This window comes from Glycine max, chromosome 14, assembly GCF_000004515.6.
Source record: "Glycine max cultivar Williams 82 chromosome 14, Glycine_max_v4.0, whole genome shotgun sequence".
Classification (NCBI taxonomy): domain Eukaryota; kingdom Viridiplantae; phylum Streptophyta; class Magnoliopsida; order Fabales; family Fabaceae; genus Glycine; species Glycine max.
In genome coordinates, this window is record NC_038250.2 from 43677177 (window position 1) to 43749265 (window position 72089).

At 33.5% G+C, this 72089-nt stretch overlaps 3 protein-coding genes across 8 annotated transcripts; 1 reads left to right on the forward strand and 2 right to left on the reverse strand.

Moving 5' to 3' along the window:
- Window positions 1-12699: 12699 nt before the first annotated feature.
- On the reverse strand, window positions 12700-45047 carry LOC112999353 (LRR receptor-like serine/threonine-protein kinase GHR1). The gene is given in 4 exon segments (XM_041009062.1): window positions 12700-13140; window positions 25680-25689; window positions 41198-41454; window positions 44847-45047. Coding segments are annotated over 4 exon segments (909 nt in total).
- A 12391-nt stretch (window positions 45048-57438) lies between these two features.
- Window positions 57439-62893, forward strand: LOC102670227 (uncharacterized). Of its 6 annotated transcripts, none has more exons than XM_006596281.4 (6): window positions 57439-57668; window positions 57735-57835; window positions 57910-58041; window positions 58976-59029; window positions 59139-59231; window positions 62561-62893. In XM_006596281.4, the coding sequence occupies exons 2-6, from the start codon at window positions 57809-57811 to the stop codon at window positions 62624-62626; spliced, it is 372 nt and encodes a 123-aa protein (XP_006596344.2). In that variant the 5' UTR covers window positions 57439-57668; window positions 57735-57808; the 3' UTR covers window positions 62627-62893. The 6 variants fall into 6 exon arrangements, with proteins under 6 accessions (XP_006596344.2, XP_040865288.1, XP_040865291.1 ...); XM_041009354.1 differs by lacking the exon at window positions 62561-62893 and adding an exon at window positions 59342-61602; XM_041009357.1 differs by lacking the exon at window positions 58976-59029 and having other exon boundaries at window positions 62561-62792.
- Window positions 61911-66231, reverse strand: LOC100793083 (receptor-like protein 9DC3). Its single transcript, XM_041009358.1, has 3 exons — window positions 64217-66231; window positions 62797-64105; window positions 61911-62679 (listed from the first exon to the last, which is right to left on the reverse strand). Exons 1-3 carry the CDS (start codon window positions 66159-66161, stop codon window positions 62637-62639), a joined length of 3297 nt encoding a protein of 1098 aa, XP_040865292.1. The 5' UTR covers window positions 66162-66231; the 3' UTR covers window positions 61911-62636.
- Between the last annotated feature and the right edge of the window lie 5858 nt (window positions 66232-72089).

Here is a 72089-nt window from a genome sequence, read left to right on the forward strand (position 1 = left end):
TCAGAAAGCATAACATGTGAAAAACATACAAGACCAAAACAAAACTCTTGAATTATAATCTTCTGATTTTATCCGATTGAACAATTTTGGTTGAACCCCGAAATTTGATTCAATCTGAAAGTGTTTATACACGACTTCAGATTTATCCAGGATTATCTCGATTTTCAAAATTAACCAACAGAAATTAGTAGCAAGACATTTTCCTGAGCACCTTTTTTTTTCCTCCTAATATTCTTATGTTTGGTATTTTTCAGTTTCTCTGTTTAATAATTTATTTGATTTTCCCTCCTAATATTCTTATGTTTGGTATTTTTCAGTTTCTCTGTTTAATAATTTATTTGATTAAATAAATTTTTTATTTATTTCAAATACATTGTTCAACAACTAGAGTTTTTGTAATCAATCTATGTCTGATTCATGCAATCAATCTCATCAAATAACATAAAGCTTAGTTATTGTTTTTGTAAAACAAAACAAAACAAAAAACACTAAACTTAATGTTATTTGATAACATTGGTTATATGAATTAGACAATCATTATATGCTACATGAAAAAGCAAAATTTGAAGAGTTGTTTAGAAAAGTTTTTTTTCTTAATGATTTCGCTTAAAATTGTGTTATAAATGTTTACACTTTTTATTTTTTTTTATTAATTTTGCATCCAAATTTTTTTTGACAACAGAAATATATGGGTCCCATATTATTGAAATTGATCATGCGCAACAAAATTTGCCGTGTGGAACGCGAGTCCATGTATGAATTATAAGCTCTTGACGCTGATTCTATATATATGACAATTTTGATAGAAATTATCAAACAAAATGAAGAGATAAAAACTAAAAGATCAATCGCATGCATGCCTTGTAAGACCTGGCAATATGACTATTACATGATGTAAATAGTAACTCTAGTTAGTCTTAGTTAATCATAGTTGTAACTGAATTAGTTTAGCCAAGTTAAGAGTTTGTTAGTTAGCTAGTTTACTATATATATTAATTACTCTTATGCATTGTAAGATGTTCTATTAACAATGAATATATTCCATTTCATAATTTCTCTCCTTTGGTATTCCAAAGTTAACTTGACGTCAACAATACTTTCCTTCATGGTGATCTGCATGAGGAAGTATATATGGATCTGCCTCCTGGGTTCTTACCGCCTGGTTCTTCTTCTAATAAAGTCTGCAAATTACATAAGTCCATATATGGACTGAAACAGGCTAGCAGACAGTGGTTCTCCAAGTTATCCACTGCTCTTATCTCCCTTGGATACTCACCTTCATCTGCTGACCATTCTTTGTTCACAAAACTACATAATTCTCATTTCACTGCTCTTCTAGTCTATGTTGACGATATTGTCTTGACAGGTGATGATTTGCAGGAAATACAATCTGTCAAACAATTCCTTGACTCCACATTCAAAATCAAGGACCTTGGCAAGCTTAAATACTTTCTTGGATTGGAAATTGCAAGATCTACTCAAGGCATCTTTCTCAATCAAAGGAAGTATGCATTGGAATTGCTTGAGGACAGTGGTTTATTGGCTACTAAGCCTAGTACAACTCCCTTTGATTGCTCCTTGAAGCTTCATGACAGGGACTCACCCCCTTATGAAGATGAAACAGCCTATAGGAGACTTGTTGGCAGACTTTTATATTTAACTACAACCAGGCCTGACATTGCTTTCATTGTTCAGCAACTTAGTCAATTCATCTCTCAGCCATTACAAGTTCATCACTCAGCAGCAATTAGAGTCCTCAAATATCTCAAAAGTGCTCCTGCCAAGGGATTGTTCTATTCTTCCTCCTCCACACTCAAACTCTCTGGTTTTGCTGACTCAGATTGGGCAAGTTGCCCTGCTACTCACAGATCAGTGACTGGTTACTGTGTCTTTCTTGGCACATCTATGCTGTCTTGGAAATCCAAAAAGCAGTCCACAGTATCCAGGTCAAGTTCAAAAGCAGAATATAGAGCTTTGGCTAGCTTAACTTGTGAATTACAATGGCTGCAGTATTTGTTCAAGGATCTTCACATCTCTCTTGATCAACCTATCTCAGTCTACTGTGATAATAAGAGTGCTATCTATCTTGCTCACAACCCCATCTTCCATGAGAGGACAAAACATATTGAAATTGACTGTCATGTCATTCGTGAGAAAATACAAACTGGCCTCATTCATCTCCTGCCAGTTTCTTCTGTTGCACAATTGGCAGATGTACTTACCAAGCCATTACTTGCTCCCTCCTTCAATTCATTGATTTCCAAGCTTGGTCTATTAGACATTCATAGTCCAGCTTGTGGGGGCTATTACATGATGTAAATAGTAACTCTAGTTAGTCTTAGTTAATCATAGTTGTAACTGAATTAGTTTAGCCAAGTTAAGAGTTTGTTAGTTAGCTAGTTTACTATATATATTAATTACTCTTATGCATTGTAAGATGTTCTTTTAACAATGAATATATTCCATTTCATAATTTCTCTCCTTTGGTATTCCAAAGTTAACAATGACAGTTGTTTTATATTCCAGGGTTGTTGGTTGACCCATTCAGGCGTAAGGAAAGGATTATGCTGTTGGTTTGAGTAGATACAAAAATATTTTAAACAAAATTACAAATTAGAGCACGGTAAATGAAAAACTCGAAAACAAGTCTTATACATCATAATAAAAAAAAAACAAAACTAATAGATATTTGATTGTAATATATATATATATATATATATATATATATATATATATATATATATATATATATATATATATACCATCATTTTTGTTAATTTTTTCAAATACTTTCAATTCAAAAAATTAATAAAAATTTTAGTTTTTCACCTCCTAACTTATCATTTATATCTTTTTTGTTCTACAAAAAAAAAATCAAAATTTAATGTCTATTGAGTTTTTGTTTTTGTTTTTTAAAATACCGGTTCTTTTTCTCAACCCAAAAGAATGTTTTCATAAACAGATTTGAAGTTTGAAACCCTTGTTTTAATACTCTGCTTTGTAGGAGTTTAAACACGAAAAGTATAATGATTATGGAATGTAATTAAGCAATGGATGAACGTTAAATTAAATCCGACTACTTAAGAAAAATAAGATCCCACGTATAATGGAAACATTGAGTTTGCACAAAAAAATTCCGTGTGGAATGGGGGTCAATGTAAGACTTGCAAGCTCTTGACTATGATACATGATAATAAGATAATTTTAGACAGAAACTATAAAGGATAAAGATAAAATAAATTGAAAAAAATTAAGTAGAGTACCAATTAATTACATGCATGACTTAAAGGAAAGCCAAACACACCTTTCTCAGATTGAGGATTTTCTATGTTTCCAACAACAATTTTAGTAGCACTTTGCTAATAATTTCTGCTTATATTTCTTGTACTCAAAATTTAAGGTGTTACACTCTTCATCTTTATCATTTATTTCTTCAAATATAAGAGTTTGTAATTAATTATGTTATATTATATTCATATCTATTATATTTTTATTTTATTTATAAATTTCATACAGGTAATGCATCATTATTATTATTATTATGAAAAAATAACTCATAATAAATTTTGATAATCACTTAATATTCTTAAAACTTTATATGCACTATTACAAGAAGAATTCAAAATATGAAGGCCCTTTACAATGAGGATTTTAATAAAATTGATGTTGGGCATCTTATTTCAACAACGATTTCAACAAAAAAATCGTCTTTGAATAGACATTTCAAAGACGATTTTGTAAAAATCATCTTTGAAAAGTTACAATTATTTTCAAAGATGTCGCTGTATTTTTTATGATATCGGTGATGTAGATACTGTACACACACACACACACACACACACACACACACACACACACACACACACACACACACACACACACACACACACACACACACACACACACACACACACACACACACACACACACACACACACACACACACACACACACACACACACACACACACACACACACACACACACACACACACACACACACACACACACACACACACACACACACACACACACACACACACACACACACACACACACACACACACACACACACACACACACACACACACACACACACACACACACACACACACACACACACACACACACACACACACACACACACACACACACACACACACACACACACACACACACACACACACACACACACACACACACACACACACACACACACACACACACACACACACACATTGCATCAACCATGTTTAAAATCTAGTGAAATGTTAAATTTAGTATCCTTCATTGTAAATATTTAAGAATAAAGGTTTACTAAATTTTGGCTTAATTGCATTTTTTACTCCTAACTTTTTAATTTTTAGCATATTTTACCTTCAAGTAATTAATTTGGCGCATTCTACACCCAAATTAATTTGATGCATTCAACACCTAACTTTTACTCTAAAGAAAATTGCACTTTTTATTTTTTGACAAACTTTGCACCCAAATTTTTAAATCTTTTTAGCATATTTTAATTTGTTGAGTTTAAAATTAGTCAAAAATTAAAAAACGAGGGCATCAAATGTGATTAAGTTTTGAACTTTATATCCATTATCCAATCACATAACCTTGAGAAATTAAGTGATGAACACGTTAATCAGACTTGATTTTAAGAGTTAGTCTTCCTCACTCCCATACCGTGGTCCTACAATGTGGAAATTGATCTCAATCAAACTGGGCATGCAAAATACTGCAAAATGTATGAGTGCATGACTTGTATGATAAGAACAAAAGAGAGGAAAGTGTGCATGACTTGCAAAACCAAGCACTATAATATGTACAAGAGGATCAAACTTTCATTTCTTCTAGCCATTCTGATGCGACCATGGTCCATGAGTAGCGAAACATTTTCCTGAGCACCTTTTTTTTTTCTCCTACCATTCTTATGTTTGGTATCTTTCAGTTTCTCTGTTTAATAATTTATTTGATTAAATAAGACTTTTTTTTACTTCAAATAGATTGTTCGACCACTGCTAGAAATCACACTTTTAACAAATAGGGTTTTTGTAACCAATGTTTGTCTGGTTCATGCAATCAATCTCGTCAAATAACATAAAACTTAGTTGTTATTGCTTTTGTAAAAAAAAAAACACTAACCTTAATGTTATTTGATAACATTGGTTACATGAATCAAACAGACATTATAAGCTGCATGAAAAAGCTAAATTTGAAGAGTTGTTTAGATATGTTTTTTTTTCATCTTAATGATTTTACTTAAGATTTTGTGCTATAAATGTTTACCCTTTTTCCGTTTGGAATTATTTAGTGATAGCAATACAACATGCCATCAAATCTTATTTCATTTAGGTGATACCATAATTGTATGATTATCATGGTTGCCTTTTCAATTTCTTGAAATTATGATTATACTGAATATATGATATAAAAGCCAATATTTTCTGGAGGTGACAAGCACAAAATTAAGATTTGGAATCAGCCATCTATGTAAATTGTCTTAGAATGTCAGTTTTTATATTTGTTTTTATTGAAATGGCATGGTCTTAGAAACTTAGAGTTTTTTGTTTAAATATTGTTAAAAAAACTAAGACACTCTAGAAAATAGAGATTTAAAAATGGTTTTCTAGAAACCCATGCATGTCATTTATTTTTTTAAAAGTTTATTTTGTTTTACCTTTAAAATCTAACCTTTTTTCTTTCTAGTGCACAACCCTTTTGTCTTAAACACGTGAACAGGAAATTCAACATTACCAAATCCCAAAAACGTAAATGTGTACTTGACGGAAAATATAACTAATTAGAAGAAACAAACAAAATACAAATCTAATTATAATATATAAAAATTGAGTTTTTCACTATTACACTGTCACATCAGTAAAATTGATGATTTGGACAAAGGAGAACATTCTCCTTTTGTGTCTATCACTTCTATTTTCCTTCTTCCTTTTTCAATGTTACTCACAACATAACAAAATCTTATACCAAAAGAGTAAATAAATTAGCTTTACTTTATCATTATTTATAAATATTGTTTAAATAATAATTTTGTACAATTCATTAATATATATTTCTTTACACAATAAAATGTAATATAAAATTATATTTTCACATCTCCCTTTTTAATTGGTATTTTCATAAATAAAATTATTAAAGTCACTTTGTGGATAAACATAATCTCAGAATTTGAAAAAAAAATCAACATCCAAGAAGAAGGCTCAATTTTTCTAAATTTATTTTTTATATTAAGTTATATATATATATATATGTAATCTTTAAATAACATTTAAATACAAATTGATCCATAATTTTCTCTCTTTATTTTTATATTAGCATGTTTATTTAATTTGATATTTATTTGAGATGCTTCTTTACTATCTTAGTATTATTTTCAATTCAACTTATTTAATAAATAAATAATTTTAATTCGATTAAGTCTATATCATACTTTTGCTTAGAATAAATTTTTTTATTTTATTTACAATAAATTATCCCTGCTTTCTTCAGTTTGTCTTCTTTCCTTAATTAGCATTGTTATCCTCAACTAGCTTGCTTTTCTTAATTAACTCTATTTTTCTTAATTGTTCATGCTTTCTTGGGCTTTATTTTACTCACTAAGAACCATAAATTTATTACTTTTAATATTTTGTTCACAAAAACTTAAATGATGTTAATTTAATAATTATTTGTTGAAGTCAAAGGATAAAAGAAGGAGAAACAAGCAATGAGAGTCATTTCTTCCCTCCATTCCCTTTCTTATCTTTTCCCCATTAACTAAATATTCCCCTCTTGCAATTGTAAAGTCTCAATGATAATGAGAGGCTAAACTCCCTTTGTTGGGAACTTGGTAGTGAACTACTCTTTATATAATTTTTCTTGTTATCTATTTGTGAATATTACATTTGTATTATCTTTTCTTGTGTTTAATATTATTGTTTGTGGTTTGATCACCCATTTGTATGGTATGGTTTAGAGGTAGTGTTGAAAAATGTTATTTTCTAATAGAATTGAGAAAATGTATCTAAATATAATTATCACTAGGGATATGTTGATATTTGTTTAGCCTGTTGTACATCTACATTCTTTATGCAATTTACCATTTTAGCTTTGCAAAGAGATTTGAGAGAGAAAATAGATAAAGTAGACTCTTTCAAGCGGGGGATCAAAGTTAGAGTATACTAGTATATGAAGGTGTAAATTGGAATAATTATAAATAAAGAAAAATCATTAACATTACATCAAGGAGCAACTCTGGTAGGCTAATTTTCCAACATTCTCATCTTCTGAATTTCCTTCTACTATAATATTGGATTTTCTCATCTTTTCTGTCATTAATTAATTCCTGTTTAATTCTTTTTCTTGTTTGATTTAATTTTCAAGAATTTAATTTACTACTTTCTACTACCTTTTCCAAATCATTTTCTTAATTAAATATTCATCTACCTAGGTATAAACAAAGTCCATGTGGATTCGACACTCGAATTTCCGTTTTAACTCTACCACTTGGGATGAATTGGCACACTTGTCAATCCACCACCAACAAGCAATAATATTAAGCACATGAAAAAAATAATGCAAATGTAATATTCATAAATAGATAGGAGGAGAAATTACATCAAAAATAGTTGGATGTCAAGTTCCTAACAAATGGAGTTTAGCCTCTCATTATTATGGAGACATTACAATTGTAAGAGGGAAATATTTACTAAAGGGGGAAAAATAAGAAAGATAATGGAGGGAAGGAATGACTCTCAATGTTTATCTCTCCCTTTTCTTTTAGTCTTTATCTTTTATAAAGAATTGTATTCTCCTAAAATTTTTGTGTATTTTTTTCTTCTTATCTCTTCCTCTTTTACAGGTGCATATTAATTAGCAAGTTTCTTGCACTAAGCATGCCTTTAGTTTCCTTAATTAGTTATGTTTTTTTTAATTAGCCCTATTTTCCTTAATTAGTCCTGCTTTCCTTAGTTAGTTTTCTTTTTTAGTTAGTCATATTTTTCTCAATTAATATTATTTTCTTAATTAGTCATCCTTTTCTCACTTAGCTTGTTTTTCTCAAATAATGCAAATGTAATATTCATAAATAGATAGGAGGAGAAATTACATAAAAAATAGTTGGATGTCAAGTTCCTAACAAAGGGAGTTTAGCCTCTCATTATTATGGAGACATTACAATTGTAAGAGGGAAATATTTACTAAAGGGGAAAAAATAAGAAAGATAATGGAGGGAAGGAATGACTCTCAATGTTTATCTCTTCTTTTTCTTTTAGTCTTTGTCTTTTATAAAGAATTGTATTCTCCTAAAATTTTTGTGTATTTTTTTCTTGTTATCTCTTCCTCTTTTATAGGCATATTAATTAGCAAGTTTCTTGCACTAAGCATGCCTTTAGTTTCCTTAATTAGTTATGTTTTTTTTAATTAGCCCTATTTTCCTTAATTAATCCTGCTTTCCTTAGTTAGTTTTCTTTTTTAGTTATCCATATTTTTCTCAATTAATATTATTTTCTCAATTAGTCATCCTTTTCTCACTTAGCTTGTTTTTCTTAATTAGTTTTGCTTTCCTTAATTATTCTAGTTTTCCTAGACTTTATTTTATTCACTAAGCATCATAAATTTATCACTTTTAATATTGTTTACACAAAAAATTAAATAATATTAATTTAATAATTATTCACTCAAAAAGAAAGAATTAACCGAAAAAAATTACAAATGCCTATATAATTTAATCCCAAAATATACTTAGGATTCCCAATTATCAGTTGGCTTTTCAATCTCCTGAAATAATGATTATATTCAATATGCTGATATAAAAGCCAATATTTTTTGTTGGTAATTAAAAAGATAAATATGTGGAGGTGAAAAGCACAAAATTAAGAGTTGGAGACCTGCATCTCCAGTAATGTTTGTTCATCTATCTTACACGGATGAGGTTGAGTTTTCCCAAACTACAAGTTCAGGATTTAAGAGCTAATGGTATAAGAAGATAAATTCTTGGTCGTCTTGCTAACCAACATGTGTGGACTGATTTTCAGATCCTATGACGTGGTGGATTGTGTCCTCTTGTATTTGCATTAGTTCGGTTGCTCTTGTTTCTCACTCTATTATTAAGAATGCCTTCTACAAACCTTACTGACCATTGTGGTTTCAAAATGAAGAATATAACATACCCCGACAGTATTCCAAATACCAACCATATCCTATAGCCACGGATTACCAACCAAACACGAACTGTTCATCATGCTCAAAGGTTGCTGAATCTGTAGTCTGTTTTTCACCATTGTGGCATGGTTTTGACAAAGACAACCCACATAGCCCTTGATTGCCCTGATAGAATTCATTTTGAAATGTGACAAACTGTTTAGCTGTTGGTATCTTTCCCACCAGCTGGTTTTGTGAAAGGTTTTGGCTTAATTGGTATGTTGGATATACACAGTAATATACGCTTGTTATGCTATTTAATCTATGATAGGTTATAATATATAAACTAGTATGCTATTAATTCTTTTTATCTAGCTAAAAATTAAAGATTACACAAAAAAATATAAATAAAAAATAAAAAATAACTTAAAATACTAAACAGGACAAAAACTTTTATAAATAATTTCATTACCCTGACCTTCAATATTATTCAGAATCATGTAAATTATACAAAACTCAATTCATATTAATTTTTGAATTAATTAATATGATTGTTTTTTCTGATAGATTTATGAATTTTTATTCTTTATTTATTTTATGAAAATACACTAAATAATATAATTTTTCCGTTACAAGTTAGTAAACATTGAGACGAACAAACGTATAGTGATCACCTGTAAGTCGTTGCTGCTCAAGAATTTCATCACTGGGTGTTGTGTTGACACAACTGCTCCCAGTATTGCATTGTATGTGGACCCTGTGTCCATGGCAGGGAAGTTTAGCGGGATGCTCTTGGTTAGTGGGTGATGGCTGAATGTGACTAGGAGTTTTATATGTCCGAGAGGAGTGACGTGAAGCCCTGAGAACCCCTATGAGGTCTTCTTCATGTGGTCGTAAGTCTGCTTTTGGAATTCTTGACCTTTTTAACAATTGGTAAACCATAATTTCTGCTGAACTCGCATTATCTCTATTACCTTCTTGTTTGAATTCTACGTTAAAAACCTCATCCAAGACTCGATTACGAATTCTGTTTAGCGGTGTATATGTACTCTTCATCCTTTTGGCGTTGGAATCCTCACCTGCTTTGCTTATCACTCCTAGCGGAGTCTTTTCTTCTTGGATCCTCAGGCAAACAGGCTTCTTGCCTCTATCATATTTTCATACTTGATGTATTTCTTGCCTACCCTGAGAAATTCTTCAATGGTAGTCGGTGGAGATTTGGAAATTGAAATGTGTAATAGAAAGTATTCCCCTACTTCATCTTTTACTAATATCAGTCTTCCCCTACTTCGTAATCAACTTTTGTAATCATCTATTCAAGTTGCACGAGCTGGTTATCACTTATGAACCTGCTTCTAATTGTATGTTTTCCTATTGTATGGATAATGGGGCTATTGTTTGTTCATGATACTACGTATGCAGTGCTTACTACATGGGTATTGCTTTTCGAGTCTTGATCGAAATTTAAATGCCTTAGCAAATTATAGCAAAATAGTGAAGATGAATGCAGTCAAATTTTCTTGCAAGACTACGCAAGTTTGCAGTCAAATTAATTCCTCCCACATAAATATTAAGTCTTGCAATTTAGCTGGTACACTAAAGATATAAGAAGATAAATTCTTGCTATTCAACACACAATGATACAAGATCAAGCAAAAAGTACATAACTTATGCGCTTCTTACAACGCACAAATTGAAAGAGTACACTTATTGCTACAAATTTTTTCAACATGTTCAACATCACGTTCAGCAACACCAAACAGACAAAAATAGAATTGGGGTAAAAGAATGACATCAACTCAAATGGCGATCACTATATGGCACACCAACTTGACACCTAGTATGCTGTTCCATTTATATCAGGTCAGTGATTATCAGATTGAAGATTATGACACAATTTTTCATGGTAACACCTAACATGAAAAATTTAAAGCACATTAAAATTTCACTTACGTCAGCGTGGACTGACTCTCAGATCCTTCAATGGCCTTGATTGTATCGTCTTGTATTTGCATTACATCTGTTTCTCTTTTTTCTCACTCTTTGATTAAGAATGCCTCCAACATGCTCAATTATCGACCATTGTGGTTTCTGAATGAAGAATATAACATACCCCAAACACTATTCCTAATATCCCTCCGCTCTCATATCCAATAGCTACGGGTTTTCAACCAAACCCGAATTGTTCATCATGCTTAAAAGTTGCTGAATCTCTCGGCTCTTTTTTACCCTGGTGGCATGATTTTGACAAACGAAACCCACATAGCCCTGGATTGACTTCATAGGAATCATTTTGAAAGTTGTTGAAAGGTTTTGTGAAAGCTTATTGTTGATGTCAAAAATCCCCAACATGAAAAAACCATTCTTCAAGTTCTAACAATTTATGGTACCATTGAACCTATTAGAATGTAAAACTAGGAAATGTATCTTTCATAATATTTTCTCCAACGTCCATAACTCTTAGTTTTTTGCATTTGTCCATAGACCGAGGTAATTATCTCAAGATAATTTCTGGGTATCATTCCACTAAGGTTGTTCCTTCATAGATCCAAAACTGAAAGGGAAGGAAAGGTTCCAAGGCATTGTAGAAGCTTCCCTGTGAGGCTATTGTGAGACAAGTTGAGAACCTTGAGGGAGCTTGCATTGCAAATAGCTTAAGAAATGTCTCCATTAAATTTGTTATTTGAGACAGAAAAAAATTTGGTGCCAGATGAGGCAACTGGAATGTCTCCTTCCAATATGTTGAAGCTAAGGTCAATGTAATAAATATTTGCCCATGAGAGCGAGACGTTCCCCGGTGATGTTAGAAAGTTATGAGAAAGGTCCAGAAAAGACGAAGTATATTTCCCCGTATTACAAAACTATTTTGGAATTCTGCCATCAATCTTCTTGATAGATCTAAAACTTCAAGTTTTTTAGTCCACTAAGGAATTTTTCGTCCCCATTGTTAAAACTGAAGGACAGAAATTTATTGTCAGAGAAATCAAGATTTTGTAGAAATTGTATATTAAAAAATTTGTGAAAATCTACAAGGTCACACAAGTTGTTAGATGATAGTTTCAACTCAATGAGATTTTGTAGATAAAACATTAAGGTGGGGATATTACCTTGTAGCTTGTTATAAGAGAGATCACATGCAATAATGCAAGAAAAAAAAAAAGAGAATTCACCAATTGATCCTGTAAGTTGATTCCCACCGTGAGGATAAGTATGACAACCATGACAAAAAAACCATTAGGGAATTATTTCATTCAGGGAGTTACCGGACAAATCCATATAAATTAAATTAGAAAGTCCACTAATTTTGTCTGGCGTTTGGGCCAACTAATTGTATGAACAAATTAAATAACTAAGCTGAGTTAGCCCAGACAATGATGATGGCAATTGGCCTAGTAGGTTGTTTCTAGAAAGATCAAAACTTTCTAATTTGCTAAGCCTGTCAAACAAATCGGCGATCTCACCACCAAAATTATTATATGAAAGATCTAAGTAAGATGCTGAGGGTTGAAAAGAAATGATGGAATCTCATCACCTAAGTTATTCGAACCGAGCCCCTAACGATTTACTTGTGCGATGTTTCCAAAACATTTAGCAATGGCTCCAGTGAAGCTATTATGAGAATAAACAATGGAAGCGAGATGTTGAGGATTTGAAAGTGATGATGGAATCTCACCGCCGAAATTGTTCCAACAAAGGTCCAAGTGAGATAAGATAAAAACAAAGGAATAGGTCCTTTGAAGTCAGCTGAATGAAAATCCAAATAGTTAAGAGACTTCAAATGGTTAATGGAATTGGGAAGTTTTCCTGAAAAACCAGTGAAAGATAGATCCAGGTATCTATGAGGAGTCCTCCGATTGAACTCTGGAAGTTCACCTTCTAGATAATAATTAATAGACAGATCAAGCTTTTGAAGATTGGGTGAACAGAGTATGTTGTTTGCTAACTTCCCTTGCAATATTGTATCTCGAAGACTAAGAGAGACCAAAGAGGATGAGAAATTAAACTAACAAAGACAGAGTGCTCAGTTCAATGGAAGACGTATCTAGGAAATCAAGAGTGAGCTCCCTTATATCAGTTGCATTTACAACGACATTTTCCAGGGTTGCTTCTTCAATTCTCAATGAGATCAAGCTAGACTAATTTTGAGAGGTGAGAGATTTTGGAAGGAATGACACCAAAAAATTCCACGGCACATAGATTTAGATGAGGTAGAGACACAAGATCTTCAAACCCGGAAGGCATTGGAGAAAGGAAAAAGTCATTGAAGGCTAGGTTAAGTTTTTGAAGATGAATGAGTTTCAAGAGAGTAAGACAACACGAGAAGTTAGTTACACTTTATATTTTTTTCTATTTTTTATTTTATTTTATCATCTTAAATATTATTCTTCTATACTTCCAAATTAATAGTTTTTATTGTTGAAATATCAATATTTTTAAATATCAATATTCATAATACATTGTGTTATTTATATAATAAAAAAAATTGATAAATATATAATTATAGTATCATTCATAAAATAATATATTATTTTAAAATAAAATCCAAAATAATATATTACATTAATTGTTGAAATGCAATTATTTTAAAATATCAATATTCATAATACATTTTTTCTTCATATAATAAACAAAAAGACAATTGATAAATATATAATCGTAGTATCATTCATAAAAAATATATTATAATAAAATAAACTCCCAAACAATGTATTACATTAAGATAAAAATATACTATCTTGAAAATGTGATGTGCTTAGTGCTTAGTTTACATTTTCTATTTGCAGGTTGGATTGAGTTGAGTTACGTTTTGGTTTAACTTTTTTTGGTGGAATGATTTATGATTTTTGGACTCTATTATCTGTGCTTTATTTTTAAGTTATATTGTTTTTTTTTTTCGTTTCAAATACTTTATTATTTCCTTGTTGTATGAAATCTTAATAGAAGTTATTTTTAAATTCAAATAACTGTTTTAATTGGAGTGTGGCTTGGGAGACGAACTGAGTGTTGTGTTTCAAAAAAATTAAACATATTTCTTAACCACATGTTTTTTAGTTAAGGTAAATATCACAATTATCATTCATGAGAAAACAATTATCACGGGAAACAATCATGTTCAAAATTATTATATACCAAGGATTATAAGTATTATCTTATTCTTATCTAAATGTTGATATATATGGTTTAACTTTTTTAAGTGAAATGATTAGTGATTTTTGGATTCTATTATCTGTGTTTTATTTCTCAATTATTTTGTTTTATTTTCTTTTTCTTTTCAAATACTTTAATATTTCATTATTATATAAAATCTTATTAGAAGCTACTTCTAATTTCAAATAATTGTTTTGATTGACGTGGGTGTGGCTTGGGAGACGAACTGGGTGTTGTATTTTAAAAAAATTAAACATATTTCTTAACCACATGTTTTTAGTTAAGCTAAAGATCGCAATTATCATTCATTTGAAAATAATCATCATTCATGAGAAACAATAATGTTCAAGGCTATTATAGACGGAAGATTATAAGATGTTTTACTAATGGAGGCTTATTCATGAAAGTAAGTTCTTACCATAAATTTGTTTTGTTATACATTATCTTCATTTTCACGTGGATGTTAATGCTCAATAGTGTTTGCTAATATACTTTAAAACATTCTTTGGGCCATGGAAATTATATATTTGTCATTCCATATTTAGAGCTATTGACATTGGTGATCCAATAATATCAAGCAACCAATGGGTATTTTGATGGTTATTACGTGGATATTTACTGTATTTCTAAGTTATTTCTCATCTTTTGGTTATCAATTATTAGTAAGCTTTTGTAAACTGATAACTGCTAAATAATTGTATTTTGATAATAGAAAATAAGACAAAATTGTCTTTAAAAATAATTATTTAGTAGTTATTTGTGCTTAAATATTAAATAATTGATGTTTTGTTGAATTTTGGCTGGAGATATAAAAACTGGAGGTGTAACAAGCAAAAAGGCCAGAAAAATTGAAGAAACGAAGAAAATCTGAAGTAAGCCCAACTCAATACGTGCGCTTAGCGCGCGTCACGCGCTAAGCGGGCCAAGAAGCACAGGCGCTAAGCAAGGCGTTAAGCTCGAGAGTTGTCATGTGCGCTGAGCGCGCATAACTAAAATAGAACGCGCTAAGCCTGCAACACGCGCACTAAGCCTGCGATCCAACAGAAGCACGCGCTAAGCCTGCAACACGCGCGTTAAGCATGCAATCTACACGCGCTGAGCGAGGGGGTGTTGCGCTAAGCGCTCCTACAAGACCCAAAACTCACTTCAACAACTATAAATAGAGAGCCAGTCCAAGGGAAACAACACACCACGACAAAACCCCCTCTCCTAGGGGTTTCATTTACTCCCTTTCTTTCTTTCACCCCCTCCTCATTGTAAAGCCCTCAGTGGTCATGAGTGGCTAAACCCTTAGTTAGGGCCTGGCAGGCCTAAAAAGCCAACGCGATGTATGATGTACTCTTCACTATTTATCAATGCAATACCAGGTTTTTCTTTCCTATTTTCTTTTCTGTTTTTATCTTGCATACTCATCTTTATATTCTGTTAAGGGTTAGATTCTCAGAAGAGGGTAACTTCTAAATAAGATTCAAAGAAGATATGCATGCATTAGTTTTAGGGGTTAGACGCTCGGGAGATGATAACTTCTAATTGAACAAGAAGAAAAGATATCATAATAAAATCATTGTTAGGCATAGAGTGATTGCATTATGCCCATGCGTCAAAGCAAACATCTAGAATTAGAACTTCATGCATTTTATCTATTGAGTCTTTGCAAAGGCATTTGGGAGATAGATAGATAAAATAGGCTTGTCATCGTGAGGCATCAGGGGCAAGTAAATGAATAGATGTGGGTAGGATAGAATCCCCTGAATTGATAAAGAAAAAAATCATAAACTCATACATCCTAGGCAGACAAGGCAAGTCAGTTCCTAACACTATCTTATCTTGAATTTATCTTCTTTTTTTTTTTATCTAAATCTTTTATCTTTATTATCCTTCACTTTTCTAATCTTCTATGTTTTTCTTTATCTTTTAATTTTATCTTTAATTCTTTTATATTTTTCTTTATCTTCTATTTTATCTTTAAATATTTATCTTATCTGTTATCTTTCTTTATCTTTTATTTTAAATTTCTTATCTCTTGCTTGAAAAATTGAATTTGCATTAGTCCAAGTACAAACAAAGTCCCTATGGATTCGACACTCGGACTTCCAAGTACTTTACTACTTGTGACAATTTGGTGCACTTGCCAACAAGTCAACATAAACAAATACTATTTTATATCAATAATATAATATTAGTAATCTTCTACAATTTGAACTTTGTTCAAATTTTGTGAAATAGTGAATGTCATAGTAATACAACTCAAATGGGTACTATGCCCAATGAAATGCACAAGAAACCAATGCATCTCAGCCATTATGTAGAATCCCATCCAAAGGGATATTCTTTCCTTTGTATGCAAATAAGTTACAACAAACTTATTATATCTTTTATACAATTTTGCTATTGCTTTTTTGTCAATCTTTATCCTTGCGTAGGAATTATCATGAATACCATGAAAACATAGCAACAAAAATAGCACTAAGAATAATCACTAATTGGCAATTTAAAGGCCTTCACATCTAATAATATAGGTCTTATGTCACAAAATTGCAAAACAACCTATTTTCAGTTTTCAAACAATAACTTGCAAATATCCTCTATTTTCGGAAAGATCTCTAGTTATGACACCCTCTACCCCTTGCATATATGTACTAATAATAAAAGAAATAAGAAATCAAACTTAATTAAAAGTTTTTAAAACACATTTAAATACAAGCCTTTCAAAAGGATAAAAGGCTCACATTCACCTTTCTAACATCATAATAAAACTTATCCAAATAAATAATAAATTTACTTCGGCTCAAAATAAGGTCGTCTAAAACTTCATACAATTAATATAGAACCTATACCATAATGTCACATCCTATCAGAGCATTGTGTTCTCGTGTCCTCTACCATCAGGTTCTTCATAGTCATCCACCTTATTCATCTGCTCCCACGAACCCAAGATTCGAGATCATCACAGGATCCAAACACAAATAACACACAAGGAGTGAGTTATCACATTCCTAACTAATGAAGAGTAACGAGACAACATGTAGGTATAAATATCATAAAAACAAAATAAAACTTACTTAAACATAGCTCACATCATTTCACCACTTTGTCACCCAACATCACATCATAACACAACATGTCTCATTCATTTTTACAACATTCATGTACTCAAGGATCAACACACAATATCACCAAGTCAATCAATATCGATCAATACACAAGCATTATGCAACATATACACTAAGACTCAATCCTATATGCAATGTGGTACCATTTTAATGAAAAACCTCGTCGAGCGCCTAAGAGTGTATGACAAGACAAACCACACACTAGCAAGTCAGGTCACTCTCACTAGGTAAAATTATAGGGAGACCAGTCAGGGTCATGGTATTTTGAGAGAATGCTCCAACCATATGGGATCAACATAGGCTTAAAGGAGCACTCAAACCGAGTGACCCCCAAGGCCTACACTCCGAAGAGTCCGTTAGGGCCTCTCCCTTCTGATTCAGGTCCCACCCAGAAAATATTTTGGCACACAGACTCTATCTATGAACTGTACAAAACACACGACTCCTCAATTGTTCTTAAAATAGTTTTAACTCATCGTCCATTAAGGATTTTAGCATTAACTTGTCTCCCTTAAAGGGTCTTAGCATTAACTCGTTTCCCTTAAAGGGACTTAGCATTAACTTGTCGCTCTTAAAGGGTCTTATAGTCGTGTGATTGTATAATTCATAGTTCATAACTCAATGCACACATCTCAATGCAAACATCTCAATCACATACATACTCAATTTATCATACACTCGATCTCAATCACAATGGTATAATCTCAATTTAACACATTATCACATCTCATGAATCATATACATTTTACCTATGAACTATGCAATACACACAACTACTTAATTGTTTTCAAAATAATTTTAACTCGTCGGGTTCCCAAAGTGGATCCCATCACAATACTCATCGCCCTTAAAGGGTCTTACAATTGTGTGATTGCACAGTTCATAGCTCACAACTAAATACTGTTAGTTGGTGAAAACGACTAACTTTTGTGTATAAAACTTGTGTATAATGTATCAAACATCTACAATTTATAATTGTTTTATAATATTATAAGTACTTTCTGTTAAATATAGGTAATAGATAATTTATAATTTTGTTTTGTGTGTTTGATAATCAATTCTCTCAATTTCAGGTTAATTAGGAAAATTGGCAAAAGTGTTGTTTTCCCCTTCTCACTAAGCCAATCTTCTGGCTTAGCGCGCATTCGCTAAGTGCAACACTCAGTAGCTAAGCGCAAGGAAAAATCTAGAAGATGATGAGCTATCAGGTTCACTGAGCGCACCGCTCTAAGTCATCAAGCGCACCGCTTCAGCTCATCCGCTAAGCAAGAGAAGCGCGCTAAGCCAAAATCCACTTATGCGCGTTAAGTGATTCAGATTTGCGTTAAGCGTGAGAGCACGGACCAACGCACCTATTTAAGCTTGAAATCAGATTTTTTGAAGGGAGTTTGGCATTTCTTCTTGAGAAGCCTCTACATGCACAAGAGTCTGGCCTTGGCTTGAAGCTTTTGCATGTTTAGGAAGTTCTAGAAAGAGAAAGGTCCAAGTTCCAAAGAGTTCTGAGAGATTTTGCTGTGTGAAGATCTGCAGAGACGAGAGCTTGAAGCGGAAGCCGTTCTGAGAGCTTGAGATGAGTTTGTGAGTGATTGTGAGATCCTAGAGGTGAAGGAGACATCCTCACCACTTGTATTTTTGCAATCTTTCATCTTGTTCTTCTCTGTGTTGTAAAGGAGGTTTCCAGACTATGGAAAGCTAAATCCTTTGTTGGATCTTCCCTGTAGGTACCTGATGTAAATATATTTCTATCAATGTAATGATGTTTTGTGTGTTCTCTGTGCTATCTATTGTTCATTCCAGTATGTCTTTACCTTGATCACGTAGATGCATGCTTTGTTAGGGTGGGTCATTCAACAGTGGAAACTAGTATGATTCTAAAGTCCTTGATAGTACGGGGCTAAGTTGTTGTATTGTCACGAGGAATCGGGGTACAAGAACTTAGTTGTGTATATGTGTCTTAATGCGGTCCTGGTTGAGTTTAGTCTTACAAGAGGAATCTGCGGACGAGGCTTGATCAAGATTAGGCTAGGTTAACCTGAGGAATTGGGGTCTAGCAGTCCAGGAGACAACATAGGAATACATGGGCATTGTTAGATAGAGAACATCCGTTTTAGCATCAGGAACCTATTAGGAAGACCAACACGTTCTCTACTTGTTATTACACAACATTTCTCTTGCGTGATTTTCTTTCTTTTTGCATAGATAGTTTACATACTTGTTCATAACCACAATCATCTTTTCATACCATACACCTATTTACTGAAATAGCTTGCTAGATAACACAAGTTCCCCAAGAGTTCGATACTCGGTTCTTACTGTTTTATAATACTTGTGCGATCCGGTACACTTGCCGACTGTGAACAAGTTTTTGGCACCGTTGCCGAGGAAATTCTTTTTATTTGGGAAGTTAGCTCGTTCTTAGGTGTCTATTCTTTATTTGTTATTCTTTGATTGTTTCTGTGAATATTTGTTCTTTAATTTATATTTGTCTTCTCTTATTGAACTGGATAACCGTTTTCTGTTAGCATTCTATGTGTATAGACTCTCCTACAGGTGATTTAGCTACTCCTCACTAAGGCAACTCTTTCACTGTTATATCATGAAGATTATTATCTCAATCCCATTAATGAACTATGACTTAGCCATAGGAGAGCAGCACAAAGACAGTTGTTATTTTTATTCTATAAATAACTTTGACCGGAGATAGAAACCGGTCATGTATGAATACCATGAAGAGGAAAGAGCCCCTGATCTTGAGAGTATTTTGGCAGACTTCGTGACATACCAAGCTAGCTTTACAGGGTCCTGTTATGGAATGCAACAGCATGGAACTCAATTTCAAAGGAACCATTCTTCTGCAGGCTATCAATGGGAGTCATTCTGGCAACCAGATTATCATGATAAAGCAAAAGGAGTTCTTAATCTGGATGATATGCTAATGCAATTCAAAGATACAGTAGAGTCAATGCAACATGCCTTTAGAAGAACTGCAACTCATATTATTAAGTTGGTGGATGACATGGCTAACACTGCTGCCAGACAAGAGGAAAAGCGTGCAGAGATTGAAACGCATCAAGAAAGCATTTTTAAAGTTACCTCAATCCATCATCATATGACCACTGAAGAGAAAACATCTAAAGTCTCCAGTACTCCAGAATATTCCTGTCTAGCCACTGCTGGCTATGTTGGAGGAACAGAGAGAAGTAGATTGGAACTCAATGTGGAGGATCAAAAAGTCTCTTTTGACCTCTTTGAGGCCATGAAACACTCAGATATAGGTGATGCTTGTTCTGAGGAGGAAGAGGTGGAACAAGAAATAGTATTATCAGCTTCAACCATGATACAACAATTTCCTTTGGAAAAAGAATTAGGTGATGAGATAAACAACTTAGTCGATAATGAAGAGTGTGATGATCCAAAAGACAATTACGTTGATCATGTGGTTTTTGAAGAATCGGAGAAAATGAGACAACCAGAAAAGCCCAAAGCAGAATTAAAAACCCTTCAAGCACATCTAAAGTATGTATTCTTGGAAGATGATGAGACTAAATTGGTCATAATTAGTAACTCTTTGAAGAAGGAAGAAGAGGATCAACTGGTACAGATTCTAAAACATCGTAAAACGGCTATTGGTTGGCACATTTCAGATCTGAAGGGAATTAGCCCATCATATTGTATGAACAAAATCAATTTGGAAACCAATTATAAGTTGGTGCAACAACCTTAGAGAAGGTTGAATCCTATAATGAAAGAAGAGGTAAGAAAAAAGGTGCTCAAATTATTAGAGGCGGGCCTCATTTATCCAATTTCAGATAGCTCATGGTCAGTCTTGTTCAAGTTGTTCCAAAAAAGGAGGAATGACAGTAGTAAGGAATGATCGAAATGAACTAATTCCTACCAGAACAATCACAGGATGGCGAATGTGCATTGATTATAGAAAGCCTAATGAAGCCACAAGAAAAGATCACTACTCGCTTCCCTTCATGGATCAAATGCTCGAGAGACTTGCAGGGCAATCTTTCTACTATTTTTTGGATGGATACTCGGGTTATAATCAGATTGCAGTAGATCCCCAAGACCAAGAAAAGACAGATTTCACATGTCCCTTCAGTGTTTTTGCTTATCGCCGCATGCCATTCAGTTTATGTAATGCCCCTGCTACTTTACAAAGATGTATGATGGCTATCTTTGCTGACATGGTAGAGAAATGCATTGAAGTCTTTATGGATGATTTTTCAGTCTTTGGTGCATCTTTTGAGAATTGTTTAGCAAATCTAGAGAAGGTGTTACAGCAGTGTGAAGAATCCAATCTGGTACTTAACCGGGAGAAATGTCATTTTATGGTTCAAGAGGGCATCGTGCTGGGACACAAGATTTCGAAAAAAGGAATTGAGGTGGATAAAGAAAAATTAGATGTTATCGATAAACTTCCACCTCTAGTCAATGTGAAAGGCATCCGCAGTTTTTTGGGTCATGCAGGGTTTTATCGATGATTCATTAAAGACCTCTCCAAAATTGCTAAACCTCTCAGCAACCTGTTGAACAAGGAAGGTGTGTTTGTATTTAATGGCGAATGTCTAGAAGCCTTTAACACTCTCAAAGATAAATTGGTTTCTGCTCTTGTGATCACATCACCAGACTGGGGACAAGAATTTGAATTAATGTGTGATGCAAGTGACTAAGCAGTAGGTGTTGTGCTCGGGCAGAGGAAAGGCAGAATATTTCATACCATCTACTATGCTAGCAAAGTATTGAATGATGCGCAAATTAATTATTCTACCACTGAGAAGGAATTGCTGGAAATTGTGTTTGCACTTGAGAAATTTCAGTCTTATCTGGTAGAATCAAAGATAGTGATCTACATTGATCATGCTGCAATCAAATATTTGCTACGCAAAGTTGACTCTAAGCCACGATTGATCAGATGGATACTGCTGCTTCAAGAATTTGATTTGGTCATCAAGGACAAGAAATGATCTGAAAATGTGGTAGTTGATCACTTGTCCAGATTGGTGAATGAGGTTCTTCTATGATGCTCGACATTATGTTTGGGATGACCCCCACTTGTTCAAAATAGGTGCAGATAACCTCCTTTGGAGATGTGTGACGAGTGAGGAGGCCAAGGGCATATTGTGGCACTGTCACAATTCACCGTGTGGTGGGCATTATGGCGGAAGCAAAACAGCAGCCAAGGTCTTACAATCAGGATTTTTTTTGCCAACAATTTTCAAAGACGCCCATCATCATGTCTTAAAGTGTGACCAATGTCAAAGAATGGGGGGAATTTCTCGAAGAAATGAGATGCCACTGCAAAACATTATGGAAGTTGAAGTTTTTTATTGTTGGTGTATTGATTTCATAGGCCCTTTTCCTTCATCGGCAGGGAATGAGTATATTCTGGTGGTTGTTGATGATGTATCTAAATGGGTGGAAGCTATGGCCACTGCAAGGAATGATGCTAAAACTGTGGTGATTTTCTCGATTTGGGGTACCTCGAATCTTGATCAGTGATGGTGGTTCGCACTTTTGCAATACTCAACTTCAAAAGGTATTGGGACAATACCATGTGAATCATAGAGTGGCATGCCCCTACCATCCACAAAAAAATGGGCAAGTCGAAGTCTCTAACCGAGAATTAAAGAAAATACTAGAAAAATAGTGGCATAAACTAGAAAAGACTGGTCATCCAAATTGGAAGACGCACTGTGGGCCTATAGAACTGCATACAAAACTCCAATTGGGTTGTCTCCGTTTCAATTGATGTATGGAAAATCATGTCATTTACTAGTTGAGTTGGAACACAAGGCATATTGGGCTCTAAAATTTTTGAACTATGATGAGAAGGCATCCAGAGAGCAGAGAAAGATCCAATTGTTGGAACTACAAGAAATGTGATTAACAAATAATGAATCTTCGCGACTTTACAAAGAAAAGGTGAAGACGTATCATGATAAGAAGTTGTTGAAGAGAGAATTCAAACCGGGACAAGAAGTACTACTATTTAATTCAAGATTGAAGTTGTTTCCTGGTAAGTTGAAATCCAAATGGTCTGGACCCTTTGTTATCAAGAAAGTTTGATCTTATGGTGCAATAGATTTGTATGACCCATAATCTCAGAATCCGGAAAGGACATGGGTTGAAAATTGCCAAAGGTTAAAATTATATCATGGGAAGGAATTTATCAGGACACAGGACACTGTTCATTTGATCACCCAGTGAGGTAAAAGTGTCAAGCTAATGACGTTAAAGAAGCGTTCCCTGGGAGGCAACCCAGTTCCAATTTGTGTTTTTTGGTTTTTCATGCATTTGATCATTGGGAACTTGTTGTATAATCTGAACTTTGGAGCATATCAGCCTCTCTTTGAATGGTAAAATTAAGGGTTTCAATTTCTTGGGAAAGGACTAAGTTTAAAACTTAGAAAATCTTTTTGAAAATTAGTCCTTTCGCTAACTGCCTACTTCTCGCTAAGCGCATAATCGTTCATGCGCTAAGCCACGAGTTTCAAGCGCTTAGCGCACAACCTTGGCATCTGAGGCTGATTAATTCCACTAAGCTAGCCAAGGTGTAGCTAAGCCAAAATCAATTTGATTTGAATTCAGCTAAGCGACAAACTGATCGCTGAGCGATGGCTTCCCTTGGATAAGCAAGACCCAGTGTCGCCAAGCATAATTCATTGCAGCCGAAATTAAGGGTCATGGATCTTAGCGCTCAATCTCCTGGCTAAGCGGATATTCTTGCGGTTTAAACTGGATTTGATGCAACTTAGCGCCATTCATGGTCGCTGAGCTCGATTGCTTGCGGCAATATGTGCACTAAGCGATGCTTTTAACCGCTCAGCACTAGCTCTTCTGCACTTAAAATGCATAATTTCAGCTAAGCGGATTAGAGCTTGGCTTAGCGGAAGTTGCAGGTTTCCTGATCTGTAGATCCCGCTAAGCGACAACACCGTCGCGCTAAGCCAAACTCTGTGTTTTCAAAAAAAAAATTGAATTTTGAATTTGGCTAAGCGTGGGCCGCTAAGCGGGAAAAATTGAGAAACCAAACGTCTCGCCTTCTCACTCAGCGAACCTCGCCGCTAAGCGAAAAGAACAAAACGTTCTTAGTGGGTGCAACGTCAGTTACACCCACTTTCCAAAAATTTGCGCCCTTTCTGCTCCCTCTCTCCCTCAAACTGCTCTCTATGTGTTTTGTTTCTTTTTCCTTGCATCCTTTTGTTCTCATCAATCATCACAGCACAAGTAAGTTCCTTGATCTTTCTCTTTGTTATTTTTATCAAACCTTAGGATAGACAACTCTGGAGTAGGCTTAAACTTTTAGGGTTTTGTTGTTTTAAGAATAGTTTAAAATTGAAAACTTTAGGTTCATTTTGTGTCTGAAAACTGTATTGAGGGTTGTGCATGTTTAATCCACTAGGTAGAGGCCCAAAATATGGGACAAAACGCGCCACTGTTTCTGCGTTTTTTCTGGAAAATGAAATGAATTCGCTAAGCTCACTTACCGCGCTAAGCGAGTTCATCAATATTCGTTAAATATAGGCGTTTTCTTGAAGAACTTGCTGAGCACGCCTACCCGCACTAAGCGAGTTTATATCTTGAGGATGAACACTCATCCGCCTAGTACAGTACCTGTGGCTAAGCGAGGCTGATTCGCTAAGCCCAGGTAACTTAGTAAAATTTTTGATTGATTGGCCGCGCGCTAAGCCAGGATCTCTTGCGCCAAGCGATATTCCTTGTGGCATCTACTGAGCTGAGCGGCCCTGTTCGCTAAGCCTGCATAACTTAGTGAAATTTTTGCTCATTTTAGTGCCGCTAAGCGCAGCTTATTCTTGGCTAAGCGCAAATCCATGCGACTAACCTTAGGCTTAGCGGGCTCCTTGCCAGCTAAGCCAACTTTGCAGACACTGTAACCTAGCATTTTCCGCTAAGCGGCATTCCTGTGTTGCTAAACTCAATATCATTTTTTGTGAAGCCCGCTAAGCGAATTTTGTCTCGCTAAGCGGCCAGTGTCTTTTTCAGTTTTTAAAATTTGAATAACTGTGTCCTGATTAATTTTTTGGTTCCTCTTTCTACATATGGCTTCCAGGAAAAGAAAGAGTGTCGGTTCAAGGCCCACCACTCAATATGATATAAGAAGATTCCACTCTTTTGAGGCTTGGACCAAATACACTGATAATGTCCTGGGAAGACATATATTAGCTGAGAGGAAAGTGGAAATATATCATACAGAGATGGATGAATTAGAGAGGCGTAACTTCCATAAGCGCCTCACCAATTTAGCTGGCACTAGCATTGACCTAGCATTGGTGAAGGAGTTCTATGCCAACCTCTACAGTCCTGAGGGACTTTCACCAAAACAAGTCAGAATACAGGGCCACTTGATAAGAATTGAAGCAGACAGCCTCAATGTCTTTTTAGAAACACTTGTGGTGCTTGCTGAGGGTGAATCTTTACCCGCTTACTCAAGATACTGCAGGGTGACTACTGGCATAAGGGAAATTGAGGTTGCTCTGTGCATACCCGACCAAAGGTTTATTTTTAATGCTGAAGGTCGCCCTGGGAAGATCCTCAAAAAAGATCTAACCACTCTTGCTCAGGTCTGGAGTGTTCTCTCATACTCTAACCTAGCTCCGACTTCCCACACCTCGGATTTGACTATGGATAGAGCTAGGTTAATCTTTGGCCTAGTTACTCAGCTGGACATGAATGTCGGAGATCTCATCTCTGGACAGATCACTTCAATGGCCCAGTCTAACTCCTCTAGACTCGGGTTCCCTACTTTTATCACAGCTTTATGTAGGTCCAAAGGAGTCGTTTCCGATAGCTTAGCCTTTGAACGTTTGAGTCCGGTCATTAATTTGGCCTACATTAGGAAAAACTGTTAGAACCCGGATGATCCAACAATTATTATTAGGGGGGCCAGAAGACCATCGGCAAGGCCAGCTGAGGTTCTTGCTACATCAGCAGCTCCTCCTCCAGCACGTATGACAGCAACTCCTTCTACCCTACCTCCTGTAGATTTTCAACGTTTCGAGGCCATGCTTCAGAACATACATCAGGGGCAGATTATTTTACTGCAAAGCCTACAGCTGGTAGCGCCTCCAGACTCCATCCCGACGGTAGAGCAATTTAATGAATGGGTAGCCTGGCCAGGGACTCAACCTCCTCTTCACAGGGAAGACGAAGATCCTGCCGCTCAGGTATCCCATCAGCCGGAGGATGAGTCATCAGAGTCTTCCACTCCTGAGCCCTTGATCAGGAAAAGGAGGGTAGTTATAACCCATGAAGCTGCAGCCACCTCTAAAAAGTCTCTTGAAGCCACTCCAGAGCCTCTAGCACCAGTGGCAGATACCACTTCTCCACAGCAGGCAGCAGATCCTTCCACGCCTGAGGATCAAACCACCCTAGTCCTGTCTCTGAACACCTCTCATGTAGCTACTCATGTACTTCGTTTGTCAGAAGAGGAGAAGGTTCAGACACAGGACACCCAGGACCAACCACAGGACTTTTAAACTCTTGTTGATCTTTTGTGCTTTTTGATCTATTAGTATAATTATGGTTTTAGTACATTATTTACTTTTTATTAGTTTTGTGCATGAGTAGTGTAGTTGCTCATCCTGAAGCATCTGGAACAGTTTAACTTAACTTTTGTCGGTATGGCAGTGAAATAGTTACGTATTTTGGGAAATGGATGTATGCCTTGTTTGAAATTGAATGCATGCTTAAGATGAAATCTATGTTTCTTTTCATGAATTGGAACGAATATGCATGTTGAACAAAGAAAGAACAAGAGTGTGAACTCACAATAGAATTGTTAGTCAATAGACAGACTGATTATGAAAGAAAAAGCTTGAACCAAAAACCGGTGAGAGTGTGACCTTACTCTGTGAGTGAAAGACTAATTATGAGTAATGATCTTTGCATAAATCTCTGAATTCTAGAATGATATGTATAACTTAGAACATGATGAAGGCCATGATTGTACATACATAAGCTCTTTTGACCAAACAACTTACCTTAAATGCTAATTGCATCCTTTGCTCCCTTTTTGAGCTGAATGATTTTGTAAAAAATTTGAACCCTGAACTTAAATAAATATCTCCTGATACCTTGCTTAGATTCTAGGAGAGCATATGGTTCAAGACAATTTACTCTAAATTTGGGGGAGGGAAAAAAATTCGAATGAAAAGAAAAAGGTTAAGCATCAGCACACACAACAAATAAGTTGTATGTTAAAAAAAAGGGAAAAAGAAAAGAATAAGTGTGTTGTTTCAATAAGGTCAAAAGTGACGTAAGAGAAGAAAAATAGTGAGAAGATTACTTGTATAATACAAGAAAAGATCATTGGGATAAGTTTAGGACTTGTGCTCTCTTAAAATCTAAGCCTTTGAATCCTAGAAAAACCAATGAATTTTTGTAGCTAAACCTCACTACAAGCCTGAGAAAGTCCTTTTGATTCTATTTATACATTTCTGACTTGATGGCATGAAATGAAATGCAAAGATTGGACCTCCCATTAGTTGTTATCAATGAATAGCTTAAACACTTGTGCTTGAGTGAAATAGTAGCCGTGAGACTATGGTTTGAGTTATTTTCCTTGATATCTGTCTTATGATTAACTTCATCTAAGTGTATAGTTCACATTTTTTCTCTTATTTGTCTAGATGCATATTCTGTGAAAACAAGTGATAGATACACATTGCTTCGTCTTTCTCATCATGCAATCAATAAATTTTGATGCATACACCTTGGTACATAAACATTGCATGTTTTACCACTTGAGGACAAGTGAGCTGTTCTCTTTTGCTTGAGGACAAGCAAAACTGTAAATTTGGGGGAGTTGTTAGTCGGTGAAAACGACTAAATTTTGTGTATAAAACTTGTGTATATTGTATCAAACTTCTCCGATTCATAGTTGTTTTATAATATTATAAGTACTTTCTATTAAATATAGGTAATAGATGATTTATACTTTTGTTTTGTGTGTTTAATAATCAATTTCAGGTTAATTAAGCAAATTGACAAAAGTGTTGTTTTCCCCTTCTCGCTAAGACAATCTTTTGGCTTAGCGATCATTCGCTAAGCGTGATACTCAGTGGCTAAGCGCAAGGAAGAATCCAGAAGAAGATGAGCTATCAGGTTCGCTGAGCACACCGCTCCAGGTCATCAAGTGCACCGCTTCAGCTTATTCACTAAGAGAGAGAAGCGCACTAAGCCAAAATCCACTTATGCGCGCTAAGCAATTCAGATTTGCACTAAGCGTGAGAGCATGGACCAACCCACTTATTTAAGCTTTAAATCAGATTTTTTGAAGGGAGTTTGGCATTTCTTCTTGAGAAGCCTCTGCATGCACAAGAGTCTAGCCTTGGCTTGAAGCTTTTGCATGTTTAGGAAGTTCTAGAGAGAGAAAGGTCCAAGTTCCAAAGAGTTCTGAGAGATTTTGTTGTGTGAAGATCTGCTGAGATGAGAGCTCGAAGCGAAAGCCGTTCTGAGAGCTTGAGATGAGTTTATGAGTGATTGTGAGATCCTAGAGGTGAAGGAGACATCTTCACCACTTGTATTTTTGCAATCTTTCATCTTGTTCTTCTCTGTGTTGTAAAGGAGGTTTCCGGACTATGGAAAGCTAAATCCTTTGTTGGATCTTCCCTGTAGGTACTTGATGTAAATATATTTCTATCTATGTAATGATGTTTTGTGTGTTCTCTGTGCTATCTGTTGTTCATTCCAGTATGTCTTTACCTTGATCACGTAGATGCATGCTTTGTTAGGGTCATTCAACAGTGGAAACTGGTCTGATTCTAAAGTCCTTGATAGTACTAGGCTAAGTAGTTGTACTATCACGAGGAATCGGGGTACAAGAACTTAGTTGTGTATACGTGTCTTAATGCGGTCCTGGTTGAGTTTAGTCTTACAAGAGGAATCTGTGGACGAGGCTTGATCAGGATTAGGCTAAGCTATCATGAGGAATCGGGGTCTAGAAGACCAGGAGACAACATAGGAATACATGGGCATTGTTAGATAGAGAACATCCATTTTAGCATCAGGAACCTATTAGGAAGACCAATGCGTTCTCTACTTGTTTTTACACAACATTTCTCTTGCGTGATTTTCTTTCCTTTTGCATAGATAGTTTACATACCTGTTGATAACCACAATCATCTTTTCATACTAGACACCTATTCACCGAAATAACTTGCCAGATAACACAAGTTCCCCGAGAGTTCGATACTCAGCTCTTACCGTTTTATACTACTTGTGTGATCTGGTACACTTGCCGGCCGCGAACAACTGCACATGTATTTTATCTTTAATCACAGGTTCAATTTATCACATACTTACGATTTGAATCACAATTTCATAATCTCAATATAACAATTCATACAAAAGATTTATCAGAACATGGGAAGTAAAACCCCTCATATAATTTCACACAATTATATCAAAATCATGGGTCAAAACACAAAAATATCGAGAGCATTCAAGTTTATCAATTAATTCTTATCAGAACATCAATTGGTATGTAAAAGACAACAATATTGTATTTATAATTGTAAAGGAAAAATTATAATTTAATAAACATCCCAAAATAAATCCCAATTTAATCTTCTAAGAATCCCTACACATGTTCATTCTAACCCCAATTGTAATAAACTCATCCCTTACCTCTAAGCGGCTCACGTTCCAGCAGCAATAGCGGCATCTCTAGTAATTTCCTGAGATTCCTAAAGTTTTTTCTCTGGTTGCTCTGATAGGGTTCCCAAACGTTAGAGAGAATCAGAAGGGATTGAAGCCTCCATTTGTACTATCTTTGTGCGATTCCTTTTTCTCCCTCCATGAATATTATCTCACAAATCCAAATGGTGGAGATATGCACAATTAAATTATGAACCCCATATAAATATTTCACGACAATCCAATGGTTAACGAGTCCGGAATCGTAGTTTTACCAAGACAGCTCTGGGTTTCTACGGGAAAGGAAAAGGCTACTATGTGAAGTGTATTTCCCTCAGCTCCAACATGATTTTGAAATTTCCAATGGTGAATGAGAAGATCGTCATTTTCCTGAGACATGTTTGGTGATCTGCGGGAAAAATAGAGGGTATTTGGAGGAGGAGAAGAGAGAAAAATGAAAATGAGGGGAAGAGAAGGCATCGTCGGTCTGAAAACTGACCTAACGTGTCTCTACTTATATCTAGGGTACTTACAACATATTATTTACTTAATTTATTTATTTTTATTATTTTATAAAAATAAACTATATTTTATTCCCTATCAAATGAATAAATAAAATACTCTTTTTATTTTCTCTCAAACCATTATTTTAATTGATAAAATTATTTCTCCTTATTTATTTAATTATAAAAACCTTATTATTTTTCTAAAACTCTATTTATTTACATAAAATAATTCTTTTTTAAACTAGTTTATGAAAAATGGGAAGTTACACTAGTAATTTGGCTTTACTCAAGTCTGTAGTAATGCCAACAAGTAGATCCAACATTTAACAATTATTTTTACAATCCTACACACCTAATTAGACATTGCTCACATTACAAAACTCCAAAATTGACGTAAAGTATAAGACAAACTTAAAAATTATAACATTGTCAACAAAAAGTTTAATGATAACTATATTTGTAGCAATGCCAATCCTACATCTATTTAAATTAAATGAACACCAACTAAGTTCTATGAATTAATCTCAGATTCTAATTTTTCAAACATTCAAAAAAACATTTTACTTTTTAATCTAAGCACAATTTTAGTACTAAACACAAAGAATATTGGAGCAAAAAGGAACGACCCGTGTATATGCACGGATTGTAGGAAAAAAAGGTGTTAAAAACACACATTGCGGAATAAAATGATCTATTTTGTATTTAAATTATATTATAAAGAGATGACATATTAAAAAGTGTACCTGTTGATGAGCTCTTGAAGCATAAAAATTCTTCAATAGTGTGAAGACTCTACGTGTATCCACACCGAGACTGACCTCTATTCGTCAACAACTTTGACAAGTGAAAAAATAAGAATAGAGAAGTGATATTCGGATTTTTTTTCAATGTGCAACCTAAGGCTCTATTTGTAGCATGCTAAGGATACCAAATTTCTGATCAAATCAAAATCATTATTGATAGTATCCTTTTTTAAACTATATTATTTCTTGTTACCATTTATTGCTAACCATTTAGCAATTAAAATTAAAATAATAATTGACCAAGTCAAACTTGTATCTAGCCGTCTTTTCAACCCAAATTCCAAATACAAAATCATTCACGTTTGTTTCTCTTCTTTCACCAAATTTATATTTTCATAAGACAACAAAATAACATTCCTTATATTAGCATTACATCAAATTGATTAAAAGCATTCAAGTAGATAACAACATGAACACACTAAGACTCAAATTACATCATTACACTTAATATATATATATTCCTAGTACTTGTGAATACATACAAACACCACCATTGACAACAATTGGATTAAGAACATTCCATAGACAATTGTTCTAAACATCTTCATTTCAATCCCTATACAATCAAGCTTTGAGTTAACTTGAGCCTTCCACATTGTCTTATCTTCCTCTCTTCTAAATTGTCTTCTTTGTTCCATGGAAAATGTCCCAAGTGAATCATCAACTCCAAGTGCTTCAATCAATTGATCAACCCAAATAAAGTACCCACAATATCCAACTTCATCCTGAAAAGCCCCAAATAGAAACCCTAAATCAAAACCCCCAATGTGAAATCAAAACCCTGAATCAATAAATGTGAAATAGACATACCTTATTAATTGAACAAGTGAAAAACGCCCTTCCTCTGTTAATATTTGTTCCAGCAACACGCCTAACAGCCCTTCTACCACAACCACAAAAAAGAACAACTTGTGATGAAACTCTTGTTCGAGATGATGATGCATTGCTCCTCTGCGACATTGTTGATAGTAAGAGAGAACGAAATGGTGTGATTTATGAGGTCTATTGAGATGATTAGAAGTGCAAATACGGAGGAGGAGGAGAAGAGGGCATAGGTTCTATTTAAGGGTTATGTTAAAGAAGAAGAAGAAGAAGAGGAGGAGGATATATGAGGGTTTTTTACTTTCATTTTGGTCCCTCATTTCATTAAAATAAACGAAATTAGAAATAAAAAATCCACATAATCATGTCTGTGTGGCACTTAATGAGCCACATCAGCAATAACTGACGGCGTTAACTACTCCATTCACGGCAGGGACTAACGTGACTAACAAATTGCACTTTCAGGGACTATTTTGCAATTTATCTCGATTCAGGGACCAAATTGACAGCGAGTTACACTTTCAAGGACCAAAATGACTATTTACCCTACTTTCAATGCTAGCAAAAATATAATAATATTCCACCTTTTTAAAATCAATTAATCATTTGATCACATTAAATTCTCTAATTTAATTAATCATCAAATATTAAAATAATTTCTTTAAGAGAGATTAGAACACTCATTTGTGTGTGACCTCGTAGGCTCAATACTAAGCTGGTAATATATTAATCAAATTAATATACTAATCAAGGAAGGCGTTTAGTGACACTCCTTAACGTCCGGATAACATGAAGTAACATTATACTTTCAAGAACCATTAGAAGAGTAGTGTAATAATTTCTTCCATCTTTACAACTTTGGGTTAACTCTAGAGTATGGTATTACTCTCAAACCCTTTTGAGTTAACACATAATGACTTAAGAAACTCATTTCTTCTTTCATTTAATTTTTCTGGCCAGGATATAATTTTATTCATAGAGCTCAAACTCATTACCAAGAGTTGATGGATTCGTTCTTGTTTAATCATTAATTCTAGAGGTATTTAATCATATCCAATATCCATTCAACAAGTGCTCTAAAGCATTAGGTGTTCGGAATCAAAATAAAACAAATAACTTGTTAATTAGTATGACAATCTCAGGTCAAAGAAAACTATTATACCTCTTCTTGAAAATTTTCTATTGACAGTTTATGGTAAATTTTAACCATTAGAAAATTTCAATTGAGTCAGTTCAATGATCACATCAACATGTAATTCATCTATATATGCAAATTAATAAATGAGATCTATTAATATTTATCCAATAAATACTATCACATATTTATTAATCTATCTGGATTATTGATATCTTATTTACAATAATCCTATGATCAAGAACGGATTAGATTAAAATTAGAACAAACTTGTTTCTCATTATCATAATCTCTATTATAACAACAAGTCTTTAATTTTAATTAAGGACATTATCAAATGGACCATTTAATCAAATAGTGAAATATAACAATAAAAATAAAATAATACTTTATTATTCAAATTAGAATTGATCACATGATAACTTGAATCGTGGACATACAAATTTATTCCCAACACGGATAGCTGACTAGTTGATAGTAAGATACATGACTAGGAAGAGCAAGCAATACGACACTAACTAGAGAAGTCAATTACACCGCATATTGCAGACTCGTGGCTTGACCCATTTGGGATATTTTTATTTATAATGATTACATTGTAGACCATTTAGAAATGCTTTTTAAAGGTTTTTTAAATAAAAATAATAATATACTAAATATTTAATATAATGATTTGAGATTTGTATTTATTGATTTATTTAAAAGCTTAAAATCACTTACATTATGAATGAAAATATATCAAAACACCCAGAAGGAGTCTATTTAGGTCAAGATTTTTTGGAGAGGCTAAATTATTATTTTGGTCTTCTTATAAATTCAAATCCACAATTTTTATTTATTTTTAGTTCTAAACCAATACATTTAGTCTCACTATTTTTCAGAATAAGTAATTTTTGTTATACCATCAATATATCATTAGTTGATCATCTAAAGAAGTTAAATTCATCACCTTTTATTTAAAGTTAAGGTAATAAACAACTAAGACACTTACTTTATTTAGTTAACTTTATAAATATATACATTTTATATGTATCATTAGTTAAGAGTTAATAATTTTTTTCAAATTATAAAAAATTATAAATTAAAAATATTTTGTATAATAATCTTTTTAATTTTATTTTATAGCATTTATATATTTTTAGTTTGAATAGTTTACATATTTTAATTTTAATTTTACCAATATATAAATTATTTACTTAAAATTATTTTGAATAGACTGTAGCCGTGCATATGCACCGATTGTTCTACTACCTTGCGCTGTATTTTCTTTTTTCTTTAGTAGCAAAATTGTGATTTGATTAAGAAGTAAATTTATCTGTGAAACGTTAAAATTTAGAATTTGAAATAATATATAAAGTTTGAGAGTGTTGCAATAATAATTGATACAAAATTGTAAAACAGGCTATAATAACAGGCTATGTATTAAGTGAAAAAATGTTTGCTCCCAAACTATGCAGAAAACATATTAAAAATATATATCATGTCATGTAAAAAACAATTGGATTAAAGACTAAGCATAAATTAAGCACTCACCAGGTGCTTAACTGATGTGTTCCAGTAAAGATCCAGGGAAGATTGACTATGTTATCGCATATATAAAAAATAAATCAATTCCATAATCAAGGTTCTCAACAAATAATTGTTTTTTCTCAACCGCTCTTTTGTTTTGCTTCATATCCATCCTACAAAAGTTTTAAATCTTTTAATTAGGAGCTAATAAAATATTATTTCCACCTGAGTAAAGTATTATTGGTTTAGCATAATTATTGATCTGTCTAACGCTGCTTTTGAACGGTAATATTTCACTATGGACAGTTTGGTGAAGTATGTTGCATACAGGATGATACAAACTAACTCAAAGAATGTGGAGATTGTCAAGAATAGTACTGCAAAAATAAGAAAACACAGACATGTTTATAGACTAAATATATTTCAATATATAAATTAGGGTAAATAGTCACTTTTATCTCTCAATGTGTAATTCGCTGACAAATACGTTTCTGAAAGATGAAAATACAAAATTTAGTCCCTCAAATTGTAAAAAGTACGACAAATATGTCCTACCGTTTGCTTCCATCTATCATTGTTAATAAAATAGTATACATGACACAGATGGACAAATTTGTCACTAAAATGATTGTCAACGTGGATTGTCAGCATAGGAACATATTTGTCATGATATTTTTTTGCCTTTTTGTCTTCCCACTCAGCTAACAAATATTTCTTTGAAAGATGAAAATATAAAATTTAGTCAAAATATAAGAAGTGCGACAAATATATCCGGACGTTAATAATAAATTGTTTAAGAGAGAAGCTATGAAAAAATGGATAAAAAAACAGTAAAATACAACTTAAGATTTGAACTCTTATACTTTGATTATCTATCTATTTATCCATCTATCAAATTGTTAATTAGTTTTTTAATTAATCAATATAACTACTTATTTTCCAAAATAAAATAAAATTCTTTAGTTTTATGATATAAATAAATAGAGTTACCATTTAAAAAAATGAAAGCTTTTTATTTCTTGAAATTTTTTGTTTCTCCAACGAATTATTAATCTTTATTACGTACTCTATCATAGTATGTCAAATGGAATGCAAGGTTGCTACAATCTCTAAATCAGCGAAAGATACAACTCTACGTCTCAAAGGCAAAGAATAAATCTCTGTATTTTTTTTTTGTTTTTTTAAATTAAAGTTAACTTATGTATTAGTTTGAGCATTATTGTAATTTTTATTTAAATTTATTTGGGTTCTTTATATGCCCCTTCAGAATTTCAAAAAATTATGAATGATATTTTCAGTCCTTATTCAAAATTCGTCATTGTCTACATTGATGATGTTTTAAGCCAAAGATATGGTTTTCATAAACCACCTCCCATTTGCAAATTAAGAAAAAATCTGTCATTTCAATTGTGAATGATCATGTGGTAAGTTTGTTATCTTTTATAATAACTAGTTTAATTAAAAGTTATATATAATTAATAATCAATGTAAAAATCTAACAACATTTGGAAATTGTATGACATGGGACACTTCGAAGAGTCAGGGGTCCTCTGTTCTAAGACATAACACATGCAACTAATACACTACTATTTGACTTCTGAGATGCTGCAGTTAACAGAATTTCATGCTACTGCCAAGGTTCCCGCCAAACCTTCATGCAAGCACTAGTGCTGTAAAGGCCTTTTAGATCAGTTATTTAACTTATGCATTAATTGTTGTGGGAAAGGTTAAGCCGTTTGATTAAATTTAACTCTCGAGTGATTTATTGCTGGAATGACTCCTTCAAACCTGTTATTTGAGAAATCAATAGTTGAGAAAGTAGTTAAGATCCTCTCTAGCTCAATTTTGTTACCTTTTATGGTGACGTGGTACATAGAAGAATATTTTGTACTATTCATATATTGTGTTGGAGAATAAACCCTTTCACACTCACACACAGATATGAACATAGAATATATTTTAATGAACCTTGTGTATTTTCTTCTTATCAAGCACTTGCACATATGCACCTTTATATAGTGTTTTTATAAAAAAAAAAACTGTTACAACATAAAACAGAAAAAACTAACACTCTAACCAACTACTACTAACAATACCCTTACTTATATTTGGATCAAACTCAACACTCCCCTTTAATCCAAATCATTACAAGATATAACTCCCAACTCTATTATGAGTTTTACAAATCTGTCAGGCCTAATTGCCTTAGTTAGTATGTCAACTAGCTGAGTTTCTGTTGAACAATATGCCATTTCAAGCTTTCCATTATTCACCTGCTCCCTTAGGAAATAGAATCTGGTTTCAATGTGCTTGCTTCTCCCATGTGATACTGGATTTTTAGCTAAATTGATAGTTGACTTGTTATCAATTAGCAATTTAATAGATTTCTTTGCTTCAAACTTCAATTCATCTAGCAATGAATCTAGTCAAATAGCTTGGCAAGCAGAATATGAGCCTGCTATATATTCAGCTTCACAGGAAGACAAGGCCACCACAGGTTGCTACTTAGAGAACTAGGAAATTGGAGCACCTAGAAACTTGAACAAGTACCATGTAGTGCTTCTCCTATCTGTTTTGTCTCCACACCAATCTGAATCAGAATACCCCAGTAAACTCATTGTTCTCTGGTCTATCTTCCTAGGAAACAAAACACCATATTCCAATGTTCCGTTCACATACCTCAAAATTCTTTTGGTAACCGTCAGATGAGACTTCTTTAGATTATTCATGAACCTACTGATTAAACCAACAACAAAGGAGAGGTCAAGTCTACTGTTATACAGGTACCTCAAGGAGCCAACTAGTTGCTTATACATGGTTGGATCGACTGCTTCTTCTTCTGCTGCTATTTCCAATTTTGTATTAACCTATGCTGGAGTATTTGCAGGATTGCAATCTATCATATGAAATCTTTTCAATACATCAGTAGCATACTTCTGCTAGTGAAGCAGAATTCCCTTTGAGGTAGTTACAAATTCTAACCCAAGGAAATAAGCTAGAGTACCAAGGTCTGCCATCTCAAATTCCTGCATCATTTGTGCCTTAAAGAACTCAATACCTTTTAAATCATTGTCTGTTACCAATAGATCATCTACATACAAGAAAATCAGAATCAAACTTGTCTCCTTCTTCACATAAACACCATATTCAACTGAACATTTCTTGAATCCACTTTGAATCAAGAATGTGTCAATCCTTCTATTCCATGCCCTACGAGCTTGCTTTAGGCCATACAATGCCTTGTTAAGCCTGTACACTTTGTCTTCCATTCCTTTTTTTCACAAAGCCTAGTAGTTAAGTCACAAAAACAGGTTCCTCTAATGGACCATTCAGAAAAGCAGATTTTACATCCATGTGAAACAATGCCCAATTATGGTTGCTAGCCATTGCTACTACTAGTCTAACAGTCTCGATTCTTGCCACTGATGCATAAACCTCAGAATAGTCTATCCCAGGTTTTTGAAGGAAGCCTCTTGCCACAAGTCTTGCTTTATGCTGTGCAACAGTGCAGTTGGGATTCAGTTTCAACTTGAACACCCACTTCACACCAATTGTTCTCTTCTTATTTGGTAAGTCAACTAGCTCCCAAGTGTTATTCCTTTCAATAGCATTCAACTCTTCTAGCATTGTGTTCTTCCAAACCTTTTCTTGTAATGCTTCTTCATAACTATTTGGTTATGCATCTGCAAGTAATGAAAAGTGAGCCAATTCTCCTTCTTCTATTACCTCAATATCACTTCCCATTTCAAAATCAGAGTATCTAGTTGGCATCCTTCTCTCTCTTTGTGGCCTTTGATTTTGTGGTGATTCTGCCTCTGCATTTATTTCTACGTTTACAGTGCAAACCTCATTCTGATCTTCTTCAATTGTTGATATCATTGGTCTGATTTCACACCTTTGTCTACTTGAGTCCCATGCCTCTGCCTCATTGAAGTATACATCTCTACTGATCTCAACCTTCTGCTTGTGTGCATTATAGAGTTTATAGGCACCAGTAACATGATAGCCTATCAGTATCATTGGTTCACTTTTGTCTTCCAATTTCCTCCTTTTGGCATCAGGAATGTGTTTGTAGCATAGAGATCCAAAGATCCTGAGATGACTAACCAGTGGCTTTCTTCCAGACCAAACCTCTTCTGGGACATTCTCCTTCAATCTCTTAGTAGGACATCTATTCAACAAATAAGCTGTTGTAGTCACATCTTCTCCCCATAGTGAATGAGCTAGTTTCTTCTACTTCAGCATACTCCTTGCCATGTCAAGGATAATTCTATTTCTTCGTTCTGCCAAGCCATTGTGTTGTGGTGTATAAGGTGTCGTTACCTCATGAACTATTCCATGTTGCTCACAGTAGGTGTTTAATGCCTTGGAAGTGTATTCACCACCTCCATTTGTCCTCAAAACCTTCAAAGCTTGTTCACTTTGCTTCTCTGCCATCAACTTGAATTTCTGGAAAATTGAGAACACCTCATCTTTTGTCTTGATCAAGTATAACCACATCATTCTATTGTGCTCATCTACAAATGATGTGAAGTACTTGTTCCCACCCAGTGATGGTACCTCAAAAGGACCACACACATCAGAATGCACAACACCAAGTACACTAGAAGCTCTCATTGGCAAATGGGAATTGAAGGAATTTCTTGGTTGCTTGCCAATGAGACATACATCACACACCTTCTTTGGTACATTTAATTTTTGCAGACCTATAACCATATTATTAGTTACTAAAATATTCAAACTTTTGAAATTTAAGTGACCAAACTTGAGATGCCAAAGGCAGCTCAATTGGTTGATCTATGTAGCCATTAAACATTAAACTTTTGTTGCCTTAATGTTGGCTTGAAAGGTTCTATTTATTGAGAGTGAAGATCTCAAGACTAGCTTCAGACTAGGATCAAACAATTTTAGCATTCCACCCTTCATTGACACAGAGAATCCTTTTTCCACCAGTTGGCCTACACTCATCAGATTGCATCTCATCCCAGGAACATACAACCCATTTTTAATGAGTTTTATTTTCCCATCCTTTCTCTGAATAAGAATGTTCCCCATTCCTTCTGCACTTAGAGTTTTGCTATCCACCAATTTGATCTTGGATCTTCTATTTTCATCAAAATCACCAAGCCACTCCTTGTGACCTGTCATGTGGTTAGAACAACCAGTATCTAGATACCAAGCCTTAGAATGTGGGTTGCTATCACTAGTTGCCACTAACATCATAGGGTGTTCATCTTCTAAATCCTCATCTTGAGCTATGTTTGCCTTTTCTTTAGAATTCTTGTTTTGTTTTCCTTTTCCATGCCAACATTCAAAGGCATAATGCCCCCATTTCTCACAGTTATAACATTGAATCTTTCTTTTATCTTGGCCTTTCTTTCCTTTTTGATTACTGAAGTTCCCTCCTCCTTCTTTATTAGAGGATTTAGGTTTATCTCAAATCTTATCCTTTTCTTTGTTTGAGAACCAATTCCGTTGGCCACTGCCTTTTCTTTTCTTCCATTTCTTCTTGTTTCCATCATTATTGGTAAATTGGGCCTACATCACTTGATCCAAATCCCTTGAATTTGCCTTTTTCATTTAACCTCTGCTCATGGGCTTCAAGAGAATTTTGTAGTTCTTCAATCTTTAATCTTTCAAGATCCTTCAATTCTTCAACTGCTACCACAATGTGATCAAATCGAGGAGACAAAGGTCTCAAGATCTTTTCAACAATCATCTGATCTGACAATGATTCTCCACAAGTCTTCATTGAATTTACCAACAGCTACATTCTGTTGAAGTAATCAGCCACTGTTTCTTGATCACTCATTAAGAGGAGTTCATATTGTCTCCTTAAAGATTGCAACTTCACCTTCTTGGTCTTTCCTGTATTTCCAAATGCCTTCTGCAGAATTTCCCAAGCATCCTTGGTTGTACTAGCCTTTGCAATCTTCTCAAATACAACAAGATCAACACTTTGCCTTGAGTATCAAGACAAGCTTTCCTTGCATTGCAAATAGCTGAAGAAATGTCATCTCTAGACAATTTTTTATTTGAGACAAAAAAGAATCGAGTGTTGGATGAGGGAACCGGAACGTCTCCTTCCAACATGTTGAAGCTTAGGTCAATGATCTCCCACGAGAGTGAGGGATACCCAACTGATGTTAGAAGGTTATGAGAAAGGGCTAAAAAAGATGAAGTATCTTTCCCCGTGTTATTAATCCATTTGGGAATCCTTTGAGATGCCAATTTGTAGATAGATCAAGCTTTCAAAGATTGGGTAAAAAGAGTATGTTATTTGGTAACTTCCCTTGCAATATTGTATCTCAGAAGACTAAGAGTGACCATAGAGGATGAGAAATTAATTAACAAAGACAGAGAGCTCGGTTCAATGGAAGACATATCTAGGAAATCAAGAGTGAGCTCCCTTAAATAAGTTGCATTAGAATGAGGATTTCCAGTGTTGCTGCTTCAAATATCAGTTCATGTGTTGAAAAGAGTGACTGAGAGATCAAGCGCGACTAACTTTAACAGGTGAGAAATTTTGGAAGGATTGACACCAACAAATTTCGAGGCAAATAGATTTAGATGAGTTAGAGACACAATATCACCCCAGCCCGTAGAGAAAATCGACTAAATGGGTTGGACCGTTGGGTTGAACATTTTACCACTCCTAAACTTTTTCATATAATTTTATTCTTAAGAAAATGTAGGGATATGCTAGGTGCACCCAACATTATTGCTGGTGCACCCAGCAATTTATTGAAAGGTCAATTTTGCCCTTTATTTAAAAACATAAAAAACTTTTTCCCTCTTTCGGAAGCATTCTGTCTTCTCTCTTCCGCGAAAAAGCTTTTCTCCTCTCTTCTCTCTTCCGCGAAATTCCTTGGTGGTCTTCTTCTCCGCGAGGCTTCTCCGGCTTCATCTTCTCCGCGAGGCTCGTCTTCCATTTGCATTCGAGGTAGGTGGCCTTCTTCTTAGCTTTCCTTTTGTTTTGCACTGTATGTGTAGCATTTAGGGTAGGTTAGTTGAACCTTAGGGTAGATGAACCTTAGGGTAGAGGACGCCGGAAAAAATGGCGGAAGCTTGGTGACGGTGAGCCTTCCGGAAGACCCGTTAGGGGTTCTTCCGGAACTTCCGGAAGAAGATCTTCCGGAAGATTTCCGGAAGAAGGGTTCTTCCGGAGGTAATGAAACGACTTCCGGAAGAACAGGTCTTCCGGAAAGCTCTCGAAACACCTCTTCCGGAATGTCTCCGGAAGATGTACTTCTTCCGGAAACATTCCGAAAGATGGTTCTTCCAGATGACCTTTCAGTGGTTCCGGAAGCACTTTCCGAAAGACCCTTCTTCCGGAATGGTTCCGGAAGAAGTACTTCTTCCGGAAATATTTTTTTTTTTAAAAAAATATTATTTTTGTTAATTGTTTTTGTTAATTGTTTTAGTTTATTTTTTTATATCATTTTAGTTGACTAATTTACTAATTATTTAATTTAAAATTACTTATGTATTATTTTATAAATGAAGTAGTTTATTTGTATAAATAAAGTTGTGTATGTTTGGAAATATTTTTTTCCAATTATTGTTTTATTTGTATATATAATTTTAGTTGTGTATGTTTACTAATTATATATTTTGAAAGTAGTTGTTTTTTTTTTGTCTATAAATAAAGTTTTTTATTTTATTATAAATAAAGTTGTTTATTTGATTATAAATGAAGTATTTTTTTTTTATAAATGAAGTTGTTTAATTTTTTTTTAAAATTAAGTTGTGGATGTTTAGTAATGAATTATTTTTATATTAGTTGTGTTTTTTTTTATAAATGAAGTTGTTTATTTTTTTAAAAAAATTAACTTGTGGATGTTTACTAAGTAATTTAGTTGTGTTTTTTTTAGAAATGAAGTTTCTTATTTTATTTTTTAAATTAAGAGTTGGATGTTTACTAATTAATTTTTTTTACATTAGTTGTGTTTTTTTTTTATAAATGAAGTTTGTTTAATTTTTTTTTAAATTAAGTTGTGGATGTTTAGTAATGAATTATTTTTATATTAGTTGTGTTTTTTTATAAATAATTGAAGTTGTTTATTTTTTTTAAAAAAAATTAACTTGTGGATGTTTACTAAGTAATTTAGTTGTGTTTTTTTTTAGAAATGAAGTTTCTTATTTTTTTTTTAAATTAAGAGTTGGATGTTTACTAATTAATTTTTTTTTACATTAGTTGTGTTTTTTTTATAAATGAAGTTTGTTTAATTTTTTTTTAAAATTAAGTTGTGGATGTTTAGTAATGAATTATTTTTATATTAGTTGTGTTTTTTTTATAATAATTGAAGTTGTTTATTTTTTTAAAAAAAATTAACTTGTGGATGTTTACTAAATAATTTAGTTGTGTTTTTTTTAAAATGAAGTTTTTATTTTTTTAAATTAAGTTGGATGTTTACTAATTATTTTTTTAATTATTATGTTTTTTTTATAAATGAAGTAGTTAATTTTTATAAATAAAGTTGTGTATGTTTGGAATTTTTTTTATTTTTGTTTTATTGTTATATATAATTTAAGTTGTGTATGTTTACTAATTATATTTTTAAATTAGTTGTTTTTTTTTTTAAATAATTTTTATTTTTATAAATGAATTTTTTTTATTATTGTGTTTTTTTTATAAATGAAGTTGTTTATTTTTTTTTTTTTTAAAAATTAACTTGTGATGTTTACTAAGTAATTTAGTTGTGTTTTTTTAGAAATGAAGTTTTTTTTTTTTTAAATTAAGTTGGATGTTTACTAATTAATTTTTTTACATTAGTTGTGTTTTTTTATAAATGAAGTTGTTTATTTTTTTTAAATTAAGTTGTGGATGTTTAGTAATGAATTTTTTTATATTATTGTGTTTTTTTTATAAATGAAGTTGTTTATTTTTTTAAAAAATTAAGTGTGGATGTTTACTAATAATTTAGTTGTGTTTTTTTTAAAATGAAGTTTTTATTTTTTTTTAAATTAAGTTGGATGTTTACTAATTAATTTTTTTTACATTAGTTGTGTTTTTTTATAAATGAAGTTGTTTAATTTTTTAAAAATTAAGTTGTGGATGTTTAGTAATGAATTATTTTTATATTAGTTGTGTTTTTTTTATAAATGAAGTTGTTTATTTTTTTTAAAATTAAGTTGTGGATGTTTATAATAATTTTTTTACATTAGTTGTGTTTTTTTTATAAATGAAGTTGTTTAATTTTTTTTAAAATTAGTTGTGTATGTTTAAAATAATTTGATTTAAGTTAGTCTTATTTGTTTATAAATAAAGTTGTTTTTTTATAAAGAAAATTGTGTATATTTTGACCGAAAAAAATACGTGTTCGACATGATTTACAGATCATGGCCAGAACACGAGGTTTAGGTCGTGCCATAGGTAGAGTTGTAGGCAGAGATAGACCTGCTGACGAGGATGCTGGCGATGTTCCCGAGAGGCGTAGGCCTACTGCCTCAGCCCGTAGGCTACGCGTTCATCAGATGACTACGGAGGGACGTGATATGGCTGAGGACGTCGCTGACATGACTGATGATGTCCCTGAGCAGCCTACGGAGGCACCTGAGATGCGTGCGGACGCACAGGGTGCTGATAGTGGTGAGGGGTCAGATGGTGATGATGCTGCATGAGGGATTCCTGGTGGTCCACGTGACCCGTCAGTGCTCACATCATTTGCCGAGCATGTTGCACATGCTGTGTGGAGTGGACAGGTATTTTAATTTGTTAATTATTTGTCATTGTTGATTTATTTGTTTATGATTAATTTTTTTAATAATTGTATAATTTGTACTTCAAATCAGGAACGTCCTGATTTGAAGTTAGTGTCACATGGGAGGAAGGTGACACTGATTGGGAGGCCAGTGCCTGAGATTGAAGGCATGGTGGCTGCCACAGGATTAAGTCCACTGATAGATTGTTCAGTTATTACTGGCGATCCTGGACTTATATCCGCATTTGTGGAGAGGTGGCACAGTGAGACTAGCACCTTCCACCTTCCTGTAGGAGAGCTGACGATCACATTGGATGATGTGTCGTCCATCCTACATTTGCCCATCACTGGCGCCTTGCACAATTTCCACGCTCTTTCTACGGAGGAGACCAGATTCTTGCTTACGGAGTTGCTGGAAGTGTCTGCCGAGGAGGCCAGAGCCGAGACAGCACTCACACGTGGAGCATATGCCGAGAAGGTCTTCCGGAAGTTACTCAGACCCATTCCGGAAGAAGGTCTTCCGGAAGTGTTTTTTGGAAGCACTTCTTCCGGAATGGGCCTCAGTTGTGCCTAAAATTTCTTCCGGATACATTTTTTTTTACTGTTTTTCTTCTCTAAAAACTAGCCAGAAAAGAAAAAAAATACCCATAAAAGCGTACCTCCGACAAAATAGGAAGAACAGCCACTAACAAAACTTCAAATACGGAACACGGGACCACCAATGGAAACTGCAAAAGGGACCACCGAAACAACAACAAGCAACCAAAACGGAAGAAACAAAGCAGAGAAGAAACAAGCAGAGAAGAAAGCGCAGTAAAAAGAAGCGTGTACGCGTTAATTTAAAGAAAATTACACAAGGGCAAAATCGTCATTACATACGCATTAAATATTATTTTATTTTTACTTATTATTATAAAATGAAAATTCTTTTTTCTTCATTTCGTCATTACATACGTTCACTAATTATTTAATTATTTATGTATAATAATATTAATTATTTTATAATTTAGTTTATCCATTAAAAGTAAAATATTACAAAATAAATTTTTTTTTTTTAAAAAGGAAACTTCCGGAAGAAGGTTCTTCCGGAAACTTCCGGATGACGTTCTTCCGGAAGTAGTTTGTGGGTACTTCCGAAAGTCACAAATTCTTCTTCCGGAAGAAGTTTTTTTCCGGAAACTTTCCAGAAAACCTTTTTCCGAAAATTTTCCAGAAAAACTTCTTCCGAAAAAAGAATTATTGAAGGGCAATTTCGCCACTTCACTGTTTGCTGGGTGTCCCAGCAATAATGCTGGGTGCACGTAGCAACTCCCGAAAATGTAACATGTGTCTCTAAGTATATATACTCTTCAAGAAATTAAAAGTATTTTTTGTTCATAAAAGTATTATCAGCGTGTATGCCTATAGTGATCTCAAATCGGACTATACAATTTGTAATAATGCATATATATTGATTGATTTCTTAATTAATGATTGTAAAATCCTGATTTTAAATTTATTTTTTTATATGAGCAGTGAAAATAATATAATCTTTATATGAAGTATTTTTTATATAAAAATATTTTTGTCTTTTTATAAAAAAAATATATATATATCATTAAAATGTTTTAATTTGTAAAATAGAGTTTAATATTAGAAATTTTGAGAAAAGTACATGAGTCCAACTTGGGAGCCGGCCACCGTGGACAATTAAATTTGGTGGTCCATTTTAGATCATGTTTTATTCACCATCAAATTTATTAGTATAACATGCAACGTTGAAAATTGGTTACCAAAAACAGTTTTAATCAGTTTAAAATAATTTAAGTTATTAAATTATATTATTTTTACATCAATTTATTTTACTCTAGTACCCTTTAATTTTATTGAACATTTAAATACATTAGAGGTATTAGAGGTGCCTTATGGTGACGTGGGAAAGTGGTTGCCGGCGGAAACAAAACAAATCAGAAACTTTAGTCCCGTATGTATCCACAGCCACCGCAAGAAAGGGTAAGAGAATATGGAGACTCAAAGGCAAAGCGAGAAGATGGCTTCACGAGTATCAGTGTTTTGGATGTGAAAAGAGATTGTTTTTCTGCATAACCATGAACCTCGAGCTTTACTGGAAAAAGATATTGACACAAAACCATTCTACAATTCCAATCCTAATACGAAAAATGTAAGAAAAGAGAACAAATACGATACAATTCAAAAATGAAAAGTCCGATTTATCTGCTATAATCCAAAATGTATCATTTAAAAATACTAGTCCACCAAAGCAATTAATGTTCCCAACTTGACAATCGAGGACAAATACCGTACAATTAAAATAAAAAGTTTACATGACCGCAATTCTTTATCACTAGTATATGATTTTTGTCATAATTAGATCATTATTTATTTCCTTTACGATCTAATTAAACTAATTTGTTGTCGTGCATGCAAGCACATATATGATTCATGTTTGAAATTGTGAATTTTGAGAATTATATATATTTCTTGTAAATTAATAAAATACATAATAAATATGAAAAAACTAAAAACTTTTCTTCCATCAAACGTTTTCCTTAAGTAAAAAATAAATAAATAAAAATACACAGACAACTTACAGATATGCTATGTGTTGATGATATTAAGAGGTGTTAAATTCGTAATCAACTGTTTGAATTGCGAGAGCTAGTATGCAACATTCAACCTTCTCATTGTATGTGTTCTTATTGTATGGGGCTATTGTTGGTTCATAATACTACGTAGGCAGTACCTACAGCACGGGACTAATACTTTGTGAGTCATGATCGAAAATTAAGAGCTTCAGCAATTTATAGCAAAATTGGGTAAAAGGAGGCAGTCATGTTTTCTTTCAAGACTTAGATCACAAGTTTACAGTCAGAGATACTGAAGATCTAAGGAGATAAATTCCTGCTATTCAACACACAAATGATACACGATCATGTAAAAAAATACATAACTTATACGCTTATTACAACACACGAATTGAAAGAGTAAACTTGTCACACCAAATTTTTGAGCATGTTCAACATCACGTTCAGCAACACCAAAGGGACAAAAATAGAATGCAGTAGAAGAATGACCTCAACTGAAATGGCGTTCACTATATGGGACAGCAACTTGACACCTGTATGTTGTTCCACATAAATATCAGGTTAGGGATTATCAGATTGAAGATTATGATACAATTTTTCATAAAGTAACACCTGACTTCTAAAAATATATAATCATAATGTGATTCATAAAAAAAAAATATTATCTTAAAATAAACTCTAAAGCAATGTATTAGATTAAGATAAAATATACAATTTTGGAAATGCAATATGCTTAGTTTAAGTTTTTTATTTGCTTAGTGGAATGATTATAATTTTTAGACTCTATTATTTACTTTTTATTTCTCAGTTTTTTTTTCATTTCAAATACTATGTTATTTCTTTGTTATGTCAAATCTAAATATAAATTACATTTAGTTTAAATTATCTGCTTTAATTGGGGTGCAACTTGGGAGAAGAACTGAGTGTTGTGTTTCAAAAAAATTAAACATATTTTTAACCACATATTTTTTAGTTAAGGTAAAGATCACAATTATAATTCACGGAAAAATAATCATTTAAGAAAAATAATCATGTTCAAGATTATTATATACTAAGGATTATATGTATTTAAATTATTCATATAAATTATTTTACATAATTTATAAAAACTATACAAATTCATTTGTACATATAAGTAATACAAATTTTTTATTTTAATATAAGTAATACAAGCTTCTTTGGAGATGGAGGCATTGGACACCATCTCAAGCATGATTTCACCTAAACCTTGATAAAATTAAGAAGGTAAGCACTTGTTGATCCTTCTTCATCCTCAACAAAGTCTCTTTTTTGATTCATTTTGTGATAAAGAAACCTCATTTTCAGGTTGTGTAGAACCTTTCTCCACAACCGCCTAAGCATCTTGGAAACCAAGCAGAGCCTTCATGTGGCGACACCAATTATCATAATTTTCTTTTATAACACGAGGGAATTGAAACAAGTTCTTCTAGTCATTATTTGTCATCTCTCGCCTTACTAGTACTTCACTCTACTCATTAAGTGTTTCCCTCAATTCTCATGACCTAGGCTCTGATTTCACTTTGTAAAAAGGAGTATTTTTATACGAGCAGTTAAAAATATTTACGAAGTATTTTTTACATAATACTTTTGTCTATTTATATATTTTTTTTTACAATTAAACATCTAATACCATAACTTTTAATCAAGTTCACCTGGGTCCTGTAATTTATTTTTGTCTTTATTTAAGAAAAAAGTATTATTTTAATTATGGAACATATTTAAATTTTTGTTGATAATTAACTAATTTTTTAATAGAAAATTTAAAAACTAAAAGATGTAGTTTAATATTTTGCTAAAAAATTAAAAGCAATGACACCAAAAAAAATATAAAAAGTATATCCTAAAAGCATTTCATAAAAACAAAATGCTAATTCCGGAGTTATGTCATTACTATATATCATTAAAATGTTATAATTTATAGAATAGAATTTAATATTAGAAATTTTGAGAAAGCTAGATATATGCCCAACTTCGGAGCGGGCTACCGTGGTTCATAAAATTTGGTGGTCCATTTTGGATCATGTTTTATTCATCATGCATCGACTTTATTAGTAGGTTAAATTATTCATTTGTTGTCTATAATTTTGTTGTGATTTATATAGTTAAGTCTTTATAGTTTGAAAGTGATTTTTTAGTTTTTATAATTTATATTTCAATTTTTTTAATTCTTATGATTTAAAAACAATTTTTTTTTAATTTTTATAGTTTGTATTTTAATTCTCTTTTAATTATTATAGTTTGAAATTGATCTTTTTAGTCCCTATAATTGTATTTTAATTATCTTTCAGTTCTTATTACAACAAAAATTATAAAAATAATTAACTGCAAATTAGTTATAAATTATCAACTATTTTTTATTACAAATTATCTTGCGATAAATTAGTTATGAATTACTTGTTAATATTTTTGTAGTTAATTATAATTGATAATATTACTCATATTTTGATGGTAAGGACTAAAAGAAAATTAAAATATAAAGTATAAGGACTAAAAAAATATTTTCAAACTATAGAGAATAAAAGAGAATTAAAATACAAATGATAAGGACTAAAAAATCACTTTCAAACTACATGAACTAAAAGAAAATTAAAATATAAACTATAAAAACTAAAAATTTCACTTTAAAACTATAAGAAAAATGTACAGATGATAAAATTATAGGAACTAAATAAATAATTAAGCGTTGCTAAAATATGCAACGTTGTAAACTGGTTAAAAAAACAGCTTTAACAAGTTTAAAATAATTCAAGTAATTAAATTGTATTATTTTTACAACAATGTATTTTACTCGAGTACACTTTAATTTATTGACCATTTACATTAGAGGCATTATGTGGCTTATGGTGACGTCAGAGAGTGGTCGTCGGCAGAAACAAAACAAATAAAAAACTTTAGTGTAGTATGTATCCACAGTCACCGCAAGAAAGGGGAAAGAGAATATGGAGACTCAAAGGCAAAGTGAGAAAATGGCTTCACAAGTATTAGTGTTTTGGATGTGAAAAGAAACTGCTTTTCTGCATAAGCATGAACATTGAGCTTTACTGGAAAAGATATTCACACAAAACCATTCTACAATTTCAATCATAATACGAAAAATGTGAAAAAAGAGAACAAAAATATAGAAAACTTTGTATATCCACGTTTGGTCCAACAACCAACATCATTTCCAGATTCTATAAAATCAAAGAGAACAAAAACTATCATAGTCAATAAAGGATGTAGAAAAGCTATCAAAATTTAACTTCCCCACTTCAAAATAAAAAATAAAAAAGGGAACTAAAATTAAATCAATCGTCGGATTTTGGCTAAAGGTGGAAGCTGCTCGTCACGATTTCGTGTGGTGTCAACATCTCGTCATCGTCGACCACAATAAATACATTTGTGGCGTTTAGTAAAAATTCATGAATTCTTTTAATCATATTTACTGCGAATAAATAAAACTTCTTTAGATGGTATTATTGAGAATTTTTAGATGAGTTTTTTAAGAATCAAAGAATTACTTATATTTTTATTTGTTATTTTAATTATTTATCGCATTATATAATTTAATAAAAAATTACATGTTATTATTATAATAAAGAAAAAAGTAAACATAAAAATTTATTTCATATCAAATGTTATTTAGGATAAAATTTAAATAAAAAATATAAACGGACAAATTACAGACATGCCATGTGTTCATGATATTAAGAAGTGTTAAATTCATAATCAACTGTTCGAATTCCGAGACCACGTTAGCAACCTTCTAACTGACGTGTTCTTATTGTATGGGGTTATTATTGATTCATGATACTATTCGAATTCCGAGACCACGTTAGCAACCTTCTAACTGACGTGTTCTTATTGTACGGGACTAATATGTGAGTCATGATCGATAATTAAGTGTTTCAGCAATACTTAAGCATGGAGAAATTAAATACTAATTACTAATTAACTACCTTACTTTCTCTCTCTTTTGATTTTTTATGACATTTTTGCTATGGATTTTGAGGAAGCTGAAAAAAGGTTGAGATTTAATTAATAATCATGGATTTTTTTTTCTTTCTCATTGATCTCTTTGGCTTTTAAATTAATCATCACTTTTTAAAAAAGTGTCTTTTCTGTTGTTTTGAGAGCTTTTTCTTTCATGGGGTGGTCCTCTAATATACTACCTTTTGCTTTATTTTGTTTCAATAGTTAAGATTCTAATAATAGTTACTTTTTTCATTTTTTAAATTTTTTTCTTGGGGGTGTTTCAAGGGTATTAATAACTGTAGAAGTAAGCTTCATGATGATGAATCAAGTTTAAATCAAGTAGTTTTGATGATGACAAAAAGCTCAAAAGAATGATGTCAAGATTTAGTCAATAAATTCAAGATCAAGATTGATTTCAAGATTCAAGAAAAGAAATCAAGAAGATTCAAGATTCAATAGAAGTTGATTTCAAGATTCAAGAAAAGACATTAAGAAGAATCAAGATTCAAGAGAAGATGAATTCACAAGGGCAGTATTGAAAATGATTTTTCAAAAATCAAACATAGCAAAATTTTGTTTTACAAAAAGAGTTTTCTCAAATTTTTTAAGTTACTAGAGTATTTACTCTGAGGTAATCAATTACCAATTTCCTGTAATCGATTACCAATGATAGAATTTGATTTCAAAAAGATTTTAACTGAATTTGCAACGTTCCAATTGATTTTTAAATGGTGTAATCGATTACAATATATTGGTAATCGATTACCACTGTATCTGAACGTTGAAATTCAAAATCAATTGTGAAGAGTCATATCTTTTCATAAAATGCACTGTGTAATCGATTACATGGTTATGCTAATCGATTACCAGTGACAAGTTTTGAATAAAAGGTCAAGAGATGTAACTCTTCCAATGGTTTTTTCAAGATTTTCTCAAGGTTATAACTCTTCCAATGGTTTTCTTGACCAAACATGAAGAGTCTATAAAAACAAGACCTTGACTTGCATTCGAAGCACTTCTTGAACAACTTTTGAGAAATATTGAAACATTTGCTTTTCATCTTTCTTCTTCTTCCTTTTGTCAAAAAGCTTTCTAAGTTTTCTGTTTTCCAAACCTTGTTCTTCTGCAAGTGAAAATTATGCAGAAAACAAAAGTGTGCTATATCTTTTCATTCTCTTCTCTCTTTGCCAAAAAGAATTCAATAAGGACTAATTGCCTGAATTCTTTTTGTGTCTCTCTTCTTCCTTTTCCAAAAGAACAAGGGACTAACCGCCTAAATTCTTTTGTGTCTCCCTTCTCCCTTTCCAAGAGAATTCAAAGGACTCAGTCTGAGAATTCTTTTGATTTTTTCCTTTCCCTTAAACAAAAGATTTCAAAGGACTAACCGCCTGAGAATTCTTTGTCTTAACACATTGGAGGGTACATCCTTTGTGGTACAAGTAGAGGGTACATCTACTTGGGTTGTTGTAACTGAAAACAAGAGAGGGTACATCTCTTGTGGATCAGATCAAATGGAAGGTACATCCACTTTGTTGTTCAAAGAGAACAAGGGAGGTACATCTCTTGTGGATCTTTGCTTGTAAAGGATTTTACAAGGTTGAAAGAAATCTCAAGAACTGGTGGTTGCTTGGGGACTGGATGTAGGCACGGGTTGTTGCCAAACCAGTATAAAATTCTTGTGTTTGTCTTCTTCCCTACACCTTTTAATTTCCGCTCTGTACTTTACTTTTACGCTTTACTTTTGTTTAAGTTACATAACTTAGTAGTAAAGCCTAATTGAGTCTAGTAACATTAAGAAAGATAAGTTTTAATTAGTCAAGGTACATTAATAATTAATTCAACTCCCCCTTCTTAATTATTCCGAGGCCACTTGATCCAACAACAACACACCTTCATCTTCATCAGCTAAGGTCTCAGCCATTTCTTCAATTACAAACCTCAATTTCCATTTCTTCAATTTTCACTTGTATGGAGATACCAAACAGAAATAGTCAGGAACATTTAACAGAAAAAGAACTAAACAACTACTGGTAGTTTAATTCTTGGTTACTTTAGATAAATAAGAATGTAAAAAGTATAGGTAACTTTGATCTGGCAGTCACTGGTCACAATATCATGAATGAGATTTGAAAAGGAGAGGAAAGAAACAAGTAACAATACAAAAAAAATATCTTTGGAATTGAGCCATGCTCAAACTGAAAAATTAACTCTTGTATCTTAGTTTCATTTTCAGAAATAACCTTAGATTTTGGCTTTGGATTATAAATGGGGCATATAAATAAGATTTTTGTGCCATAATTAGAATATGAAAAACATACATTTATTAATGCCTAAATCAAGGTATTTTATTTTTCTATTTTGAGTAAACAATGATAAAGAACATGAAAATTAACCAACAAATGTCAAGCATGCAACAATATGCTATTAAATTAAATCCCAAAAGTAGCATAGTCATCATCTCTATCCGGTCTCAACACATGTGAATTTGAAGTTTAAAATAGGGAGAGAGAGAGAGAGAGAGAGTATTATGTGAAGTGGAAGCAAAATTGTTTCAACTTCATAGGATTAGACCAAATGGGTTTACCTGGTAGCATACCACAGTTTTCACCTAGATAGCTAGGTCCTGCATTCCATTAAATAAAGGATGCATGGCCTATAATATATTAATTATTCAATATCGTAGTTGGTTTATAAAATCTCTGTGAAGCCATGAATAATTAAATATTAGAACTCTATGTAGGATATGTAGTATATGAGTATATTGGGTATTATTTGCTTTCTTTCTTGTCTTCTTTAATCTTTTCCATTTCTGTAAAATCTCAGGTTGTCTCAGATTGCAGCACATCTCCCTGGCCGCACAGACAATGAGATTAACAATCCCTGGTCTCAGATTAACAATTTCATGCAACCAACCAGATAAGCATAATCATATATTCAACCAACGAAAATTGAAATCCAAGCAAGAGAAAAAAGAGCGATCTTGCCTTGTTAACCAGTTTTGTCAAACAAATGTTAATTAACTATATACTCTTTTCGTCAAATTTCAAAATTGATGAATTCAAAAATTGGATCCTGAAATTCTAGTAACAGCAAAGTTCTAGCTAGTTAATTCTAAGTAGCAGAGATTTCGGATTATAGTTATAGATATATAAATTAAACATGCATTGTGTCTAATATTTTTTCTTTTACAGGAGCAATACAAGATGAGTTGCAATCAATGCACCAAATCTGCCGTCAATGCACCATTCCATACAATGATGCAGCATGCAGAGTCATCAAATCTAAAAGTCGATCAGATAGTTTCTTTTATTTAAGGGGTGAGGATCGTTCATCCTAAGTGAAAAAAATGCAATTTATACGTGTAGTCTAGTCCCTTGATATATTAGTAATGGGAAGCATTGAAAATACAAGATGAAAATGTTCAAGAATGAATTATATACACCATCGAAATGAATGTTTTTCATGGATGTCAATGTTACAAAATTTCTTATTGGAAAATATCAATGGTGCAAAATTTCTTATCAATTCATAACAGTTTTGTCTCCAGTATCCTAAAATTTTTGTAAGTTTTATAGAAAGGAGTGATATGATATTCTTACCAGGAATTTGAGGAGAAGACGTTGTTCTGCTTGACCCTGGCCTTCTTCGGCTTTTTAACTCCTCCGGTACTAGGAATTTTTTGTGTGTTCATTGATAAAGGTCTTCTAGAGCATAACTAGGAAGCCATAGTCACAGGCTTAGTTTGCAAATACTCCTCTGGTACCCACTGCTGGGCACAGACCTCGAGGTGCAGCAAAGATAGTGAAGTTTGCCAAAATGCAAGTCTAGGAAGTTCGACGACGAGTCTCAAGAGGATGAAGAGTACGAAGAAGACGACGACGAAGAAAACGTGCCCTCTCCCTCCACCGCTCTCGTTGTCATCGTCGCCGTCCCTGGTTCCTCCATTTTCAACGGCGGCGGTGGCGCTCCAATTTCAAAGCCCACTGCCACCATTGTCCTCGCCGACTCATCCGATCCAAAGTGGTGTCGCCTGGAGCTAATCGAGGAGAAAAAGCCGCCGTCGCCGCCGCTAGATGACTCGCGGCGGCTGTTTCAGTGGTTGTGAACCGATGACGATGACATCGAGCTCTTGCAAGGGTTCCTCGACTACACATCGCAGTGAGGATCCTTGCACCACAACGACACCGCGTTGTTCTGCGACCAAATCAAGTAGAAGCTCCAACTCGATTTCAACAAGAATCAGCTCGTGAAGAAGATCCGAAGGCTGAAAAAGAAGTAGCGAAACGTCCTCAACAAGATTTGCTCTGGCAAGGAATTCTCCTTCAAGAGCGCTCACGATCAAGCCACCTTCGAAATCTCGCGCAACCCTAACCTTAATTTTAGCCCTGTAATTCTTAAGAATGAAACGATTTTCAGGAATTCCACGGAGAAGAAAACACCAAAACGCTCTCGGCCTCGATCGGCGGTGAAAATCGAGCCAAATGAATTGAGTGCAAAATGACTGACATAATGTGGGCTAGGGTAGAGGGCGAGTATGCGAGGGGAAAAGATGAAAATTTAGGCGAGATTCAAAGATGGTGTTTATAAAACCCGTCTTTGGATAATGCAGTTCAACAACGGTGTTCCAAAAACGATGTTGTAACGCATAGATGACGTCATTTTTTTGCAAAAACGTTAAAATAAATTTTTTATTTACTAAATTGCCACCGTCTCTAAAATAACATCGTTTTTAGAACCACCAATGTAGAATGCGCGACGTAGAATACTATTATTTTAGTAGTGTTTAAATCAGCTATGAAAATATAACGGATTTTGAAGGTTAAAAAAAAGTTTTTAAAATTGACTTTATACTATTTTTCTTTCTATTTTAAAGATATTTCATATCTAAAGAAAAAAATACAAGTAATTTTACTTAAGTTGGAGTTATCATTTTAATTCATAAAATTTTAGTGGAAAACAATTTTATACATGGATTCTATGTTTGATATTGCTTGGTCAAAATTATATATGCTAGATAGGAAATTTGACATAAAAAAGAATTGAGAAGTTGAGAACAAATATGCATGTTTTGATGGATACAGAGTATGAATCCAATTGTTCCCTTCATGCGGTAAAGCAAAAATAAAACAAAAATAATGTCCATTTTTATAATAGAGTAAATATTGGCACAACAAATATTCTATTATTGAAGCTATACATATTTTTGGATGCTAAACTGAATATAGAATCTGGAAATATGAAACCAGTTAATTTGAGTACCCTTACACTTACTTTTATTTCATCTCATTTTCGCTTTTTTATTACATCATCATCTGTTATTTATTTATACTAAAAAATCTTTTTAATTTATCTCAGTTCACTGGTTTAAGGTTGCGAAAACCCTAGCCAAACACACTATAATGGGAGCCTTGTGCGCTGGATAACCATCTAGGTGTATAAAATTCTTGCCTTTTATTTTGATAAAAGGATTGTAAATTAACAAGTGCTCCCCTGACCCCTATGATTAAGTGAAATTTCAGATATCCCTTCTACTTTTCAAAGACGAATATAAAATAATGTGATTTTTTTTATGCAGTGCTGTTGGGCCACATACCATAATTAATGGCAAAGAAGTCGTCAATTTTTCATGCAACGCTGCTGGGACAATTGGTAGGACTCAATCTTAAAGTTTGTTTATGAGGAAATGCTTGTATGCTTATGATAATTTTCCTTCTCCATGTCCACCTTGACTGTGAAGCGAGAATAGCAAATTTTTTAGCAACCCTTGAATTAATTATGTACTCTGGACTTTCCACCATGTTCAGTGTAATTCCTGCTTTCTCTTATTTTTAGCAACCTTTAGCTTAAAAAAAAGCAGTTGTTTGAATTGCATGCTGCAATATGTTTTTCCTCATCATCAGCATTTATGAAGTTGCATGGAGAAAAGCTATATATCATAGTCAATAAAGGATGTAGAAAAGCTATCAAAATATAACTTCCCCACCTCAAAATAAAAAAGGAACTAAAATTAAATCAATCGTCATCGGTTTTTGGCAAAACGTGGAAACTGCATGCTCGTCATGAATTCGTGTGGTGTCGACATCTCGTTTGTCGTCAACCACCACTACTAGGAATTTGTGTTTTTACGACAAGAATCTTACGACAGTTCTTCTAGAACCGCTTTAAAAAACAAGACGGTGGCATTTTTGTAATTACTTTAGCAAAATAGTCTTTTACATGCACGTTCTGAGACGGTTATTGAAAACCTCCTTAGAATCCTTAGAATGTGTGTTGGTCATAAAAAATTATAACGGGTTTTATTAAAAACCCATCGTTATCTCAGTTGAATTTAAAAGCCCAATGTATGTGTCCACGTGCAGCCAGCAAAAATCTCTCGAACCCTTGAGCTTCCACGCAGCAAGCTCGATCTCTCGAACTTCCGCTGCCACCCTCCGTCAACAAGTTTGCCTTCCCTTGGTGAAGAGCTCCGTCGAAGTGCATCATCTCTCTCTCACTTGCGGCATCGTGTGTCTCATTGGGCAGGAACCCTAGGCCCCAATCCGCTTAGTTCTGTTATGATGTAGAGGTGTGGTAACTCTCTCTCTCTCACTCACTTACTCACTGCTTTGATTTTGTGTTGATGATGTTGTAGAAGAAGAAGAATGGCGGCGATAACGGCAACAACAAGGAGAACGAAGACTCCACCATCACCTAAAGCATTTGAGCATGTTTCTTTTTGTGGAGTTGTCTGTGGTATCCATCCCCACATATTCTCATTTTAATTTGCATTTGCATTTGCGTTTCATTTGGCATTTTGTTTCTTTCAGGAAGCTTCGTTTGGGCATCAATGGCCTCGTTCGATGAAACTCCTCCCAGAAACTCCAAGAACGGCGAGAAGATCTTCAAAACCAAGTGCGCTCAGTGCCACACCATCGACAAAGGTGCCGACAACAAACAAGGTATCTATCGTCACTCATCACCTTCGGTTCCTTTTTTTTCTTTACCCTAATTAACAATCAGATCTACGATTCTGATGCTACTTTTACATCAGCTTTTACTTAAATCTTGATACTCCATGCTCTAAGGTTCAGGGTTTTAGTCGAATAGAAAAAAGGATTTGTAATTATTGTTTATTTTAATTAATGGCTATGTGATATACTATTGTGATTTTTTCGTTGTTTAGGTTCGAGAGTTACTCTGTATTGATGTTGAGGGAAACATTATGCTTGTTGAGGCAACATGGGTTACTGCCTCCCAAAACTATATGCAAAGTAACAGGAGTTTGAACTTTATTTTTAATTTGGACCACAAATAGACTTTAGTTTGGCTTCCTTATCTTAATGGGAGATACATGTGCAAAGATAAAAAAATCATATTTAGTTTATGGGCTTGAGATGATGAAAACTATGTTCTGATTTAGTTCATATTTCTCACTAGTCAAGTAAACAAAATTGTTGCTTATGAATAGTTCTGTAACTTCTTCCTCTACCACAAACGATTTTATAAAAAAAATTCACAAAATGAAATTGATGTCAATAGTGACATATACTGACAACTTGTGTTTGTGGTAATATCAATTTATTCTATTTTTTTGTCAATAAGAGGGAAGAGTAGATTGACAACTTGTGTTTGTGGTAATATCAGTTTATTCTATTTTTTATTTGAGAGAGCTAAGCACTGCTGAAATGAAAGTGGATAGTATATAATCAAACTGAAGAATCTACTGATTTTATTTATCAGTAATTACATGAATGAGTAAAATGTAAGTATAATTATTATAAATCTGTTGTTCTGCACTGCAGTTAACCTGAATTAGAATTTCATCTTGGTTTTGTTGTTTATTGAATTTATCATTGCCTCTCTCTGTCTCTCAACTCATCATTTTGTGTTTAGACATACCAAACTTTCTCAGCCTACACCATTGAAGAAAGTGGCAGAAAAATTGGAGTGAGTTGACTAGAAATATATTAATATATTGTATTTTTACTAAATATGTTTTGTTGTAAAAATAATTAAATAAACTCAAATTCTGTTTTTATGTGAATTCTGCTTGCAGCTGATGGCGCAAATTCTGCTCCATGGGACTCTTCACGCCACTGTCTATGAAGTCGATAAGCTCAAAATTGGTGGAGGCAACTTTTTAACCAAGGTAAGCTTTCTTAAACTTCTCTCTATTTTTATTTTTATTTGGTTGGTTGGTTGTACACGGTTAGATTTTCTTTTGTAGTTAGTTAAATTAACTCTTAATTAATTTAGCAGATTAGTTTATTGATAATCTTGCAATGGTATCAGCGCTGCCTCTGTTACTGCCTTCTCCAAACAGAGAATAAACCTAACTAACCTTTACACGTTAATTTCATGAATGACGAATTAACTTACCTGATCTATATGGTGCTTTTATATCACCAATATTTTTTGGTTTCTTGATCTATATGGTGTTTTTATATCAAAGTACTGCATTATTTATTCTTGATCCCACTGAATGTTATAAAGAACAAATTAAGATAATGAGTATAAATTGTGTAATAATATATCTTATTCATCGTTAAATTTTTTTGATTTGTCTTGTGTAACATTTCTTTATTTCTTTATTTCTTTCATCGTTAACTTACCTTCACACGTGGATTTTAAGCTCCTAGAATCTCCATTTTTAAGCTCCATATATAATTGATCTGGTTAGGAAAACAAAAAGGAGTGAGGCTATGGTTTGTTTAAAAGGAGTTCTAGAACCATCAACCTATCATAACTTACGTTTCAAGATGTAGTTTTTAATAAAGCATCATAACTAAATTAACTTATTATAATTTTATAAGAATTTCGATAGTGAAAATGCCAACTGGGAAGTTGCTTTGCAATCTGAATTTCAGGCCTTTTAGCATAACCATATATGGTTTCTAAAAATGAACATTAAAGAAAACGTGAATGGAAGTACATATCAATAAATATAAAGTTACCAAAATATGTTCCATTAAAAAAATAGTTTATTTACTCCCTCCAGATCTTTCTATAAAAATAAAATTAAAGATTTTATTTAGTCATTTTTATAATAAAAATCAATAAAAAAATGTCTCTTGTATTGTTTTTTTTTACAAAAATATCCTAAATTATGAGTTATTTCTTTGGGCTCAGTAAATAATAAGTAAAATGTTAGGAATAATTTTGAGAAGAAAAAAAATAATTTTAAGATATATTTAATATTATTTTCAAATTAAATAATATTATATAATTATTGCAGATGATAAAACTTTCACTATAAATATTTAACGCAATGGGATATTTAAGACTTAAAGTCAACACTGTTGATTAAGCTGCTGAACTAATTTAATGTCAATAAATCCACGAGCTTGATCGTAGTTTATTAAATGCCTCACTTACCTCACTTACCTTCACACGAAGTTTAATGTCTCACTTACCTTCACACGAAGAGTAGTGTATGCTCTTGGTAATTTAATGCCTCACTTACCTTCACACGAAGTTCCTTTTCCCGGTGCTAATAATTTTAGAGTGGCATATGATGATGCTAGACGATAAATAATGTATAGTTGCTTGTGAGTTTTTTCATAATTTATTGAGTATTATAATTTATTGAGTATTTTAAATAAGAATTCACTCCAATAATTCTCATTTTTGTTCTCTTTTATGAATAAATTATATTTTTGCAAACTACTATATAGCTTCAGTGGGAACACCTTTCTCACATAAAATATCTAATCTAGGACTAGGAAAAAATATAAGTGAGAAGTTTTCAAACTTAAAAAGAAGAATACCATGCTTCAAACAAAGGAAGAACTAAATCCATTTTAAGAGTTATTTAGAAATCATTGCTTGATCTCCTCTATGGACTAACCCTCTATTAGGCAAGTTCTTTGATTCTACCCAGCAAAATACATCACATTGGAGATTATGAAGCTTGTAGAAACCAAAGAGACATAGATATATAGAGAAAATCCAGCTTGTAGAAACCATAGAAAGAAATAATTTTTTTGAATTGATTTTTTTACTGCTTTGAGTTGCTTACTAATTATAACAAAATTTCACTTCTTTCACATTTGTGCATTTGCTGTCAAATGAAGGCTTGTCTGTTTGGCCTTATTGTGAAATATTATGGAGTACACTCGTTGACAGCAATTTTGTGTGTCTGCTACTCTGTTGTCATAAAAACACTAAAAAAGAATTTGGCAAAACACCATGAAGAGTTAAAAGATATGTCTAGCTTTCCACATCGGTTCAGGCCAAAACAGATGTAGAATTCCAGACATTCTACATCGGTTATTAGAATGACCGATGTTGAAATCTGACATTCTACATCAATTATTTGAACGACCGATGTTGAAATCTGACATTCTACATTGGTTTTCAAGACAACCGATGTAGAATGACAGATTTCAACATCGGTCCCTCAACTGTTGTTGTATTTCAACGACATCGGGTTACAATGACGCGTGATAACCGATGTAAAAAGACACTGATAACTGATGTAGAAAGCCTATTTTCTAGTAGTGCACAATCCTTTATCACTAGTGTATGATTTTTGTTATAATTAGTTCACTATTTATTCCATTTAGGACCCAACCAAACTAATTTGCTGGCTTGCATGCAAGCACATAAATATATTTGGAGCATTTAGTAAGGAATGATGAATTTTGTTAATTAAGTGAATAAAATTTGTTTAGACAGTCTGATTGATCGAGAATCTTTAGATCAATTTTTTATAAATCACAGAAACATATATTTTTATCAATTATTTTAATTATTTGTCATATTATATAATTTAATGAAAAATAACATTATATTTTTATGATAATAAAGAAAAAAAAAATAAATCCAAGGAAAGTAAACTTCCTACCTTCTTCTGTAGAAAATTTTTCGTGAAAATTTGATTAAAAAACATTCCCAAAAAATATTCTTTCAAAAATATTATTTTTTAAAATACATAACAAATATGAAAAACTTATAAGTTTTCCAACCTATTATTTCTTAAAAAACAAAAATTTCTCTCAATCAAACGTCACCTAGGATAAAAATTAACAAAAAAATATATATAGGGACAAATTACAGACATGCCATGATTTGATGATATTAAGAGGTGTTAAATTCGTAATCAACTGTTCGAATTGCAAGAGCTAGTATTTGTATGTGTTCTTATTGTATGGGGTTATTGTTGTTCACGATACTACGTACGCGGTATTTACTGTACGGGACTAATACTTTGTGAGTCATGATCGAAAATTATAGCAAAATTGGGTAAAAGGAGGCCGTCATGTTTTCTTGTAAGACTTAGATCACAAGTTTACAGTCAAAGATACTGAAGGAAACTACAAGTCTACAAGTTCTTGTATGCAATTTAACTGGTACACTAAAGATCTAAGGAGATAAATTCCTGATATTCAACACACAAGTGATACAAGATCAAGTAAAAAAATACATAACTTATACGCTTATTACAACACATGAATTGAAAGAGTAAACTTGTCACAGAAAATTTTTCAACATGTTCAACATCACGTTCAGCAACACCAAAGCGACAAAAATAGAATGGAGTAGAAGAATGACCTCAACTGAAATGGCGTTCACTATATGGGACATCAACTTGACACCTGTATGTTGTTCCATAAATATCAGGTTAGGGATTATCATATTAAAGATTATGATACAATTTTTCATTAAGTAACACCTAACTTGTAAAATTCAAAGCACATTAAAATTTCACTTACCTGCTATATATTCCGAGTGTGGACTGATTCACAGTTCCTTTAACGACCTTGATTGTATCGTCTTGTATTTGCATTAGACCTGTTGCTCTTCTTTGATTAAGAATGCATTCAACAAAACTGATTGACCATTCTGTTTTCCGAAAGAAGAAGACAATATAACCCAAGAGTATTCCAAATACAACTCCACATGCATATCCTATAGCTACGGGTTTCCAACCAAACCTGAATTCTTCATCATGCTGAAATGTTGCTGAATCTTTTGGCAATTTTTCATCGTTGTGGCAAGATTTTGACAGAGGCAACCCACATAACCCTTGATTGCCTTCATAGGAATCATTCTGGAATGTGTCGAACTGCTTACCTGTTGGTATCATCCCCAACAGCTGGTTCTGTGAAAGGTTTAAGACCGAGAGGAAGTGAAGATTGGTCAATGCCTTTGGAATCTCACCTGTGAGCATGTTTGAAGAGAGGTCTAACCATTCAAGATTTTCCAAACCACCAAAGTTTTGTGGAATAACACCATTGATTCTGTTGTGGGAAAGGTTAAGCCCTTTGAGTGACTTTAACTCTCCAATGATTGCTGGAATCACTCCTCCAAATCTGTTATTTGACAAATCCATAGTTGTGAAAGTAGTTAAGATCCTCTCCAGCTCATACGTGTTTCCTTTTATTGTGATTACCACAGAATCATAATAGTTTTTGCCGCTCATATATTCCAGACCATTATGGACATTCACCATCATTTCCTTGAAGTCTTCTATGCAAGCTGTTGGCAAATTGCCACTAAAATTATTGTTGGAGATGTCAAAAACCCGCAACATGGGAAAAACATTCTTCAATTTCAAACAATTGATGGTACCATTGAACCTATTAGCACGTAAAACAAGGACTTGCAGCTGTTGAAGTGACTCTAGAAAAGTTGGAAATGTATCTTGTATGTTATTTTCTCCAAGGTCCAAAACTTTTAGCTGTTTACACTTGACAACAGACCGAGGTAATTGTCCCTCCAATTGATTGCCATTAAAATTCATAGTCACCAATGCTTCTATCTCAAGATATGTTTTGGGTATCATTCCACTAAGCATGTTCCTTCGCAGATCCAAAACTGAAAGGTAAGGAAAGGTTCCAAGGCATTGAGGAAGCTTGCCTGTCAAGTTATTGTGAGACAAGTTGAGAATCTGAAGGGAGCTTGCATTGCAAATAGTTGAAGAAATGCGGCCAGTCAATTTGTTATTTGAGACTGAAAAATATTCAATTCCAGATGGGGGAACTGGAATATCTCCTTGTAACATGTTGAAGCTAAGGTCAATGTATTGCATGGTCGCCCATGAGAGCGAAAGATACCCAACCGATGTTAGAAGGTTATGAGAAAGGTCCAAAAACGACAAAGTATCTTTCCCTGTGCTATTAAACCATTTTGGAATCTGAAGGGAGCTTGCATTGCAAATAGTTGAAGAAATGCGGCCAGTCAATTTGTTATTTGAGACTGAAAAATATTCAATTCCAGATGGGGGAACTGGAATATCTCCTTGTAACATGTTGAAGCTAAGGTCAATGTATTGCATGGTCGCCCATGAGAGCGAAAGATACCCAACCGATGTTAGAAGGTTATGAGAAAGGTCCAAAAACGACAAAGTATCTTTCCCTGTGCTATTAAACCATTTTGGAATCTTGCCATGAATTTGGTTCCTTGATAGATCTAAAGAGTTAAGATATTTTAGCCCACTAAGGAGTTTTGGGAAACTATTGATATTACATGAAGATAAATATAAATATTGAAGGTTGAGAAAGTTGTAGTCACCCTCAGTATTGTTGAAACTGAGGTAAAGAAAATTATTGTCAGAGAGATCAAGAATTTCTAGAAATTGCATATTTGAAAATTTGTGAAAATCTACATGGCCAGTCAAGTTGTTTGATGATAGACTCAACCAAGTGAGATTTTGTAGATGAAACATTGAGTTGGGGATATTACCTTGTAGCTTGTTATAAGAGAGATCACAATAATACAAGGAAAAAGAAGAGAATTCACCAATTGACCCTGTAAGCTGATTCCCATGAAGAGATAATTGTATCAACGATGACAAAGAAAAGCACCAATGGGGAATTGTTCCATTCATGGAGTTAGTTGACAAATCCAGAGAACATAAATTAGAAAGTCCACTAATTTTGTCTGGCATTGGGCCAACTAATTTATTGTATGAACAATCTAAATCACTAAGCTGAGTTAGCCCAAACAATGATGATGGCAATTGGCCCACTAGGTTGTTTCCAGAAATGCATAAATATTCTATTTTGCTAAGCTTGTCAAACATATCGGGGATCTCACCACCAAAATTATTAACTGAAAGATCTAAGAAAGTGAGATGTTTTAGATTTGAAAGGGATGACGGAATCTCACCGCTGAAATTGTTCCCACCAAGGTCCAAGTGTTTTAGTTGCATCAGATTAGATAAAAACACAGGAATAGGTCCTCCAAAGTCACAAGATTCAAAACTCAAATAGTTAAGAGACTCCAAATGGTTAATGGTATTGGGAAGTTTTCCTGAAAAGCCAGTGTAAGAGAGATCCAAGTATCTAAGAGGAGTGCTCCGATTGAACTCTGGAAGTTCACCTTGGAGATCCAAATTGACAGACAGATCAAGCTTTTGAAGATTGGGTAAACAGAGTATGTTATTTGCTAACTTCCCTTGCAATCCTGTATCTCGAAGACTAAGAGAGACCAAAGAGGATGAGAAATTCACTAACAAAGATAGAGAGCTCGGTTCAATGGTAGACATGTTTAGGAAATCAAGAGTGAGCTCCCTTATATCAGTTGCATTTACAATGACATTTTCCAGGGTTGCTGCTTCAATTCTCATTCCAAGAAATGAGAGATCAAGAGAGACTAATTTTGAGAGCAGAGAGATTTTAGGAGGAATAACACCACTAAATGCAGAGTGAGATAGATTTAGATGAGTAAGAGCCACATGATCACCAAAGCCGTTAGGCATTGGAGAATTGGAAAAATCATTGAAGGCAAGGTTGAGTTTTTTGAGATGAATGAGTTTGAAGAGAGTGGTGTTGGGATGAAATTCACCTTGAAGGCAACTGCAGCTAAGGTCTATGCCAATTACGTGACCTGACTTGGTGTCACAACTCACCCCTTCCCACAAGCAGCAATTCGTACCATTTTCCCATGATTCTGTCTTTGGATAAGGAGACTCACACCAACGAGAAGAGTCAGAAGAGCTATTGAGAGTAAATGAGCTCTTGAAACTAAGCAAGGCGGAGGCGTCATCATGGTTGCAAAATGGAATCAATGAAGACGTTTGTGAAGGAAAATGACAAAGCAAGAAACTCAGGACAAGAAACAGAAACCCCCCCATACTTTTATGAATTGTTTTGCTCAACAGATTCAAAGTTCCCAACCCTTGTTTAGATACTAACCCAGAAAGTGTAATCATTATATAATCTAAGCAATGCATGAACGTCATTTTATAGCCAAAACTGCATGTGAAACACAAGTGAAGTCCCGTAATGTGAAAATTGACTTGCACAATTAAGTTTTTGCGGCTTGTTATTTTGGCCCCTGTTTGAATTATAATTGATAAAACACAATTTTCATAGAAACTACAGAGGATAAAAGCAAAGTGAAGCGAGAAATAAATTAATTAAAAAATCCAATAATGTTTCACAATTTGTTGGACATAGCTACGTGATAGGTTTAAATAAGAGGGAAAACACATCGGATCGTTTGTTGACACTTGTGACCTTACCTGCATCAGACTTGTGTCAGTGCGACAGTGCCTAGTTATAAAATTAATCGGTTAAAGACTGTTTTTAAAAGTTAATTTAATTAAAAAATTGTGTTTTAGACCATTTAAGAAACAATAATTTCTTACTAATAAATTTTTTGATTCTAACCATAACCACATATACAAGTGGTTACTACAACCATAATCATAACCAGTTATAGTTGGCGTAGCCGGTTATCATTTTTGAAACCCTGGTTATATATTCATAACTAGTTATATTTAAAATCAGCTCTGAAAATATAACTGATTTTGAAGATTAAAAAAACGTTTTTAAAATTGACTTTATACTATTTTTCTTTCTATTTTAAGATATTTCATATCGAAAGAAAAAAATACAAGTAATTTTACTTAAGTTGGAGTTATCATTTTAATTCATAAAATTTTTGTGAAAAATAATTTTATACATGGATTCTACGTTTGATATTGCTTGGTCAAAATTATATATGGTAGATAGGCAATTTGACATCAAATAGAATTGAGAAGTTGAGAACAAATATGCATGTTTTGATGGATACAGAGTATGAATCCAATTGTTCCCTTCATGCGGTAAAGCAAAAATAAAACAAAACAAATGTCTATTTTTATAATAGAGTAAATATTGGCACAACAAATATTCTATTATTGAAGCTATACATTTTTTTGGATGCTAAACTGAATATAGAATCTGTAAATATGAAACCAGTTAATTTGAGCACCCTTACACTTACTTTTATTTCATCTCATTTTCGCTTTTTTATTACATCATCTGTTATATTTCCTAGTTTTCTTTTCTATCTTCCTCTTTTTTTCTACTCATATAGTTCTTTTTCACAAAAAAAATAAATAGATTTCTCAATCTTGTATAATTGGACTCGGACTATAACGTATAATTGGTATTGATAGCAGAAAATAGTGTTTATAACAACAAGGAATGATGTTCACAACAAAATAAAAAATAGCTACAGTGTTTCAGCAAAAGGAATGAGGGAAAATCAACAACACAGAGTCAGCGTTCTGCAACTAAACCATCATCGGTTCAGAATAGCACCTGAGATTAAGGAGAGTAGAAAGGTTCAGAGAAGGTGTAGAGAAGAAGGAATTAACAGAGGGATCTGAGAAGCATACAGGAAGAGTGTTCACCTTCAACACATAACCTAGAATGAGTATTCACACAACCTTATATTCTCCCTCCTAACACGTGTGCTTTTTCTGACCCCCACATGCAGATCATCAGCCACGTGTCCTTCCTTTATAACTGACTCACGCACCAATTTTCCTTCCTGCTTCCCGCATGTTACATTACCCTCCCCTTTATAAACAACCTTGTCCTCAAGGTTGAAGTGAGGATAACTTGCCTTAACCCAAGTTGCATCCTCCCATTTAGCTTCCTCAAGACCAGCAATTTCCTATTTAATCAACACTTGGTCCACTTGGGAAGAGTCTCTCAATAACACCCTTGAATCCAATACTGCTATGGGTTGGACCATTGGACCACTTTCACCCACTGTTAAGGGTAATGGTAAATAAGGCTGATTTGAGCTACCAACGAACTTCTTCAATGCAGAAATGTGAAAAACAGGATGTATACGAGCTGTTTCAGGCAATTTCAACTTATATGCCACTCTGCCAATTCGATCCACCACTTCAAATGGACCAAAATACTTCATTCCCAATTTCTGATTTTTTCTTAATGCCACCGAGTGTTGTCTATAGGGTTGTAATTTAACCAAAGCCATATCTCCAATTTCTAATTGACAATCCCTTCTTTTTTTTTATCTGCATTCTGCTTCATATAATTATGGGCTCTTAAAAGATTAGATTTCAATTGTTGTAACAAAGCATCTCGAGAAATCAAAGAATCTTGCACAGAAACTGGATCTTTTGAATTACATTCATGAGGAATAACAGATGGTGGATCCCTACCAAACACAACCTTAAAGGGAGACATACCAATGTTGTGATGAAAGGAAGTGTTGTACCAAAATTGAGCCCAAGGAAGCATCTCAAACCAGGCTTTAGGATGATCAAACATAAAACATCTCAAGTACATCTCTAGTGTCTTCTTCAACACCTCCGTTTGGCCATCCGACTGAGGATGATAAGCAGAACTCATAGCCAATGTGGTGACTTGAGCTTTGAATAACTGTTGCCAGAAGGCACTGATAAAAACACGATCTCGATCTGAAACAATGGTCTTAGGAAAGCCATGCATCTTTACTATATTAACAATAAAGACATCATGTGATGATGGCAAATGTGTAATGAAGTCCATAGCAATGTCCTCCCAAATTCTTTGAGGAATTGGAAGTGGTTGTAATAAGCCAGCTGGCAGCGCTTGTTCTACCTTGGCTTGTTGGCAAATACTACACTTTTCACAAAATCCCTTATATCTTGCTGCATTTTGGGCCAATAAAATTGTTTACAAATTCTGGAAACTGATTTGGTGACTCCTTCATGACCTCCAATCTTAGAAGCATGAAACTCATGCATAATTTTCTGCTTCAATGCCTCATTCGAAGGAATCATCATCCTGCATGCCTTTCCAAAACACTGTTATATTCAGTTCCGAACATAGTTCCCTCTATACATTGTTTATAAAGTGCAGCCAGAATAGCATCCTCCTTCATTAATGTTGCTACTTGAGTCATCCACACTCCTACTGCTTCAGACCACGCCATAGAAAAACTTCTGGACAATGCATCCGCAGGAATATTCTCCCTATCCGACTTGTACTGAATAACAAAATCATTTCCCAAAAATTTGGGTAGCCACTGTTGTTGCTCAGGAGTTTGCAACCTTTTCTCTAATAATTCCTTCAAGCTTTTCTGATCAGTACGGATAATGAATTTATGGCCCAATAGGTAGTGTTTGAACTTAGCCAAAGCTTCCGTAATGGCATGAAACTCTCTAATGTAAGCATATTGTTTTTGCATTCTGGATGATAGCTTTTTGGAAAAATAAGCTATTGGATGTTCATTCTGACTTAATACAGCCCCAATTCCAGTACCTGAAGCATCAGTCTCTAGTACAAAAGGTTCCTTGAAGTTAGGAATGGATAAGACTGGAGCTGAAGTCATGACTTCCTTCAACTTATTAAGGGAAGTAGTGGCACTTGCAGACCACTTAAACGAGTCCTTCTTTAAAAGATCAGTTAATGGTGCTGCTATTGTAGCATAACCTTTCACAAATTTTCTATAATATCCTGTCAAGCCCAGAAATCCTCTTAATTGCTTGAGAGAATTTGGTAATGGCCAATCCAAAACAACTTGTAATTTTGTTGTCTCCATTGCTACACCAGCTCTATATAATGTGTGTCCCAAATAATCAATCTCTCTAACTCCAAAAGCACATTTAGAGAATCTAGCAAACAACTGATGTTGCTTCAAAATGCTCAACACAATTTCCAAATGAGACAAATGATCCTTCCATGAAGGACTGAATATAAGAATATCATCAAAGAATACCAAAACAAATCTTCTTAAAGCACCTTTGAAAATGTCATTCATCAAACTCTAAAAAGTGGTTGGGGCATTGGTCAAACCAAATGGCATAACTAGCCATTCATAGTGTCCATGATGTGTTCTAAAAGCTGTTTTGTGTCTATCTTCAGAATTAAGAAGAATCTGGTGATAACCGGATCTTAAATCCAACTTAGAAAAGAATACTACCCTATAAAGTTCATCAATTAATTCATCAATAGTTGGAATTGGAAAGGGGTCCTTGATAGTTATGGCATTAAGTGCTCTATAATCTGTGCATACTCTCCAAGATCCATCTTTTTTTTTTTTTACCAAAATAATTGGAGATGAAAAAGGACTTTTACTTGGCTGAATAATTCCTTCTTCAAGCATACCATTCACCAATTTCTCTATTTCTTCCTTCTGGCTGTGAGGATACCTATAAGGTTTGACTTTAACAGGTGGATAACCATCCACTAAAGGAATGGAATGATCATGAGCTCATGTAGGAGGTAATGATGTAGGAGTTTCAAACACAACACTATAAGAATGCAGAAGTAAAGCCAATTTAGGTTCCATATCAGTGGGCAACTCCAATAAGGGAAACTGTACAGAATTGGGCTCAATTAATTGCATGGTAAAAGTCTCAGCAATAGCATCTGTCTTCAACATCCTTCTGATATGATGTAAATGAGCCTGTCCTGGAATTATATCATTCTCTCCTTGTAAGGTTGTAAATTTTCCATCATACATAAATTTCAATTGTAACTTGTCATAATCAGCTATGTGAGGACCAATAGTTTTCAGCCAACTAGCTCCTAAGATAAGATCAGCACCTGATACTGGTAATAAAAACACAGGCAATTGAAACCTGACATTTTGAGCTTTGATAGTTAACTTTCTAATTATTCCTTCAGCTTCCATATAATTCCCATTTCCCACCATAACCTTAAAAAAAGGTGCTGGTTCCACAGGTAATTTGAGAAATTTAGCCACTCTTGGCTGTAAGAAATTGTCTGAACTGCCCCCATCCACCAAAACCTTAACTGGGAGCTTGTCAACATTAGCCACAAATCGAATTGTGCCTACACCCATACCACCTTTTAAAGCATTCAATGACAAGCGATGATCCTCAAGAATCACCTCCGCATTATTAGTCACACTATCAAATCTGTCTTCACTGTCATGAAATTCAAGCTCAGCATCATCATTCTCAAATTGTAACAACAAAAATTGTCTATTAGGACACTTATGGTTGAATGAAAACTTCTCATCATAGAAATAACATAGGCCTTTCTCTCTTCTCAATTGCATCTCAGTAGGAGTTATTCTTTTGACTGAAGTATTTCAAATAGGAGGTACATTTGGAGTAGGCAGCAATGGGGGTAAACTATTTTTCACTGGATTTTTTTGGACATTATTATGAGTATTAGAAGAAGACAAGTTTGAGTATCTAGGTGAAAATGGAATAGGACGAGTAATAGGCACTATAACATACTTTTCCTCATACAATTTAGCCAAAGCAACAACACGTAACAAATCATTAGGAGCTTGAGCAACCACATCTCTACGCATGTCCTTGTTCAATCCACTAATGAAACAATTAAGTAAGGCCTCATGAGTCAAACCATCATATCTATGAGCTAATGACATAAATTTCAAATAATAATCAGCAACTGTACCCTGTTGTTGAAGTTTGAATAACTCTACCATAGGACAATCAAAAAGTGAAGGACCAAACTAAGATTCCAACGCACGTCGAAGCTCAGTCCAAGTATTCACCGTCTCCATTCTCTGCAGCATCTGAAACCATGGAATTACATCTTTCTCAAAATGAATTGAAGCTATATCAACACGATCTTGATCTGGAGTATTATGATAGTTGAAGAATTTCTCTGCCTTGAAAATCCATTCCATGACTGGAGTTTGTCCATCAAAATGCGGAAAACCAAATGTAATCTCCTTAACACCATAATTTATTGAAATTTGCGAGGGTGACGAGACTAGAGTGCTGGAATTACGACCTTTTGAGTTCGAGCCACCATTGGCCGTTGTTTAGTTT

What these genes read in the sequence shown, in the direction of transcription:
- LOC102670227 (XM_041009354.1), top strand. Translation starts at nt 57,809, where the DNA reads ATGTTTCTTTTTGTGGAGTTGTCTGTG. An exon ending in AGGTGCCGACAACAAACAAG is followed by an intron (nt 58,042 to 58,975) that starts GTATCTATCGTC and finishes TTTTGTGTTTAG; the next exon opens with ACATACCAAACTTTCTCAGC. An exon ending in GAGGCAACTTTTTAACCAAG is followed by an intron (nt 59,232 to 59,341) that starts GTAAGCTTTCTT and finishes TTAATTTAGCAG; the next exon opens with ATTAGTTTATTGATAATCTT.
- LOC100793083 (XM_041009358.1), bottom strand. Translation starts at nt 66,161, where the DNA reads ATGGGGGGGTTTCTGTTTCTTGTCCTGAGTTTCTTGCTTTGTCATTTT. An exon ending in TGCAAGCTCCCTTCAGATTC is followed by an intron (nt 64,106 to 64,216) that starts CAAAATGGTTTA and finishes CCATGCAATACA; the next exon opens with TTGACCTTAGCTTCAACATG. An exon ending in ACACTCGGAATATATAGCAG is followed by an intron (nt 62,680 to 62,796) that starts GTAAGTGAAATT and finishes AACAACATACAG; the next exon opens with GTGTCAAGTTGATGTCCCAT.